The sequence below is a fragment of the Malania oleifera genome, chromosome 1 (assembly GCF_029873635.1).
Source record: "Malania oleifera isolate guangnan ecotype guangnan chromosome 1, ASM2987363v1, whole genome shotgun sequence".
Lineage (NCBI taxonomy): Eukaryota > Viridiplantae > Streptophyta > Magnoliopsida > Santalales > Ximeniaceae > Malania > Malania oleifera.
In genome coordinates, this window is record NC_080417.1 from 33,008,870 (window position 1) to 33,080,958 (window position 72,089).

Consider the following 72,089-nt stretch of genomic DNA (forward strand, 5'->3'; position numbering starts at 1 on the left):
AAACTGTTTATTCATATTTATTTGTATGTGTAGCACCTCCAAACCTAATAGGGTCTAATGTGTTATTTCTTATATTTTTAGTGAAAATAATAAATCTTGAAGAATATTATATTATTATATTTATATATATATATATATATATATGAAAATTTTAAATTATTAATACATATGATCTAACAATTAATTATGAGTCATCAATATGGGTACGTGTTTCTACAAACACAAATAACATATTTAACTTAATTAACATGTCTTCAATAATACTACCATTTTTCTTAGAAAATATAAGATTGTTACCTGTCCTTGGGAGCTTTCACGTTAATCTTATTTCCTCCAATGTTACTATCTTTAGGATCCATTATTAAATAATGATAAAATGTTATTTTAAAATAATAAACCTATTATTAATGTAGAACAAACTATTAGGAATATACGAACAATTTCCCGAAACCTGTGAGAAACAAATAGAGAAAGAATAACGCCAAAGAAAAATTCAATCACACGCACAAGACAATATTTACGTGGTTCGGCAATTTTGCCTACGTCCACGGAGTTGCAGGGATTTCAATATTATCAGAAAGAAAGCACAGAGAGTGTGGCGATACAATTCTCTCGTTCTCGTTCTCTCTCGCGGATACAACCACAGAAACCCTAATCACCCGAAAGCACCCTTTTATATGTTGCGCCTAGGGTTCCGTTCCGAATGGGCTCTAAAAATTTTCCCCAGGGGCGTTGCCCCCGGACCCCCACAAGTACGGCTTGTACCTTCACTCCATGGACTAAGCCTTAGGACAAAAATCTCTAATTAAATAGAGGTCGGGTCACCATCCAAATCAAAACATAACTAGGCTCCACAAAAGCCCAACGCAAACTAAAATAAATATTTTAAACTACTCAAATCATGTTTTATGCCTAAACTCTGGTAAAATCTATATGCTAGAGTATGCAGAACTTATATCCTATTTTCTAATACCAATTGTAAGGATCCAAACCCGAATGAGTTCCTACATATAAATTTTTCAACAGACGCAAATAAATTTAAAATATTTTTATTACCAGAACACTAATTAGCTTTATTACAAATATATGTCTCAACTATTAAAATGCAAAATTCTAAAATATACAAACATATTTTAAATTGTATTATGCTAATTTTTTTTATTCTATTCTACTCTTTCTACTCCTGTTCATGCACTTACTACTCCAAATTTTTGGTACGCTCTTCAAAATGATTTGAAATATAAAATAATGATTGGAGTGAGACGACGCTCAGTAAGTATATACGATTATTATTAGTGTGTGACTAAAATGAGCTTTCAAAATATTTTAATTTTGTAAAATAATATTTAATACTACAACTTTAAAAATGCTTTTAAAAATAAATATAAATTTAAAATTTTCTACATAAAAACTTTTGTCATCAACTACAATAGCAAAATTTTATAATCATATACTATAACTATTAAATTAAACTTTTAACTTTAAAAACTATAATTATAATTTTTAATTATATATATATATATATATATTTTTTTTCCTTATACGTTTTCTTTAAATCATTATTTAGGCACAATAATGGTCATGTTCATATAAAATTATATTTTACCTTCAAATCATCAATAATTCTATATACGTAATTAAATATGTATATACATATAGTGTAAAAATCACCCTTAGGCTTGTTAATCGTAAGTCATGTTTACCCTCATGACTGAGTTGTACTGTCCGAAGACTGAACTTAACTGACTGGCCGATCAAACTAAATCAACGTACATCATCATTAAGTGAGATTTCCCTATTAAACTCTGATCCGACTCAGGTGTGCACCCAGGAGAAATCTACTATCATATAAAATCACTCTATAAATAATGTGGGTACACTCTAATTCGTTTAAACTTTAAGTTACGGTACCGAACATTCGCAATTTTCTATATCATCTGTGTCATAAGGGGTTTTGAAAACATCTTATTGTAGAATTTATAGAATATAATAATATCATGAAAATATTATTTTTATTTATATTTTCGCAACGTAAAAATTAACTCATATCATTTTTATTCATATTTTCGTGAAATATGTAATGTAAAAATAAACTCATGCCACACAATTTTCGTGTTAAAAATATTTTCTTGAATAAAAATTAATACTGTAAAATACCCGAGATGTTTAGAACATTTTTTGACTCAAATTAAAGATAAAACTTGTATAATTAAACATGCGTAAAAATAAATTTAAGAGAATTTTATGAAAATAACTAGCATAATCAAAATTTACTTAGAAATAAATTTGGGTAAAAATTTTAAATAAAAATTTAACATAATCTAATTTACTTACAAATAAACTCTGGTATGAATTTTAATAAAAGTATAATATAATTAAATTTACTTACCTCTTACTTAACTTTGTACTACGATTACAACGAATATCTTTTAAAAAAATGAGATCAGAAAGAGTGGGTGAGTGAGAATTTTAATTATAGCAAAAATTCTCCCTCCACCACTAATTCTTTCACTCACTAATCCTTCTCTTCTTTTGAAAATTTTTTGTAAAAAATAAATGTTGAGAGCTTCCTATTTATAGGAAAATTTTGGGGAAAAAATTGAATTTGTAAAAGTGTGAGAAGAGGAGTGAAATTATAATTTTTTTAAAATTAAAGAATGGACATGGGATAGGTTAGACATGAGTTAGGTATGTGATAGGGATGGAGGTCATGTGAGAGTGCTTGTCACCACTCCCATTTAATTAATTTTTTAAAATTTTTTTAAATCATCATTATTATTATTATTTTTAAGTTATGTTTTAGTATTTTTTAAAAAAAGAATTAAGTTCATATTTCGAAAACTCATGTGGGCCCCACATGATCTTGTGGGTCCCACACAAGTTCGAGACCCAAGTGGGTCTTACGTAACTCCATTAGTCTTCACACGATTTTATGAGTCCTACTTAGTTTAGGGACTTGTGTGGACCTCACACGACTTTGGGACTCATGTGGGCCCCACACAGTCTTGTGGCCCCCACATAGGATATCTATATTATTATTATTATTATTATTATTATTATTATTATTATTTTACCGTGTATTTTTACAAATTATGTCTGTCAAAACATTATTTTATGTATATGTACTTATTTACGTGTACAAACAGTGTCTATGCTGTTTATCCTATGAAATTCCATTTTGACCAGGTCGACCTCCAGGAAGCAACTGAGCTACAATGGTCTCTGAGCACTCGTTATAAGATAAGGTCTTTCTTAGGCATCAAACATGAAATCAATGATCTTACAGAAAAAACACTTCTGTATTGATATTAACTTAATGACAATTTTTATTATTATTATTATTATTATTATTATTATTATTATGCTTTAATCATATATATATTTTTGGGTCTTCACAATCACACAATCACAATAATATTGATCAACAACCTCACAAGTTCAGTCAACAATCCTTCGTACAATCCAAATTCAATCTTTTATGAATAAATGATATTAAAGATCAGCTGTTGAATTTCAATAACAAATATCAAGATAAGATTGATAAAAAATCTTAGAACTTCAATATTAAAGATTGATTTTATAAAGCCTACAACTTTCCTTCAATAGAATTAATTTAGCAAAATTAACTTCAGCTATGATATTCAAAAATCAGTATTCAATTCTATTCTAAATTTGTTAAACCAACCAATGACAAAAAATATAGTTTCTTAATTTCAGGTATGCACCAAAATCAGTAATTCAACAACTTCCAATATGTAGCAAGTTCTCAATAAGCATACATGCAGATTATAAACTTTCAATAAAGTAAAGAGATTAAGGAAGAAGAGCTAAAGACCAGATTTTTTTACAAGGTTCAACTAGAAGCCCACGTCCTTGCCCCAAGCAACACACCGTGAGGATTTTACTTTTCCCAACTTCATTACCAGGTGAAGTTACAACCTCTCTCCCTCAAAGGTGGAGTCCGCCTCTCTAACGAGAATCCCCTCTCGCTAGACAATGATCCAACAATTCTGAATCGTCAAGAAAATAAGAAACAAAGAACAACTTTTGTTCGTACAAGTAAAACTCTCAGTTAAAGCAAATTTGTACAATTGGAATTCAATATATTTCAGCAATAAACAATATAGAAGATGAAGCTCAGTAGAATATCACCAGGGTTCTGATTAGATTTTAAATTCTCGGTAGAAAAGATCAGAAAACCGTGGGTTGTTTGAGCAAAAAGCATGACAATACTTCAGAGAAGATTTCAACAGGAGAACTTTGAATTTGTAATTTGTATGTGCTTGATTGTTGTATGTAATTTGTGAAAATAACAAGTATTTATAGAGTAATAAAGCATATTACTATTTTCCCAAATTACTCGTCGTATTTCCTAAGTATTCTCCAAGTTTGGGAGTCAAGAAATCAGTTTTGGAAACTTTCCTATGCTGTTTAAAAGTTAAAATAAGAACTTCAGTCGACTGTGACCTGAGGGCCAGTCGCCTGAACCTTTTAAGTTCAGCGGTACTGTGCTCTAAATGTTTAGTTACCTATCTCGACTCTGTTTGTTTAAAATTAACAACATAAAAATGTCAGATGCCAGATGAAAATCCATCAATCGCCTGTCCTGTTTGCAGCTTATATGTTTTCCAAAATTTTGGTTCTAAAACCCTAACTTTTAATCTTGGAAAACGTAAATGAGTCTTTTTAAAAATATTTTCCATGGTTTTCAAAAACAGGTCCTTAAGTCAACTATAGTTCCTAAGAGTTTCAAACATTTATGTTGAAATTGTGAAGTACTTACATGAGATTTCTTATAAACTATAACTTTCTAAATACTAAGTCTTCATGCATTTGCTTCCATTCTTTGCGTCTATCTTGAGATCTTTCTTCAATTAACTTTAACTTTATCATACTCATGTCTCTAAGCATAATCGTCATTCAATCTCTTCAAACACTTCATCTTGATATTTATGAAAGCATTTGAGTCCCGAAACTTAACCAAACATGTTAAGTATCATTGATTTGTTATCATCAAAAAAAAATTTTAAGTCTTATTACGCCAACATACATCAATTTGCAATTTAATTGGTTGAACTAACTTGATGACTTCACACTTGGTAATCAGCTTGAATTTTGAATTATATTATATTTACTGATTGTTAAACTAAATTATTTAAAATTATTCAATATAAATTGATAATAAAAATAAGATCATGTTATAGGTATTAAAGTAAACAATTCCAAACTTAAAAATTATATAGAAATGATTTAGGAGTTTTCTTATATTATTAGAAATATTATAGATAATTTTCTCAATGTAAATTATAAAATTTAAACAGAATACTATATTATTTATCAAATAGAAAGAAAATAAAATTCTAGGAGCTTTAAAAAATATATAATATCACAATACTTTAGTCTATTTTACTATATGTTATGTCACTTGTGAAAAGGGAAAATAATGTTAACCTCTCTTTAGGTGTGATAGAAAAAAATAAAAAAATAAACACGTTTCTTTTATGAGACTAATTTCATAAATTTTCTTGAGGTTTGATAAAAAATAAAGAATAGTTTCAAAGTTCCTTAACCTCTCCTAAGCTTCTTGCCTCTTCGATTACCACTTTACCTAAAAACTTATATTGTGGGCCAACAGTGTACATCAAGCTTTAACACTCCTCCCCTAGCACGTGCAACCCGATAACACATGGCGAGATATATAAAAACATAATAAATTTAAAATACCACAGAATAAATACAAACAATAAAACTAGAATACAGAACCTCCTCGTAACCAGCTCTAATACCATGTTAGATTACCAAAATATAAGAGAAAATTTGCATCTTTTGGACAAACATAGGAGGGATCGGTCTTTTATCTTTAGAAGAATTTGGTTCTGCATAATAGATATTCCTTGGTATAAGATGAAATATAATTTAAATTCTGAAGATCAAAGGAATAGTTATTCTTGATATATTCTAATTATTTCATTCAATATGTAATAAGAAAGGAATAGACAATCTCATGATAAATTTGGATATGATTATTCCTTACCGATTTCTTGTTATTGACTCGTAAAATATTTCACTTTATGATTTAATTTATAATAACAATGTAATTTCTTATATAACTAATTGCAATAAACTTACTAAAACTAATATGCTCTTGTGAATATGAATTCTGCAAACCAAACGTAATATAATACTCGAATGCTTTTTGGTAATGAAATAAATTAAATCAATATATTTGAATGCTTATTGATTCTTCATTTCTTCTCTAATTTCTAATATTATAAAGGAGATTCTCTTTACTGTTATTTCTCAAAAATGCCAACTTTATCTTTATATAAATAATTTATATTTTTCAAAAGGTAATGATTGAGGATATAAATGTAAAAAAGAAAAAAACTCAACTCCTTAAAAATATGAAACATTTTGAACTCTTTATAAAAAATACACTTGTAACTACTCATAATTAGGGGTGTGGAATCGGTCAGTTCAGCCAATTCAGCTAATTGACCAAATTAATCAAATTTTTTCGGTTAACCCCACCCCATAACCGAATCGACTGAATTGAATTCTTTAACCGAACCATACCCGACCAAATCGAATTGTCGGATAATTTAGTTAACCAAATTTAACTGAATAAAATTATAATTAATTATGAAAAAAATATGAATGTATAATTTGTATGCCGAAATGGGAATGGCAGAATGAGACATTGGAAGTTTGGAACCCTAGCCTAAAATCATATAATTTAATAATTTATATTTAATTATTAATTAAATTTTGGTTAATTTGGTTAACCGAAATATATTTTTCCCATAACTGAAATGAAAACCGAATACCTGCATTTACCCCATTCTAAAACTAAACCAAACCAAACCGACCGAATTCGGTCGGTTAATTCGGTTAAAACCGATTTATGCTCAACCCTACTCATAATTATCTTAAAATACTTATAATTCATTGTAATGGCTCTTTTAAACAAATTTAAACAGTTTTTAACTCCTAATTATTTTCATCACAAATTTTTTTTTTCAAAATAAGCATAAAATTCTAGAAAATGCATGCCCATAGTTCAATCTCAACAACTAGTTGTATTTAGTTAAAGTTGGCTGACTAAATTGTAGAGGCAAAATTAATGGGTTTCTTTGATTTTAACCTTATGAATTATGTTTTCAAAAATAAAATTCAAATTTGAATAACAATAATTGATATCAACTCTCCTCCAAAGTGTACTAGAATTATTAATATAATTATCCATACAGAGCCAGCGGGGGACAGTGGTACTTGTGGATCGTGAGAATTTACTCTGTGAGCCAGCAGGGATCGTGAATAGTGAGAGTTTGCTCTGTGAGCCAACGGGGACCGTAGATGGTGAGAGTTTTCTGTGAGCTAGCGGAGATCATGGATGGTAATGGAGATGTGTCCCGGGGGTCAGGTTGGCCGAACGTCCAACTGATGCGCGGAAGTCGTGTCCACATTCCGAACTTTACCTGATCAGTGAGACCTAGGGGTAGGACGTTGATCCGTAAGTTTGGTGCCGCACCAGGGGGTCCAAAGGGCTTGTTGGTGGCTGTAGTTCTTATGTAATTAAAAAAAAAAAAATAAGAGGAATTAATTAAGTAGTTTTCAAATATTTTTTTCCTAATTTTTCCTATGATATTACAAATTATTTTCATTACGAGATTTACAAATTATGGGAAATTTTAATTTTAAAATTACTAATCTTTTTAGCTTACAATTATCTTCTCAACTCTCGTTATTCTCTAAAAAAATAATATTTAAAAATTTTGAAACAAACAAACGGTGTCAATGTGTCTCGAACTATTTGATTTACATGTTAAAAAAAACATATTTGAATATTGGGTTAAAAAAAATGCTTCAAGATTTTTATGGCAAGTGGCACATATTTTGGAATTAGTTGCGATATGAACTCATTAAACTTCAATGAAACGGAGAATTAATTTTAGAGATATAATTTAAGGGAGAGAAGATCAAAGAAATAAATAATAACCATACAAACACCTAAAATATTTAGAAACATTGCATGAATACTATGATGAAAAGAGAGAAAAGATTAGAAAGCCTTTAAATGAAATATTGCTAAGGAGGGAGTAATTATTAGATGGTAATTGTATGTGAAATTGCTTTCAAAAGTATCCATAATCTTCATGCTTAAAAAATATTCCCTAGTTAATGGTAATTTTTTAAATAATTCAAATTTAAATAACCATAACTAACCCCAGCTCTCCCTCAAATTATTTAGGTGAGCTAATTGTTTTTAAAATTTTAATTCACCTATTGATTTATTGAGTAAGAGAGAGAGATATTTAAATATCTAATTTGAAATTTAAATAACAATAACTTTATATTTCTTTTTTTAGTTGGATTTGGAGCTTGAGAAATATTAGAAAAATGAAAGAAAACCTTGGAAGAATTGAACTTTAAATTGATCGAACCTTAATAATTTAATCCAAAATATCTCGAACTCATTATGCTTGTAGTGTGTGTCTATATATATATATATATATATATATATATGTAACATAACAATTCCCGCAAGAAGATTTGAACCCACGTCCACAGGGATGATGGTTGTTCTTAAATTTGAAGAGAGAGAGAGAGAGAGAGAGAGAGAGAGAGAGAGAGAGAGAGAGAGAGAGAGCATGATCTTGATCTTAAAACGTGAGTGCAACCATGATCTTAAAACGTGTACCGAAAGCCCAAAACGAAACAATCATAACAAGAAATCAAGTGAATGAATAAACCCCCACGTACATACAGAGCATGTTATGAGTGAACTGTGAATCCTATCCTTCCTCCCACCATTCTCTCTCTCTCTCTCTCTCTCTCTCTCTCTCTCTGCATTTAGTTCTCTCGATCATTTTCCTTCTTTAGCCATTCTCCATTTTTATAACCTTCAAACATCTTTAAACTCCATTTATCTAAATTCAAGGGCTATAATCTTCCCCACCCTCCTCTCCTTTTGCTTCGCAATCTCTCAGGCACACTAAATCATTCCATTCTTCAGGTATTCCATGCGTTCTACTTTTTTTTTTTTTGTTGTTGTTGTTTTCATTTGAATAGAACTCTGTAAAGTTAACATTCCCCCATGATTTTCCTTCTTTTCAATTTGAAACATTCAATTACAATCCACTTTCAGATAACTTTGTTTTTCCCTTTGATGTTTTTATAAAAACGCCAGTCTCTCTGCTTCTCTGCTAACGTTGTTCTTTCTTCTTCTTTTTTTTTTTTTTTTAAAATAATTCTATTTTTCAGTGATTTCAAAAACAATAAGCTGTCTTCCAAGCCAGAAGCAGTAACGGGTAGTTATCTCCTGATTTTATGAATTCGTAAAATTCTAACTATTCAAATCCCCATTGCTCATTGCTCACACTGTGAGCTTCCCCTGTTTCTGCAAACTCCTTTAGTCCTTTTCCCTGCAATCCCCTAAGCAATGCAAAGGCAAAACCAAAGCCAAAATGCAAACCCGCCAGAGGATTTCTCCCTCAAGGAGACTGCGCCTCATCTTGGTGGCGGACGGTTCTATGGTGATCGGCAATCCACCAGTTACGACCTTGTCGAGCAAATGCAGTATCTCTATGTAAGGGTTGTGAAAGCGAAGGAGCTTCCAGCAAAGGACGATAAAGGTACCGCCTGCAACCCTCTTGCTGAAGTCAAGCTTGGAAATTACAAAGGAAGCACCAAACATTTAGAGAAGAACTCAAACCCAGAATGGAACCAAGTGTTTGCTTTCCCTAAAGACAGGATACAAGCATCTGTCATTGAGATTGTGGTGAGAGATAAGGATTCTCCGCCCCATGGTTATATGGGGATGGTCCATTTTGATCTCAGTGAGGTTCCAAAGAGAGTGCCCCCGGATAGCCCTTTGGCACCTCAGTGGTATAGATTGGAAGATCCAAAGGAGAACAAGGCAAAAGGGGGAGAGCTCATGTTGGCTGTTTGGATGGGGACTCAAGCTGATGAGGTCTTTCCTGATTCTTGGCATTTGGATGCTGCATCGATTGGTGTCGATGTTCTTGCGAGCATTCGATCGAAGGTATATATGTCCCCTAAGCTTTGGTACTTGAGGGTTAATGTCATTGAAGCTCAAGAATTGAAGCCTAGTAACAATGGCAGGAATAGCCTTGAAACTTATGTGAAGGCTGTTTTGGGAAAATTTGTTTTAAGGACTAGAATTTCTCAAAGTCCAAGTATAAACCCTATGTGGAATGAGGACTTGATGTTTGTTGTTGCAGAACCATTTGAAGAGCAGCTGGTTTTGAGTGTGGAGGATAGGGTTGCCCCTAATAAGGAGGAAGTTTTGGGAAATTGTGTGATTCCTTTACAGAATGTGGAGAGGAGGTTGGACAATAGGGGTCTGAACACTAGGTGGTATAGTCTTGAGAAGCATGTGGCAGGGGAGGGTGAAAAGAAAAAGGAGGTGAGTTGTGCAAGCAAGATTCATTTGAGGGTATGTTTGGAAGGTGGGTATCATGTTCTTGATGAATTAACTCATTACAGCAGCGATCTTAGGGCGACTGCAAAGCACTTGTGGAAACCGAGCATTGGGGTTCTGGAGTTGGGGATTTTGAATGCGAGCAGCTTGTCAACGATGAAGACAAAGGATGGCCGAGGAACCACAGATGCCTATTGTGTGGCCAAATATGGGCAGAAATGGGTTCGAACAAGGACTATTATAGACAGCACTGCTCCCAAATGGAATGAACAATACACTTGGGAGGTTTTTGATCCTTGCACTGTCATTACAGTTGGTGTTTTTGACAATTCCCATTTGCAAGGGGGAGGGAAGGCTGGGGGAGCAAAGGATTCTAGAATCGGGAAGGTTCGAATACGACTTTCCACACTTGCAACAAATCGGCTTTACACACACTCCTATCCACTAATAGTTTTGCAGCCCTCAGGAGTGAAGAAAATGGGAGAAATACAACTAGCAGTGAGGTTTTCCTGCTCTTCTTTGCTCAACATGCTGCAAGCTTACTCACAGCCTCTACTGCCAAAAATGCATTATCTTCATCCACTTTCAGTTTATCAGCTGGACAGTTTAAGGCACCAGGCTACTCAAATGGTCTCGGGGAGGCTCAGCCGGGCAGAACCATCCTTAAGGAAAGAGGCTGTGGAGTATATGCTGGATGTGGGTTCGAACATGTGGAGCAAAAGAAGAAGCAAAGCTAATGTTGGGAGGATTGTGTTGGTCCTAAATGGTTTGGAGAAAGCTGGCTTATGGTTTCACCATATATGTAGTTGGCGAAACCCCATGACAACCATTCTCACTCACATTCTATTTCTGATCCTGGCTCTTTTCCCTGGAATGATCCTGCCAACAATTTTTCTCTACCTTTTCCTGATTGGGATTTGGAAGTACAGATTGAGGCCTAGACATCCTCCTCACATGGATACTCGACTATCTCATGCTGATTTTGTCTTTCCTGACGACTTGGATGAAGAGTTTGATGGGTTTCCATCTTCTCGAAATGCCGATGTTGTGAGATTGAGGTATGATCGATTGAGAAGTATGGCTGGGAGAATTCAAACTGTGGTGGGCGATTTAGCGACTCAAGGGGAGCGGGTTCAGTCCCTCCTCAGCTGGCGTGATCCTAGAGCTACTGCACTATTTGTGACCTTTTGCTTGGTTGCTTCCATAGTAATGTACGTAATTCCTTTTCGGGTTATCGTCATTCTTGGCGGATTTTATGTTCTGAGGCATCCAAAATTTCGCAGTAGGCTTCCTTCTGCCCCTTTTAACTTCTTCAGGAGGTTGCCCGCAAGATCAGACAGCATGTTCTGAGAATGAGAAACTCTCTCTTTGGTAATGAGGACCTTTTGTGGAAGTATTTTTATGTATTTTTCAGTTCTCATTGTCATACTGAGATGCTGCTATGAAGTAGACTAGTACTAGATTCTGATAACGTTTTCTTTCTGAACATCATGGGATGCATGCTTCAGCTGTGTGGTGTTCTCCGTTTGAAACTATCTAGAGTGGGGTGTGGATCTATGTTGAGAAAACAAAATGTGGGTGTGTTTTTGTATTTATCTTTTTCATTGTGCTTAAGAGTTGCATTGCCCGCCATTTCATGAGGAAAAGAAACTATTAGGTTATCTTTGGATCAAAATATTACCACCAATGCAAATTTATTCAAATATGATTGAAAATGAAGAAAATAATCGCCTCCATTATATAAGAAAAATGAAACTATTAGGTTATGTTTGGATTAAATACTACTAGGGATGAAAATTTTTATTCAAATATAATTAAAAATGAAGGAAAATGGAAAATTTCTTGTTTCCCCTTTTGCCAAAGAGAAAATAGTTGTGTTATTTAACATTAAGTGCACACACCTTTCTTTGAAAACAACATAGATAAAGCAATTATCCAATGAAATAATGCTCATAAAGAAATTGAATTTATGTTTTATTGAATTATTTCATCTCACATTGTTTGAACATTAGCTATCGGGTTTACGACTCTTTTCTAGAACCTACGAATTTCATTGGACCCAGAAATGATGCACTAGAAGAACCTTTTTGTGTTTTAGCTTTTAAAAGAAAAAAAAAATTAGAATGTACTTCGATTGAAATACTATCAGAAATGAAAATTTATTAAAATATGATTAAATAGGCTGATTAAATGTCCCTATAAATTATTTGACTCTGTTTGGATCAAAATATTATTAGGAATGAAAATTTATTAAAATTTAATTAAAAATAAATGCATACAAATTAGAATTTTAGTAATTGGCTCACTAAATATTATTTTCTTTCTTATTTTTGTTGATTACAAAAATGGATTCTTTCCCATTTTTCTTTTAATTGCAATCTTCTGTGGCTTGATACGCATTTATTTAGCTTAGGCCCTGCCCTATTCCCCCCAAAGCTGTGTTTGAAAAAAATTATTGCAGAACATTAAGAGATTGAATCACAGGTTAAGCCAAAACCAAACGTAACAGCTGCCATCAAATTCATTTCTTATTTGAATATCAATTCAATAGCTAACTGCAACAATCAAATAATAGCACGTATTAATTTAATTACATTGATTCAGATCTACTGAGAGAATTCGAGACAAGGAATAACATGTGTTGACAGCTGCCTAGCTAGTTGGGTAGAGCGGTTAAAGTAATTTGTGACTTTGGTGATCCCAAGGTCACGGATTCGATTCTCCTTTTAGATTTTATCCCGGTAAATTATCAGGGATGTGTCAATGGGCGGACGGCTTTCACCCCATCAGATTTGGTGTCCTACCATAGTGTTCAAAGTGGCGCGATAGTGACTAGACTTCTTGGGTCATTAAAAAAAAAAAGTGTGGATGGCTGAAGTATAGAGTGAGGAGAGTGGAGGGCTATTTTGTGTTTTCCATCTTCCCTTTCTCTTTCTTTCTCTTTTTCTTTTTAAGGAAATACTTCAATACCTTTTTTTAATTCTCGTGAGAGAAAAATAGTTAGATGATTACTAAAGAATGACAAAATTTGTCACTAAATTTAATAGTTTTCATTAATAAGATTCAGACTTTAGATTTAGAATTATGTAAATTTGGATAAAATTTAATACAAAATTATATTGAACTTTTTAAATTTTTGTAGGAATTCAAATACGAGTCTTAAAATCATACTCATTGTCAGTCCTAGTGGCTAAGGACTTTCATCTAGCTTTGTTTTGATGACGACAACCCATGAGTAGTTCTTTAAGGTTACTAACACTTTTCCTCTAGTTGAGTTCAAACACACGGGACAATTCCAAAGCAAGCATAAGGGTTAAACATGTATCAAACCGGCAAAGAGCAAATGACCATCAACAAAGTCCAACATATGACATATCCGGAACTTAACCACTCAACCAAAGCATTTATGGATCTTACATTGTGAGCACAAGCTTTGGGTTGTGTGTGTGTGTGAGTAAGGAAGGTTGATATTGTAATTCCTTGTGTATGGTGCTGTTCAAAAGTAATTAGCAAGAGATAGACAAATTGCATATGTATTTAGTTCATGATAGGCTAGAACATAGACACTGGGCTCACACATGCATATCAAGTCAATTAAACTGCATAAGACGTCCAAATAACTTTCAAACATATTTTATTAACCCAAGACATCTTAAAATAGATTAAACATTATCTTTGAACAAGATGAAACCTTTACTTAAACATAAACCAAAGTCTGAATAGTTTTTAACTGATAAGTAAAGGGTTCGTCGACGAATCCCGCCGACGTATACAGGGCATTCATCGACGAATGCAACAAGGCACCTCGTCGACATACACAGGGTTCTCGTCAACAAAAATATACCAAGACCACCTAAAAAAGTTCAAAGTAGGTTCGTCGACGAATACAGAGGATTCAGCGACGAAGACAATGCTATGGTTTGTTGACGTACACAAGGTACTCGTCGATGAAAAGATACCGAGACCACTTAAAAGTTCAGAGCAAGTTCGTCGACGAATACAGGGTATTCGGCGACGAAGACAATATAGTGGTTCATCAACGTACATAGGGTACTCGTTGACGAAAAGAAACCGAGACCCATTTGAATTCAGAACCGATGGTTTGTCAATGAACACAGGGCATCGCCGACGAAAGTACACATGGGACTCGTCGACGAAGTCGTGACCTCGTCAAAAAATGTCGGGCTGTAGACTGCATTAAATGCATTTAAACAACTAGTTTTCAATTTTTCTTATGTCAATTAATGCCCAACGACTCTCCAGCACTCAGCTCGTCCCTTTGGCCTTTAAAATGAGTCTTATGCATTTATTTCAAAGAAGTTAAGCAATTTGGTTGTTGAGAACATTGATTGTGCATTCATACCAAGGTTTCACTTTGTGCTCTCTTACTCTCTTGCTCTTTACTCTTGTTTACACACCATTTGCAAAAGAGAGAATAGTGTGAGGTTTATATTGGTGTATTCAGCTCAAAGAGGAGCATTCTACATTGTATTTACTTGCTTTCAAATTTATTGCATTGGAGGTTCCTTGTGAACCATTATAAGGTGACTCTAGGTGAGCACCATTGTTAAAACTCTTTGTGAGCAGCTGGTTTGTAAAGGCTTCTCCGTCGGGAAGGAGGGTTACATAGTAGATTTTGGGAATCCTTAAGCTGGTCTCAAGGCGTGGACGTAGGCTCGGTGCCAAACCAAATTAACATCGTTGTGTTATGCTTCTCTTATCCCTTTTCTATCATTTTGCTTACTTATTGCTATTTGCTTTAAATATATGTACTGTGATATAATACCCCTGCTCTTGTCAAGAAAACTTCGTGATTGTAGAAAAAGTTTTATATCCACAAAAAGACGTCTATTTACCCTCCTCTAGACGCATATCCGGGCCAACACTCATGAAGACTAGTTGGCTTTTGAGTATACTGCATCTTTTTAAAATGGAGAAAAGAGTTACCGTCTCTAAAGGATGTTTGCATTAATACTGTTTGAAACGTTAGTTAAGGAGAGCTGAAAGTCAAGGTGGATGGAGGGAAAAGAGGGTATTTAAAGGTTGTTGATTGATGCGCAATATCCAACAAGAATGTCACACCTTATGTTTGGGAGTATGAATTTCAAATGTAGGGTTTGAATTTGTAAGAATTTAAATAGAATGCAATGCAAAGTTATATAGTATTTTTATTCAAATTTACAAAACTCAAATTCAAAAATTGAAATATTCGCCAAATAAAACTTAATTTATGTAACGACCCCAAAAATAATATGTTTGGAAATGTAAAATAATAATAATAATAATAATAATAATAATAATAAATTAATTAATTAATAAGTATTAATTATATAATATAATATAATATAATTATATAATATATATATATATATATATATATATAAGTAACCTGAAGGATCTTCCTTCAGGAAACTTACAGAAGACCCCCCCTCAAGTCTCTCTACTCTCTCACCGTCTCTCTCTCTCTCTCTCTCTCTCTCTCTCTCTCTCTCTCTCTCTCTCAATTTTCCATGCTCTTCTAAGTGAAATTGAAGAACGAACATCATTTCAAGGTCCCAGTTCCGCTCTTCTATGATTTAACTGGAGAAACCTTATCGTTGGCACGCTGTAGGCACCACTCCAGGGTTAGGGTAAGTGGACTATATTATGTCAGGCTTATTTTAAAATATTCCCAATTAAATTTGAGTACGTGAATTTAATTAGATTTATGTTATTTAAAATATGCCCGATTTAAGTTGAGTGTGTGAAATTAATTATATCCATATTCAGATTTTATTTTAAAAATATGTTTGATTTTAATTGATTACGTAAATTTAATTATATTTATATGCACGAGTTAAATTAAACTGCAGGGATTGGATTATAGCGGGTTTTTGGGAATAATTTTGGAATTAAATTAAACTGCGGGAATTTGATCATATCGATTTTTTTTGGAATATATTGGAATTAAATCAAATAGGTGAAATTGATCATACCCGCGTTTTTATTTAAATTTACCGAATATATATATTTTTGAAAATATCTCAAGTAATTTATGAAATTATAATTATTATATAAATTGTGTGGCATGAGCTATTTCATTTTATTGTATAATTGAGCAAATTTGGGATTTTTGCAGAGTTATGCCTAATGTGTGATTTATTGCGAATATTGATGAGATTGGAAATAAGGATGATATTTTGTACCTATTTTATATTGGGAATAATGATGAGATTATATGTTTTATTACATAAATTATAATTATATGTTTTAAGAATCCTGATGGGCCGAATGTGATGGATGCTCAGTACTATAGCTACTGATGAGTATTAGTGCAACCACACTGTTGTGAAAGTGTTGGCGGTGGATAGTGGATTTGGTTAGAGTAGAGATGGAGTACCCACCTATTTTCGGATTGGGATGGGGAGGCAAATCGCACTTACAGACGGGCTACCTTTGATTTATTTTTGGTCTGCCAACCAAGGCTAAGTCCAATCTTCGAACCGCACAACTCGATCATGGGAATTAAACATGACATGCATAGGCCAAAAGGAGTTCGATTATACATATTTTTATATTTATGTGGTTTAGATTATGTGGTAGGTTTGAATGTTGTTTCAGGAAAGAAATATGCATTTATTTATATATTTATAAATGACCATATTTGAAGGGCCTAACAGATGATTTTCAGTAAGGATAAGTATACGCGTATATGTGAACAAAGTTCGGATAGTAGGGCTAATATGTGATGTGAAGAAACGTATAAAGGGAAGTATATATATGTGCATACGTCTTTTAGATAAAAAGGATTTACAATAATTAAAGGTAGTTTTTAACAATTAAATTATTAATTGAGTTATTTTTACACTAAACCTCATTTAAGGCACACACTGATAATAATTTAGTTCATACTTACTGAGAGATGTCTCACCCAATTATTATTATACATTTTAGATATCTTGAAGAGTATAGTCAAAACCAGAGTAGTGCAGTGGAAGCGTGGGTGGGATTAGAAAGAGATTTTAGATTAAATGTTAATTTTGTTATTTTTAGTTTATCTTGAAATTTCCTAAGGATGTATTAAATTTGATATTCGAGATATTATTGTAATAAAAGGTTTTTAGTACTCTGGTAATATATTTGAGGTCTTCCGCAGTATAAAATTTCGGGTTGTTTCAGTTGGTATCAAAGCATAAAAATTCGGGTTACTATAGTTTATTTCAAATAAATTAAAATGTATCTATCCATGGTTACCTTAGAAGCCAAAAACTAAATGGGATGGTGTAATTTTAAGTATATTCTATATACAAAAGTATGGAATAGTTTACTTCTTTCTCTCTCTCCAAACAAAATTCTTTCTTCGGAATTATACTGAATAAGCCAAACCATGTCCTCTTGTATGAGGGTTGGCTCCTCGCAATTCTCCCTTTAACACCAACGGTGGATAGGAACCTACCTTGACACCCTAGTTTCGACTCTAGCAAGTGGCACCGATATAAAAAATTGGCTTGGTCAGTAACGCTACATTTGGAAGCATGTATTTCGAGCTTTGGATTTGGATTTAAATGAATTTGGATAAATTTTAATACAATTTTATATTCTATCCATCCAAATTCAATATAAGTCCAAATTCAACCCCCCCCCCCCAAACATAGGTATATGATTTTGAATTAAAGAATGTCGAATCACTCCTTCAAAAAATTAAGTTTAGATTTTGAATTCTATTCGCTTCATAATGTTAGCATATTGTTCGGACTTGGGTAACCCGTTTTACTACCAACTAGTTTGGTGGTCATTTTGAAAAATAAGTAAAAAATGACCAAACTAGTAGTTATCTAACTCATTTTTTTATTTTGAATACAGAATCACCATTTTATTTTAATTTTTTAAAAAGGACAAAATAAAATCTCTATTAAAAAAGTTGTAGATGTAGAAGTATAATTATGAATAGAAAAGTTAACCCCTTAATTCATTTAAATAAAGTTAAAGAATTAGCACCCTCTGACACCCTTTCTAAGAATGGTTATTACTCTTACTTTGTGTAGGTGTCTCCCTTAAGAAAAATTATTTTTTGAAATAAAATTTTACAAAAAAATTTACAAAAAAATAAAATAAAAATGGAAGTGGGTAGGAGTTGGTCAACCATCTTCAAAGGCCAATCAACCACGTCCAGTGGGTTGCCTACCCTTTTTATTTTTAATTTAAAAACTTTAAGTTATCCTCATCCTTTGAAAATGCTATCTATGTACGGGCCAAAGACTTACGAAGACTCCTATCACGACCCGAAATTTCTACCTTTTTTTTTTTTTTTTTTAAAATTTCTGAAACCATAACTTCACAATCCATGTAACACACATATGCAGCAGAATCATAATCATCAAAGCTGGAATACAATACCCAAGTTCTAGTACTATCATATACATATAAGTCACTCCCCAAAACATTATTACAATGTAAGGTGTCCAGTATGTCACTCCCCGAACTCCGAATGGGACTCAGGGGTGAAAATGTAACCTAACCTATCCCTATATCATACAAATCATCACAGATATAGTACAAAGGATGAGGGTCCAACCCCGTGGGGTTCCAAGACACCCTAAACATATCCCAACACAATCATATACGCAGCAAAAAAACCATACATACATATGCAGTACCATACCAGACTCTATACAAGAGCAGACACAATGCTTTATCAAAACATACAAACGGTTGCCCAACACATTCCAAAATGGCAACCTACCAAAATTACAGTCCTAGCACTTACCTAGCGCTAAACACGGTACACCGGCCACTACGCTCCCTACACTAGGACGCTAGTTCTTGTTACCCGAAGGACTTGTAAAAATGTATGTACAACAGGGGTGAGACACCTCTCAGTAAGGAAGAACACAAGTTATATCGGTGTGTGGCATTTGAGTGTTATCATGATGCAACATACACGCAGTTGAATGCAATCCAGTACTAATTTACACAGTGCATACATGCACACACAACACATGATCAGAAATCCTAGTGTCGTCACACCCTTCGGCCCGAAGCTAGTCCGCGACAATTCGGCATTGGCCCGGCCAACCCGTGAAGCATGGCACATGGCGAGTCCCCGACTCCCTGGCATCGTACGGGCGCTAACTGGTGGATCCACACCCTTCGTCCTGATCTATCGGTATAAGCTCACGCCTTCAGATATAGAGCCGGACACTCTTGCCTACGTGGCAGGCGATAAACACACACCCTCGAATATAGAGCCGGACACTCTCAGTATCTAGAACAATTTCGGAACCCAATTCCTACTAGCATTTCAACATATCACACACACATACATGCTCATATAACCAAACAAACCACACTCATTTGGTAATCTAAATCATGGTTTTTCAAACAAATACAGTTTAAACACAAGTCAAGGCACGACTGTCCCAATAACAAAGTATAAATCAACATATACTAAGGTTTTCATCAAAACCAGGGATTACAGCTCGTCGCCCCTTTTTTTCCAAAAATGTAATAATGAAAAATCCATAGTTTTCCCCATTAGATCCCCCCAAATGAGTAGCCAAAACACACACGGGACCGTGAACCACAGTTTCACCGAGTCCGATTTCAAAAATAACCAATATAACACAGTTTCCCCTTACCTTTTCCCTCGAATACCAAATCCCGAACTCCAAGGCTCCTAAACAGCAAACCGAGTTCCAAAACCTAAAAATCACAGTACAGAATATACTCACGACACTGTTACATACAAAACTACCATATCAGAAATGAAAACCGAGTCTTACCTCGATTTTACGCCAAAACCTGAAAATCTCCGAAACGAGATTCTGATTCATAGAAGTTGTAGAGAATCCTTCCACGATCCTCGTGGTAACTTCAGATTTCCAATTCCATCAACAATCAGCGAAGAAATCTAGAGAAAGAGAGAGAGTAGGGAGAGGTTTAGAGAGAGAGAGAGAGAGAGAGAGAGAGAGAGAGAGAGAGAGAGAGAGAGAGAGAGAGAGAGAGAGAGAGAGAAAGATACCTTTGAAGTTACTTAGCGAAGAAGTAATGAAAAATTCCTTTTATAGCCCTTTGACCCGGGGGAATTTGTCGACGAAATGGTGTTCTTGTCAACGAATCTTTCATAGACTTCGTCGACGAATTGGTGTCCTCATCGACGAATCTGGGATCTCTGGTTTTTCTGAGACTCCTCGGCTTCTCCTCGTCAACGAGTTTCTAAATTTCGTTGACGAGAAGAACAAAGGCTTCATCGATGAATTCTGGGTTCGTCGACGAAATGTGCCAAACTCCCAATTTTGCCCCTCTCTTATTTATTTAACCCCTTTATCACGGTTCGGGTTCTTACAATCTCCCCTCCTTACAAAAATTTCGTCCTCGAAATTTGTCATCTTTTTTTCACAAAATCATACCCGGAATACACACATACGAACTATCAACAAGAAACTGGCGACTACTACAGCGTAACCCCATCATACACATACACATACATACCCTCACTTATGGCGGAGGAATACCGTGGTTACATATACAACTGTCTCAGGAGTTTACAATACACACACACTCCCGATGACTAACCACCTATCTCAACCCACAGTAGGATCATGTACCAGTGCTCAAAACAACTGTGAATACTTCCGGCGTATTTTCATTTTCAGTTCCCAAGAAGCTTCCTCAACTTTGTGGTTTCGCCATAATACATTCACTAACGGTATCTCTTTGGTACGAAACTTCTAAACTTTATGGTCCAGAACCTGAACAGGTATCTCCTCATACGCTAAAGTATCCCCAATTTCCAACTCATCATATCTGATAACATGTGAAGGATCCAACACGTACCTCCTCAACATGGATACGTGAAACACATCATGGACCCTCGAAAGTGCTGGAGGTAATACAACTCTATAAGCTACCAGACCCACTCGGTATAAAATCATCATTCTTAGTTTCAGTATAAATCACATATCATACTCGACAATATCGCCATCTATCATAACTAGTAAAATAATCATATTTATCCAATCCATAAAAACATCATCCTCATGCCACATAATTATTGTTTGGTAAATTATAATATTATATCCACCTAGAAAAATATAGATTTTTCGAAAATATCATTTCTTATATGCATAGATAATCAGAAAAACATTTATATAACATTTCCAAAAATTCCCGACATAACCTATCCCCTTACCCGTTTACTGAGAACGTGCTGGCAAGTTTCCTAGACCGACGCTCGTGGAGTTCGCACAAACCCTTGTATTCACATGCCTAAGTTTAATCAGTTCAACCCCAAAATTATAATTATCTAACATTCCTAGACCCACACACTCCATTAACCCATTAAACCTTATAACAACAACATAATCAACTCCCTTACCTCAGCTTTGGAGTAGTACTCAGGATCCTCAAAACATGATTCTGCTTCGATTAAACTGACGAGGATCAACCCTAAAACCCCGTAGTAGTGTCCAAGCGTCGATTTGGGCGAGTTTTGAGAGAGAAAATGAAGAGAGAGAGAGAGAGAGAGAGAGAGAGAGAGAGAAACAATTTTAATTTCTCTTAAATTGAACTTAAGTTCGCTTTATATACAAGCTGCCTCTGGACAAAACCGTCGACGGTTTCCCCCAAAACAGTTGATAGTTTGGCTTTTTAACTAAACCCTTTTCATCGTTTTACCCTTAACCACCCGCAATAACACAAAACCGTCGACTATGTTCCGCACCCCCACCAAACTGTCGATAGTTTGGTTTACACCAAACCAAATTCCTTATTTAATTATTTTCTTATTATTTCAAATTTTAGGGTCTCTACATCCTCTCCTCCTTACAAAAATTTCGAGGACGAAATTTGTGATCTATCTCTTGTACGACTTTAAGGAAAATGCTGAAATTTTATTAATTACTCACCCTTACTTATAACAGAGGAATACCGTGGTTACAATAGGGTCTTGGGAGATTACAATCAATCACATAAAAGAAAACTCTCCCAAAACCATTTATAACCTAAAACAAAAAACATTAACTATCCTAGATTGTACAAGTCAATACACAAAACAATCAACTCAACTCAAGGCCCCATTGAATAAGTGTGGATATCTTTGACGCATCTTATCCTACAATTCCCTTGAAACTTCTTCTACTGCGTGATTGTGCCAGAGTACTTTCACTAGCGGGATCCTTTTAGTACGTAGCTCCTGTTCTTTTCGATCCAGAATCTGCACTGGCACTTCTTTGTATGACAGGGTATCTCTAAGTTCCAGTGCCTCATAACTGATTACATGTGAAGGATTTGGGACGTATTTCCTCAACATTGATACATGGAATACGTCATGGATCTTAGACAGCACCGGAGGTAATGCTAACTTGTAGGCGACTAGACCTACTCTTTATAATATTTCAAATGGTCCAATAAACTTGGGGCTCAGCTTACCCTTTTCCCCAAACCTCATAACTCCTTTCATCAGTGCAACTTTCAAGAACACAGGGTCCCCTACGCCAAACTCCAACTCTCATCGACGGGTGTCAACATAACTTTTCTGTTGACTTTGAGCTATTTTGATTTTGTCTCGGATGAGTCTGATCTTTTCTGAAGTTTGCTGAACCATATCTGGCCCCAAAACCTACCTTTCACCAATTTCATCCCAATATAACGGAGATCGGCACCTCCTACCATACATTTCTTCATATGGTGTCATCCTAATACTGGCCTAGTAGTTGTTGTTATAAGCAAATTCAAGCAGTGGTAAATACTGGATCCAACTACCTCCAAATTCTAGCACATAGACTCGTAACGTATCCTCCAGTATTTGTATGGTCCTCTCTGTCTGCCCATTAGTCTGAGGATGAAAGGCTGTAGTGAATGTCAGCTATGTACCCATGGATCTTTGCAAACTCTTCCAAAATTGAGATGTGAACCGAGGGTCTCAGTTCGATACTATGGATACTAGCATGCCACACAATCTAACTATCTCCTGTATGTACAACTCTGCCAATTTACTCATGGAGTAGTTAACTCTGATTGAAAGAAAATCATCAGTCTTCGTCAATCGATCCACGACTACCCAGATGGCATCTTGTCCATGCAATGTCGGCGGTAATCTTGTGATGAAGTCCATAGAAATGTGCTCCCACTTCCATTCGGGAATGTGAAGTGGTTGCAACGTTCCTGCTAGTCTTTGATGCTCAACTTTCACCTACTGGCATGTCAAACACTGTTTAACATATTCAGCGATTTCTTTCTTCATATTACTCCCCCAAAAAGACTCCCACAAATCTCTATACATTTTAGTGCTTCCAGGGTACACTGTATAAAGGGATCGATGTGCTTCCTCTAGGATAATTCCTTTAATCTCAGCATCATCAGGTACACACAGTCTAGTACGAAATTTCAAAACTTCATCATTTGATATATTAAACTATACTCCTTGACCATTCTGCACTTTATCCATAATCTTTACTAATTCCACATCTTTCATTTGAGCAACTTTAATTCTTTCCTATAAGGTGGGCTAAAGTACTAGATTAGCAATGAATGCCTGGTGATTTCCTTCTACTAGCTCCACATCAAGCCTTTCTAAATCGATTTGGATCGGATACTGAGTCACTATTATTGACACTGAGGCATTCCCTGATTTCCGGCTCAAAGCATTAGCTACCATATTAGCCTTCACTAGGTTGTAACTGGTGGTGTAGTCGTAATCTTTAATCAATTCCAGCCACCTTCTTTGCCTCACATTTAACTCTTTCTAGGTGAAGAAATACTTCAAACTTTTATGATCAATATAGATTTCACATTTTCCATTGTACAAGTAATGTCTCCAAATTTTCAATGCATACACCACCGCAGCTAACTCCAAATCATGGTTAGGGTAATTCTTTTCATACTCTTTAAGTTGTCAGGAAGTATACGCCACAACTCTCCCCTGCTACATTAGAACACACCCCAACCCTTTCTGAGACATGTCACTGTAGATTAAAAAATCCCCTTCTCTTGAAGGAATTGTCAAAACTGGTGCAGTGATGAGTCACTGCTTCAACTCTTGAAAACTCTATTCACACTCATCTGTCCATTCAAACTTCACACTTTTCCTGGTTAACTTGGTCAAAGGGCTTAACAGTTTAGAGAAACTTTCTACAAACCAGTAGTAGTATCCTGTCAATCCCAAGAAACTCTTGACTTCTTACACATTTTTTGGTCTTTCCCAGTCCAATACCGCCTCAATCTTATTCGGATCCACATAAATGCCACCCCTGGATACCACGTGTTCGAGGAAAGTGACTTGCTTCAACCAGAACACACACTTTCTTGAATTTTGCATACAACTTTCTTTCTCTTAGCACTTGAAGAACTAACCTCAAATGTTCCTCATGCTCCTCAGGACTCTTTGAATATACCAAAATGTCATCAATAAAAACCACAAAAAATTGATCTAGGTACTGGTGGAAGACCCTATTCATCAAGTCCATGAATACAACGGGAGCATTCGTCAGTTCGAACGACATAACCAGGAACTCATAATGGTCATACTGATTCCAGAATGTTGTCTTTGGAATATCCTATGCCCTGACCTTTACTTGATGGTACCCAAATCATAGATCAATCTTTGAGAAAGTCCGTGTCCCTTGTAACTGGTCAAAAAAATCATCAATACGGGAAAACAGGTATTTATTCTTAATGGTCACTTTATTTATCTCTCTGTAGTCCATGCACATTCTCATTAATCCATCCTTCTCTTTCACAAACAATACGGGCGCTCCCCAGGGTAACATGCTAGGCTTGATAAACCCCTTGTCCACTAATTCCTATATCTACTTTTTCAATTCTTTCAATTCCGCTAGAGCCATTTTGTACGGCGCTTTAGAAATCGATGCTGTTTTCGGAGATAGTTCGATTGTAAACTTAACCTCACGATCAGGAGGCAGTCCTAAAAAATCCTTCGGAAACACGTTAGGAAAATCTTTCACTATCAGAATATCTTCTAACCTGGATTCCCCTTTCAACACTTCTTTTAAACAGGCCAAGTACCCCTGGCATCCCTCTAACAACAACCTCCTCGCCTGAACAGCTGATAATATTTGTGGTGGGGAATGCACATATGTCCTCACAAATCAGTACTCCTGCTCTCCTAGAGGTTTGAATACTACTTCTTTCTTATGGCAGTCAATACTGGCATAATTGGTTGCTAGCTAGTCCATTCCCAGAATTACTTCCAAACCGTGCATGTCTAAGACTGCCAATTTAGTTAGCAACGACCTCCCCTGAATACTGATTGGACAATCTTTGAGTACCCTCCTACACAACACTACAATCCTAGATGGTGTAGCCCCTGATAAACTGACATCCAATGGTTAAACTCCTATTTCACATGACTTGATAAACTCCCGAGCAATGAAGGAGTAAGTCGCTCCTGAATCAAATAACACAATAGCTTTATATGACAGAATATAAATAATACTTGTCACAACGTCGCCGGCTGCCTCTATGTCTCCCGGGATCATAGCATAAACTTGCGCTAGGGCGGTATTCCTCTTCTGATTACTTCGGGGTGCTTGATTGTTTCCCTAGTAGCGATTTGGAGCAGACGCCAGATTCAACGACATACGAAAATCTTGTATAGTATGTCCTGGTCTACCACACCGATAGCAGACAAACACCTTGGCTCGACATTCACCTTGGTGTCTCCTATTGCACCTCAAACAAAAATGGGGTGCTGGGTTAGCCTGAGGGACTCGATGTCCCACTACCTGCCACTAGCCCCCATCGTATCTCCTCCATTGGCCCTGAGTAGTGCCTGCCTGAAAACTAGGAGGTGTAGGCCTCTTTCTCCAACTCTGCACTCCGATGCCCCTCTGCCGACTCACCTTAGCTACAGTGGTTTTATACACCAGCTCTAAAAAATCTCGTATCTGCAACACTGCCACCTACTCATATATTTCCTACCTCAGCCCTCTCTCAAACCTTTGCGCCTTTCTGAATTCATCTGGAATCATAAATGGGGCAAAATGTGACAGCTCCACAAATTTAGCAGCATACTATGGCACTGTCAAATGGCCCTGGTCATATTCAAGAACTGCTCCATTTTGGCATTTGTAACGGAGGCAGGAAAGTAGCGGTCGTAAAAGATCTCCTTAAATCATCCCCAAGTTAGCATTACAGGTACTGGTCTCTGCTCCTCCAGGAGCTTTACCGCTGACCACCATCGTTTGGTCTCCCTTGTTAACTTAAAAGTGGCATATAGTACTTTCTGTTTGTCGGTGCAATGTAGTACTGTCAAGATTTTCTCAATCTCCTACAACCAATTTTCTACCATAATTGAATTGGCACTCCCTGGAAAGGCCGAGGGATTCATTCAGGTGAACTGCTCTATCGTGCAGTTTTGATCTACCATCAAACAACCCTGCTCCCGAGAACTTCGTGCTATCTCAGCCATAACCTATTGAACAACACTACATAGGAACTGATCTGATTTGCTGGCACTTGAGCTGAATGCCCCCACGTGGTTATTGCCCCTAGCATTCGTGTTAATATTTCTAGGGTCCATCCTGAAAATAGGACAAAAACAATCTTAGAATCTCACTTTCTTAATATGACAGTACTATTATCTAACTAAGAACCTTAAGATATCCTCATATAACCCATCAACTCAATGTCCATACTCCCAATTTAAGATTAAATCTTATTGCGCAGAAATGAGAACCAGTGATAGTTTACCATGACTTTCCTGAAATCGTCACCTTAAGAAAAACACAGAAACTACCATGGAATTTCCTGTCTTTAGGCCATGAGACAAAAACCTAAATTCCATTTTAACTTCCATAACAATATCCTACTATACACCTGATCCACTCATTTCCTACTCTCATCAAGATCCATTCCTATACTCTGGAATTGTATCTGATTAAATCTACAAAACCTAGCAACCTAGGCTCTGATACCACAATTGTCATGACCTAAAATTTTTGCCATTTTTTTTTTCTGATACCATAACTTCACAATCCATTTAATACACATATGCAGTGGAATCATAATCATCAATGCCGGAATACAATACCAGAGTTCTAGTACTATCATATACATATAAATCTCTCCCTAAAACATTATTACAACCTCAGGTGTACATAAACCTCTCCACATACAAAAACAATCATCACTAGTACTTATTTTGAACACACTCTCTATGCCCTGCCCTGGAGTGCTAAGCTTGATCCTTTCGAGGTCTTGAAATGTTGGAATAAATATCGGGGTGAGACACCTCTCAGTAAGACATGATAGGCTATTATCAGTGTGTGGCAACATGAGTTTTAATATAATAAAACACATTTATTTAATCATTAATTCAACTGAGAAAATTTTTAAAAACTGTACTCACGCATATAGATATATTTTGATACATAAACTTTTTTCAAACATGTTCAAGTTCAGTAAAATGTCTCGATGTAAATAAAACAACATATACTTCATCAAGAACCTCCCTCGTAGGGTTTCACTAGCTAATGTCATGCTTCTTGAAATGACCTGCTAATTAAATAAAATCTTTTTCCCTAATTTTAAATTCAATTAGTAAACTAAACAGCGGAAGACCAATCATATAAAATAAATCCACACATAATACAATACTAGAGTGTCAAATCATCCCATAATGTACAAACATCATTGTTCTCTCGAAACTACCCTTATAGATACCAAACGTTTACAAAACATGTCACCCAAAAATAATACTCACTCTAAAAAAGGGCAGTACAACAGCCCCTCTACTTGCGAGCCTACTCCGCTCGCCTAGTTGGTTCACTTGAAAAAAAATTCAACACTGGGATGAGCCAACGCTCAGTAAGACGAAACATGCTATTACTAATGTGTGGCTGCTGAGTTATATTTCTGTATTTATAATCTGATTTGGAAATAATATCATGGATAACTGAAATTGTAAATACTAGTATAAAAAACATATATTAAAACTATATAAATTTACTTTTCATAATACTATTACTATTTGTGGAAATCTACTTATACTTGTATTATCTGAGAAAATTTCCCTAGATGGTTGTATGTCATGATTTAACCCCTCATGATAGGGTTGTACTGGGTGAAGGTGGGACCTATCTTGGCTGGTTGACCAGGGTAAGTCAACTGAACTCTGACAGTCTGATCGACCCCCTCAATCCATATCTGATGGAGAGCCTATCTCGACGTGGGCACGATCGACCTCATACCACTTACTATCTGAGTAAAGTGGTTGCACTCTAAACTGAATATCTGTTGCTACGGTACCATGCTCTACTATTTGATCCATTAGGGTCTGATACTATATAGGTAACTAATATCTATAATGTACTTTTTTTACTGTGGTTTGTAAAATAACCATAACCCCATAAAATTTATCTGAAATTCTAAATAAACTGACTGAAAATCTGATTTCAGTATAACTGAATTGCTGTCTGAATATTTGTATATCGGGGCGTTATGGTACTGAAAAACTGATTATTCTGAAATTACTGAAAATATATTTTTCAGAGTATACTGCATACTGAAAGTCTTTTATTCTATAAGCATGTAAATATCATGGTATTTCTGTTCATAAATTGTATACATGGTATACATAATTTGCATAAATATGATACTGTACTCTAATCAACTCAAGCCACACTAATAAATATTATCATAATCAGGTTCTGAAAACCATATATATAATTTAAATAATTATTTGATAACAACCTATATTTTGTACTGAAATCATAATGAAGTTTCCTAGCATAGCATGTTTCCCTTACTTGACTACTGGAAAGCCCCTATGGTATACTGGTCTAACACCCGCTGGGCTTCCTACTCAGCACCCTGAAAACAACATTCACCAGAATAGAATATCATTATTTCTTTGCCTCCATCATTTCCTATAACTGTTAGAAGGCCAAAAAATGAATAAAAGACCATACCATGATTTTGGGAAGAAATTCAACTCGATCCTACTGACGATTTGCCCCATTAAACTTGGAGAGAACTTCACCAGGAGCATCGTGGTGGCCTCAGATCATCGATCCAGGGACTGACAGGGCCGAAATCGAAGAGAGATGGAGGAGAGGCCGTAGGAGAGAGAGAGGGGAAAATGTGCATTGATTTTTCTGCTATTAAACCATGTTTAGGGCTATTTATATTGCGGGATTCATCGATGACGTGTAGAAAGTTTGTTGACGAATCTGCACCCTCGTCGATGAATTTCAAACTTCCCAAAAATCCTCTCTCGGTATCTTCTTGTCAACGAGACAGGACCTCGTCAACGAGATCCTAAAGAACCCTCGTTGACGAAACTCCTATGTTCGTCGACGAGTGCTTGGAAAATTTCTTGGGTTATTATATCCAAAATGCAATGTCGTCGATGAAATCTACTACCTCCTTCTATTTCTGTTTCCATTTCCCTCCCTCTTTATCATTTAAATATCATTATTTAAATGAATCTTTTGTAAAATGTGGCTAACCCATGGAAACTTCTTGCTTCATGAATATTTCTGGGAGTAGGCCAATTTTGGATAGGCTCGACCTTCTAAGGGTAAATAGAAACTCCACTCTCAGACATAACATATCTTAAAAAGATTATCTGAGGTGTCATGAAAGTACACATTTTCAAATTTGCATGCAGTTTTTGCTCTCTTAGTTCTTCAAACACTCTTCTTAAGTGAAACTAGATGTTCTTTCCTTATTTAACTATAAATCAATATGTCGTCAAATTAGACAACAAGGAGATGCCCAATGAATGTTCTCAATATTTGAGTCATCACTCTCATGAAAATGTTAGGTACATTAGGGAGACCAAATGACATCACCAACCATTCAAACAAGTCATCTTTAGTTTTGAATGCAGTCTTCCATTTATCTCCAGGTCTTATTCTTATCTGGTGGTATCCACTCTTAAGATCAGTTTTTGAAAAGATTTTGGAACCAACCATTTGATCAAGCATATCATCTAGCCTGGGTATGGGAAATCTATACTTGACTGAGATTTTATTAATGGCTTTACTGTCAATGCATATTCTCCATGTTCCATCTTTCTTAGGAGTAAAAAGGGTGAGGCATGCACATAAGCTTATGCTTTCTTGAATAAATTCCCTACTTCTTAACTCATCGATTTTCCTTTTCAATTCTTCATGTTCTTTAGGTTTCGTCCTATAATGAGACAAATCGGGTAAAGTTGATCTTGGAACAAGGTCTATAGCATGTTGAATGTCTCTCATGGGAGACAATTCATTTGGAGGTTCATAGAAACATCCTCAAATTCAGCAAGTATGGGTGACACCTCTTGTGGTGTCTCATGTTTAAGAATAGAGGAGTCATTCTCCTTAGTTACCATGACATAGACAACCTGTGTCTCTTTGTTCTCTTGCTCAAATTGCTTTTTACTTAGAATATGCAATGAATTTCCAACCTTTTCTCTTCTTGTTTGTCCTTTTTAGGCTCGAGGGGACTCAAGACAATTTTTTCCCATTACACATAAAGGTATAAGTGTTGGCACAACCATTGTGTGAAACATCAAGATCATACAGTCAAAGTCTTCCTAAAAGAATATAGGCAACATCTATAGAAAGGACATCACACCAGATTTCATCTTCATAGTTCGCAATCTTGACGGGGACTAAGCACCTATGGCTTACATGCATTGTTGCTACATTTACCCAAGAAACTTTGTAAGGATTGGGATGAGGCTTAATTTTCAAATTCAATTTTTCTGAAGCTGATTTTGAAATTACATTCATACAACTTCCACCATCAATGATCATCTTGTAACTTTTATTCTCACACTTGATGTAAGTATGGAAAATAGAAGGCAGCGTCAATCCTCTTATTCTCGAGGAGTCACCATGATACATCTCATGACATTTACAGTAGCATTTTCATCTTCTTTAATTGACCATTCATGCTCACTTGCTACTTCCTCTGGAATATAAAGGTGTTCTTCTCCTAACTTTTCTTTTTCATCCTCTCTTTCAATTGCTAAATTCCTAGTGGGACATTGCTTTGCAAAGTGGCCCCTTTTGTGACACTTGTAGCACACATCATTACTAGAATTTTGTTTTGATGACCCATTCATGGGTGTTTTTCCTTTGTCCAATGACTGCTAGACGGTGGGATTGCTACCTCTAGAAGTTACTTGACTCGTGTTGGTGGGTCTAGTCTTCTTATATGATATGACCTTTCTTTGGTAAGTGTCATTGGAGGTGTTTCCAAATTTCATTCCCATTTTAGTTTTACTCATTTGCTCATAGTTATGTGCCAAATTAAATGCATGCTCAAGTAAGTCAATGTGATGGGGAAACAACTCTTTCCTCAGTTCAGGTTTCAAGTCAATCCTAAAACAAGAAATTTGTTGGCTAATGCTTTTTTCTACCCCACACCTAAAGGAAAGTTCATCAAACTTGCTCATATATTTGGTCACACTCAAGCTTCCTTGCCTAAGGGTATAGATTCGGTCCATGAGTCGTTCCCTATAAGAGATTGGGACATACTTTTCTCTCAACCTTTCTTTCATCAAATCCCAATGTTCTATAGGTCTATGACCAAGGCGAGCTTCTTGTCTTTCGATATTCACCCAATGAAGCTTTGCTTGCCTAGTTAACCTCATCTTTGCAAACCTCACTCGATGTGTGTCATTCATCTTATACCAATCAAAGTATGAATCCATTTCAGCCAACTAATCTTGAAAGATTTTTGGATCCATTTGGCCTTCATCTGTAGGGGCTTCAATTTTTACTTTTTTCATCACATCCATATCTAGATCATGATTTTCCCTACGATATGGTCTCCTTGGTTGGAATTCCTCTTCATCATAATCCTCATCATTCTAGTTTGGAACACAAGGGTCATGACATTAGAACTTTCTAGGAGCATTTGGTCTTTGAGGGGGATGAACGGGAGGTTATCTAGAGGTGGTGTCCTCTCTCTTGGAGGGTTGTTTGGCTCCCTAGAATGATGGGAAACAAGCTCATTGTCAACCTCAAGGGTATGTCTTGAATTTTCTGGAGGTGGGTTAGGAACTAAACTCACTTCCAGCCTCTCAATTCTAGCAAGGGCATTGGTCAAGTCTTGGTTTAAGACATTGACTTGGTTAGGGGTGAGCAAACGGTCGGTTCGGCCATATTCGGTTAATTAACCGAAATTTTCGGTTAAAGAAAACTGTTAACCGAACCGTTTGGCTGAACCGAATCGAACCGACCGAATTTATTTTTCGGGTAATTCGGTTAACCGAATTTAACCGAGAAGTGAGGGAAGGGGGGAAGCCGGGAAGGTGTATCCGAGAAGTGAGGGCAGGGGGGAAGCTTCCCGAGAAGTGAAGGAAGGGGACTCGGGGGTGGTTCTCACTTCTCAGTGAACTGGTATGTGCACGAGAGAAGAGAAATGAGAATGAGAGGGAGCTTGTCAGCTTGTGTGCTGGTGACGATGGACGGCGACGACGATGGCGATGGCGGTGCGGAGCAGTGAGCTCGGATGAGTGGGAGAGAGGTAGTGACTCGGTGATGGCCTTCCGATTTCAGAGAGCAATGACTGTGTAGTCTGTGTTGCCGTGTTGGTGACGATGGCGGCGATGGCGAGTCGGCGACGGCGATGGACACATACGACGGCATCGCGTGAAGATGGAGTCTGGTGGAACGGTGGTGTCTGGTGTGGACTGCGAATGAGCGAGCTCAGGTGAGCGAGAGAGAGGCAGTGACTCATTGCCAGTGAGGGAGGGTCTTCTGCGTTCTGGTTGAGTGTGAGACTGAGCCTGAGAGTTTGAGAGAATACCAGAAAAATAATAACTAGATTTTAATTTACTAATTTATATTTAAATTTAATTAATTATTAATTCGGTTAATCGGTTAACCGAATTAACATTCTCCATTAACCGAACCAAAACCCGATTCACCGAAATGTTGGAAAGCATAACCGAACCGACCGAACATAATTTTTTAACCGAACCGAACCGACCAATTTCGGTCGGTTAATTCGGTTAATTCGGTTTTCCCCGAATTATGCTCACCCCTAGACTTGGTCTTGTAGGTCATCTAAAAGGATATCACAATCCATATCATTCCTACGACCATGATAACAATTCCCGGCTCCAGTTGCCATCTAGGAAAACACAATCCTCCTCTTTGGAGGTTTTCTTCCTAAACCTAACCAAACTATAGTTCCAAATATCCAAAATTCAGATATATGCGTAAGCTGTTCTGGGCAAAATCATCGACTATTTTTCTGAAACCGTCGCCGGTTTCAGTGTGAAACTAAAATCATACAAGCTGCTATGAAATGGGACTTTGAGGGTTTTAGCCTAATTCGACCTAGGCTCTAATACGAAGATGATGTAGGACAAGATTGGTCAACCTATGTCGTACGACTTAACCCTCACATAAGCACAAACACTCACAACACTTTGGAATAAGAATTTAATTAACGAAGCATAAACACCATAAATCATGATTTATTTCAGATGTTTGATTTTGAAAAGGTGTATATTGAAAGCCAAGGTGTAGTCCCAAGAGGGCAGGTGAATTGGGTTATTAAAATTTCTTTCAAATCTTTTTAATGAATTCTTAAGCTCTTGATGATTTATGAACAACACAACACAAGCTTAATTCTTTATTCAATCCACAACCACAAAAACTTAAATGAACAAGCAATCCTCAAAACCAATCAACCAAACCAATTGATTTACCAAGCACAAGTGATCAAAAACTTAAACATCCACATAACCAATCAACATCTAAGTAATCAAAAACAAAATACTCCAGTAAATATAATTTTCAATACTTTGGTAATTTCATCTTTTATTAATAGCCCTGTGTCTACAATTGTTTCAAGCCCTGTAGTGAATGTAATTTGATTAAGTGCAAACCACAACTCAAATCCCAAACAATTCAGAATTTAAATAAACTCTTAGTTAATTTGTCTTTGGGTGTTAACCAATCAACGTACTTTAAGGTTTCTGCAAAATATTGATCAACCAACATACTACCTTTCGGTTTCTGCAATCCCAAAACCAAATTAAACTTCAGTTTATTTAATTTTCAAATTATGTAGTATATATGATTAAGAAAGTAAATCATCAACGCAGTTTATATATTTGCTGGAATTTAAAGAAAGTAAGGGAAATAGAGAGACACCACGTTTATTACAAGGTTCGGCTTATCCCTAGCCTATGTCCTCGCCTATGGCCAATACCACGAAAGGATTCCACTATACCAGTTCCTTTTTGGGTAGAACAAAACCATTACACACTCCTTCATTAGGCTAGAGTAATCACCTCTTCAAGCAATACCACACGCTTGGGCACTCCTTCAATAGGCTAGAGTAATCATCTCTCCAAGCGATACCCCACGCTTGGTCAACGATCCAACAACCTGAAATCATCCAAGAACTATAAGAAATATGAAATAAATGTTGTGTACAAGAGCACTCTCAAACAGAGCAGATTAGTACAAATTCAGCATTATGTACTTCAAAATTTAATATCAAGATGAAATAGAATTGAAACTCAAGATAAGATATCCCCGGAGGTTCTTTCTTAGGATTTCAAAAACTTAATAGCAAGTTAGAATCGTGGCTTTTGATCAACAACAATTCAGTAGAATTCTCCTAGTAAGAGTGTAAACAAGAGTGAACTTTGTGAGACTTCATAAGACTTTGACATTCTAAATACTTAAGTCTTCATGCTTGCTTTGGTTCCATTTTGTCCTTAAGCTTTGATAGATCCTCTTGGAATCCATGCCTTAAGCTTCATTTGATCATCCTTCTTTGAAGTATAAGCTTTCAATGGATCCTTGTGAACACTTGACCTTACTTTCTTATAGTTGAGTCCTGAAATGTTATCACTTAATCAAATATGTTAAGTTTCTCTTATTTGTTATCATCAAAACAAGATTTTAAACCTTATAAGGCCAACAATCTCTCCCTTTTTTATGATTACAAACAAGGAGCAAAAATTTGAGTGAGCCTTAAAAAGACTCCCCCTTACAATAAGCATCATCTTAACAATATCTGTAATATCAAAGTCAATTTTCAATATTAACTTTAGTATTATGCTCATGGATCAAAATTACATCATTCAAGATCAATATCAACATTCAAATTCAAATACAATAAGCATCATCTTAATAATATTTTTAATATCAAGATCAATTTCAATATTAATTTCAGTATTATGCTCATGTATCAAAATTACATCATTCAAGATCAATATCAACATTCAAGTTCAAATACTTCTCTCTTAACTTAACAATACTAAGCTCAATTTTTCCTCAAAACTTCTCCCCCTTTTGACATCAATCAAAATGAGTAAGATATCAAAAATGATTAAGTTCAAATAAAATCACATTTTAAGCATATGAACATATGAACAAGTATATCACATGAACACACACTTCCCAATATATTGCAATGTAGTGTGCTTCAATAGTCAAATAGTCTTGCATATTTCATATTTGTCATTTATAATTCATATTTGCTTTCAACATTCTTTCCCTCTTTGACATTAATTCATGATACCAATTTGTTTATTTTATGATACCAATAGAAAATTAGGGAAAATCATAATACAAGCAATAAGTCATAACATTCCTCCTGAATTTAATACATTCAGATTTGATACCAATTATCCTTTTAAGTTTATTATCTCATACTTCAAATATTGATTTATATCATGTATGTGCTTATGGATACTAATATCAAGAGTAATACCAATATTATGTCAATATTATCAATATCATAACATGCTCATGGATATAATTATGCTGTCATGCTCAAATTTTCAATATATAGTAAGCCATAAATCATCAATATAAGTCAAATCATTTTCATGTCTTTGGCTTTATCAAGATATCAGCATGTAAGCAAGTAGCATATTAGTATAGTACATAAGTAGGGAGCATATCATTATCATTTGCATTGTACTATAATTTTGCTCAAGTGTTTCTTATTCTCAAATATTTTTTCTTAATCAAAAACTCATTCAATAAGCTTAGATTTTCTTACTTTTGACTTCATATAAATTCCTAAAATCATCTTTGAATATTTTCTAAGTTAAGCCTTGTATGATTCATTCATTGATTGAGGCCAACAATAATATTTTTATTTGTCAAAAACTCATCTTTGAGATTTTTTTTTATCTCATCTTGGTACCCATATTTTCTTGGGTTCGGACGGTTTAACAAGAGAAGTTTCTTTAGTTCTCCAAACTTGTTTAGTTTTCACATCTTTCCTTATGAATGGACATTCAAACTTTACATGTCACTTCTTTTTGCATAAGTAGCATATAATGTGAGCATAGCCATTAGAAAATGTGCTAGCATAATCTTTAGATGCTTTTGTAAAATATCCCATGTAAAGATTCTTTTTCCTTTTATTTTTAATTCTATTGAATCTTATGCCTTTTTTATTTAAAGACATTCTTTGATATCCAATCATTTTGTCAAAATTTTCTTTTCCTCTAGTAAAATTGTAGATTATTTTAACTTGATCTTCATTTTTTCTTTTAAGATTACTGATTTCTGAACTTTCTATATTTTTACCCTTTTCTTGCATCTTTTCTTGGTTTTGAGACATCTTGGTAATTTTATTCTCTAATTCATATATATATAAGTCTTTCTCAATTTCCATGGAAGTTTTGGACTTTAAATCCTCTAGTTCTTTTATTACTTTCTCATTTGTACTTTTTAGTCTATGGATTTTTAAATCTTTTTCACTTTCAGTAAGTTTTAAAGATTTCAACTCTTTCATAACTCTTTCATTCTTGTTTTTCAATACTGTGTATTATTTAGTCACATTATGCTACGAGCTGAGACAAAGGAAGGTCGGAGACACCGACCAAAGGGGAATCCAAGCAGATCGAGGGGCTCGGACAAGGTAACTCGTCACCAAGGAACTCAAACAGAAAGGGTTCCGAGCTTATCATCAGATCGAAGATGCCAAGCAGGTTGAAAGGCTTGGACGAGGCGGTTCGTTGCAGGGGAGTTAGAGCAGAGGGCTGAGGAGCTCGGACGAGGCAGTTCATTACAGGGGAGCTCGGACCGAGGGTTCTGAGCTGAGGTAGTCAAAAAAGGTCGAACCGAGTGGGGGGGGGGGTTTGGCGGGTCGGCCATTCGCAGGTCAGCTCTTCGCAGCCCGAGTCGTCATGGGCCGAGGCGTGGATCATGTGGCAGCTGGGCTGGGTGCTGGGCCGAACTCCCTTAACAACTCATTGTTTTCTTAAGTGTTAAGGGGCCAACTTTAGTAGAACGCATGGGGTATTCCAGAATAGTTAGTTAGAGTTTGTTATGTATAAAGCTAGGGGTCAGCGGGAATAGGGGGTAGAGAAAATTGGAATCAATTTGTTTTCTATTTCTGGAGAGTAGCTCTCTCAAACCAGCCAACCTGTTCTTCCTTATTTCAATTTCCTTTGTATGCATTGTAGTATTAAATTCAGTTCATCTCTGTAATTTCATTCTCTTGCAAGTAATTCATTCAATCCGACATTATCACTCTCTTGAGTTCATTACAAATTGTGTTGAGTTCATTCCATTTCAAGTGGGTTCATTATATATTAACTAACATCTTATGCACCTTGAATAAATTATTTTGAAATTCTTCATAAAACACTCATCATTGGATTCATTAGATGAATCACTACTATATTCATGATCTGATTTGGATAAAGAACTTTGTTCTTCATTATCATCATCACATGTCATATAGCAAGCATAAACAACCTCTTGGTCACTTGATTCATTTTTTGAAGTACTTAGATTATCCCATGTAGTGGCCTTCCTAGCCTTCTTCTTTTTCTTTTTAGAATCTTTCTTAAGTTTTGGACAATCCGGTTTTAGGTGTCCAACTTTCTTACAATTATAGCATGTAAGTAGTTCTTTCTTTGTTTCTTTCTTCTTAACTTCTTCCTTATCTGAACTTGAGTTTTGGATTTTTCTTTTGAATTTATTTTTCCTTCTTAGTATTCTTGCAAGTTTCTTGGATATGAATGCTAGTTTATCTTCATTCATTTCATCTTCATCTTTATCACAAGAATTTTAATTTAAAGCTCTAAAAGCAATTGATTCTTGGGCTTTAGTTTTACCACTTCTTTCATTTATAAACATTTCATATGTAAGAAGGGATCCTATAAGTTCATTTAAGGAGGTGTTTTTCAAATTTTTTCCTTCGGTTATTGCAGTGGCCTTAGGTTCCCAAATCAGTGGAAGTCCTCTAAGGATTTTTCAGATCATCTCATAGGTTGAGTATGTTTTTCCTAAAGCATTGAGGGAGTTTATAATATGTGTAAACCTTCTATACATTTTTTTTACAGTTTCATCTGGGTTCATCTTGAAAGCCTCATACTCACTTGTGAGCATGTCTATTCTACTATCTCTAACATCAATGGTTTCTTCATAGGTTACTTCTAAATTTATCTTATATTTCTTTGACTGATTTGCAAGCCATGACTCTATTAAATTCGTTGATGTTAAGAACACAATATAATGCATTCATAGCACTTGAATTTACTTGAAGCATCTTATGATCATTGTCGGTCATCTCTTTTTCTTCTTTAGGAATTTATTTTCCATCTACGATTTTAGTTGGAATTAAATCACAATGTGTGACAACCATAGTTTGAAGGTAGATTCTCATCCTTTGGGTTATTAAAATTTCTTTCAAATCTTTTAATGAATTCTTAAGCTCTTGATGATTTATGAACAACACAGCACAAGCTTAATTCTTTATTCAATCCACAACCACAAAAACTTAAATGAACAAGCAATCCTCAATACCAATCAACCAAACCAATTGATTTACTAAGCACAAGTGATCAAAAACTTAAACATCAACATAAACAATCAATATCTAAGTAATCAAAAACAAAATACTCAAGCAAATATAATTTTCAGCACTTTGGTAATTTCAACTTTTGTTAACAGTCTTGTGTGTATAATTGTTTCAAGTCTTGTAGTGAATGTAATTTGATTCAATGCAAACCACAACTCAAATCCCAAACAACTCAAAATTTAAATAAACTCTCAGTTAATTTGTCTTTGGGTGTTAACCAATCAACGCACTCCCTTTGAGGTTTCCGCAAAGTATTAATCAACCAACGTACTCCCTTTCAGTTTCCGGAATCCCAAAACCCATTAAACTTCAGTTTATTTAATTTCCAAATTACGTAGTATATATGATTAAGAAATTAAATCATCCACGCAGTTTATATGTTTGTTGGAATTTAAAGAAGGTAAGGGAAAGAGAGAGAGACACCACGTTTTTTACGAGGTTCGGCTTATCCCCAGCCTACGTCCTTGCCTTTGGCCAATACCACCAAAAAATTCCACTATACTAGTTCCTTTACGGGTGAAACAAAACCGTTACACACTCTTTCAGTAGGCTAGAGTAATCACCTCTCCAAGCGATACCCCACGCTTGGTCAATGATCCAATAACCTGGAATCATCCAAGAACTATAAGAAATATGAAATAAACGTTATGTATAAGAACACTCTTAAACAGAGCAGATTAGTACAAATTCAGTACTATGTACTTCAAAATTTAAATATCAAGATGAAATAGAATTGAAGCTCAAGAGAATATATCACTGAAGGTTCTTTCTTAGGATTTGAAAAACTTAGTAGCAAGTTAGAACCGTGACTTTTGATCAACAACAATTCAGTAGAATTCTCTCAACAAGAGTGTGAACAAGAGTGAGCTTTGTGAGAGACTGAAAGTAGAATGCTTGATTAGTGATTTTGTTTGGTTATTTGATTCATTGAGTTAAAAGAGTATTTATAGACTTTTTAGGGTGAGTTTCCTTGTTTCCTAAGTTACTTTAAGTTTCCACCAAGTTTTTATAACGTTTAGATTTGAAAAATTAATTTTTAGAATTTTCCTGTTAAAGTTCAAAATTTAAATTACCGCTGGGTCAGTCGGCTGTGTCACTCGACTGGGTCAGTATTTGTATAGGTTAGTCAGCTGAACAGGCGGTTGACACCATTCTGTTTATCTGAGAAATTTAGAAAATAATTGTCAGTCGGCTGACCAAACTCAGTTCAATATTGTCAGTCGGCTAGACAGTCCCCTTGTCAGTCGACTAACTAGATACAGATCAATTTTGTTAGTTAGCTGAACAGTTCAGTTATAGGTTTTAAAATGTCAGTCTGCTGAGGCACCATAGTACAATCTGGTCAATCAGTTGAGTAGTCCATTTTTCCAAAACTTTCATTTTTTTTATTTTTTTCAAGATTTTAAACCCTTGTTATTTGAAAAACTCAATTGTGACTTTTCAAAATCATTTTCCAGAGTTTTCAAAAATTGGTCTCTAAGTCTTAATTGCATCCTAAAGAGTTTCAAAGTATTTCATAAGATATTTAAACATAAACTACTTACATAAAGACTTCATAAGATTTTGACATTCTAAACACTTAAATCTTTATACTTGCTTTGACTTCATCTTGTCTTCAAACTTTAATAGATTCTCTTGGAATTAATGCCTTAAGCTTTATTTGATCATCCTTTTTTGAAGTATAAGCTTTCAATGGATCCTTGTAAACACTTGACCTTACTTTCTCATAATTGAATCCTAAAATGTCATCACTTAACCAAATATATGTTAAGTTACTCTTGTTTGTTATTATCAAAATAAGATTTTAAGCCTTATAAGGCCAATATATGTATTTGTATAAGTCCCAAATGATTACTGACCAAGGAGTCTAGTTTTATGCGAAACATGTTACTTTCAAAATCAAGATTACAAGTTCTAAGTTTAACAAGCTAACATTCATATAATTGATTTTAAACTAGTAATTAACAATATTGCAATCGATGGGTTCATTGGGTTATGCAAATATGGATTTGTAGGCTACTAGCAATGGTTCACAAAATAAGCAAGGATTTAAACAAATACAGAATTTACCAAGTAACTTATTGGATGACTTGACATTGTTCAACATAAGTTTTATATCACTTCAGAGGTCCTTTGAATCAAGCTTTGAGTCATCAAAACGAACGCAGCAATGGGGGTGCATGGGAGATGTTCGTGGAGGTGTAGGTTGTGGTGGCGTGTGGGTGTTAGATGGAAGGCCATGAGAGATAGAGGGGACAATGGAGTCGCTGGATGATTAGTGGTCTCTCACCACTTGATATCCGGAGAGAATGTGTAGCCTCACACTACTCAATCAGAAGATTGAACAAAACTTTTCAAGCTTTAGCAAAGGAATTTTCTTTCAATATTCAATATTCAAACTTGGCCGAATTTTCAATTCTTACAATGGAGATATATGCTAGCATGGGGGCATTTTTTTTTTTGGGGGGGGGGGGGGGGAAGAGGTTAACTTAGCTAATAATTCCCACACGAGCATGGGGGACATAGCTAATTAATGCACAGAACTTACTAAACTCACAACTTACTAAGAACAAACACATGCAAACAAAGAGATTAACTTAGCTAATAATTCCCACACAAACATGAGAGACATAGTTAATTAATGCACATAACTTACTAAACTCACAACTTATTAAGAACAAACACATGCAAACAAGCTTAATTGTCTTGTAATACTACAAATTAAATACAAAGACGTAAGTCAAAAGGAGGCCCAATCCATGTGGGGTCCATTGGAGCCATGTGGGGCCCACATGGGCCCTGGACTCGAATTTACTTTAGCATATCAATTGGGGCTTCATACACTAAAAGTCTTCACAAAATCCATCTGTACCTACAAAAGAATTAGAAGCCGAAGTGGACATTTAGAAGTTGTCCACGTGTCACCACGTCGGCAAAGGAAAGGGGCAAGGCACGTTGATCCCATCAAGAAATTCCTATCTTCTCAAATGCCGGATCTTAATGGGTGGGAGTATTTTTTAAATATGTATTTAGTAATACTTTTTATCACATTCTTAAATGCAAAAAATATTTTTTCTAGCCCATTCTTACCTTACTTCATTTTATGAAGCAACAGTGAACTAACAATTCAGTACAATCATTGATCTAATGGGACCAAAAGAAAATACAAAAAAACTCTAGTTCTTGTATTGCTCTACAATGGATTATAGACATGTTCAAAATGATCAAGGAACGTAAACAGCTGCCCCCATCGAGGACCACGTGATCCACATCCAGCAACCAAAAGCACACTAACCGCTACCACTTAGCAACTAACCTAAAATAAAGAGAGGCATTTTTTAACCTCCGAATAAAAAAATAGAATAGAATACAATGAGAGGCCTCATCCAATGGTTGTGCTGGTGTAATATTCAGCGAAAGCTGTGTTCCCTTCGATCGGTGAAATGGTGATGTTTGGCTGTGTAAACCCGTTGGAATTAAGTCACCTCATACCTTGGTAAGACTCTGGGAGTAATCTTGACAAACAAAAGTGCTTGATCCATATTATGACAGCAAAGATGCCATAGCATGGGACATGGATCAAAGCCAGAAATACATACCTGTAAAGTCCATCACAGCAATAGAAATGGTTAGCCCGTAAGCCGTATTGAACATAATTTGTCATCATAATTAAATTACTAGAGTTGCTCCTCGCCCTTTTCTGGTGCTTAGTAAATGAAAAATGCCCTGTTGTGAAAACTGAACCGGTTGACAACTTACATGCCAGCAACTGTATTTTATGGATGGGTTGCATCACATTGTTTGTCTGTTTTTGAACCATATTACACCTCTGCTGGACCCAATTCAAACTTCCAACTCGGGGTCAATTAAATGTGCCTAAATACCAACTGAACTACAAATTGTTTGGTCTATTTATCATCTTTGGAATTGGATGGTGTTTGTCAAAGCCATGAAGATTTGTTGGTTGGATGGCATTTGTTACAGCTATTTTCTTGAAGTCCAGATGCCCAAATATGGACCACTATATGTTTAAAATTGTATACTTTACAAGTGAAGTTGGATCTATGTTCCGAGCTGTAAGTCACAATTGATGAGGTGAACATTAGAAAACCAATTTTTGCACAATGGCATAATAACAACAGGGATAAATTGCTTACCATAGAGGAGTAGTTGGGGATGACAAATCAATAAAGTGATAGGGTGACCTATAAGAAAAAAATTATAATCATCACATGAACGAAACAGCAGGACCTTTTCTTTGGGGGGGGCCCGGGGGGGGGGGGGGGGGGGTGGTGTGGCCTGTAGTGATTCAACCATACCTAATTTTAAAAAGTCCCTCAATGATCCATTGGAAAGAGATGTATGTCACTGTGAACAGAAAGAAATATGCAATTCGGAAAAAAGGGAACCGCTGGAAGGAGAAATAATTCCATCAGGACAATTACTCATAATAGGAATTAGGAATATGAACAGGCATGAAACAATAAAAGATTTTCTCTTACCATCCTGTTCAAAATTGAGTCACCAATGAGGAGAAATGCATTGACTGAATGCATGCTAACAGGCAGCTGCAATTAAAATCAAGAACAAATTTTTCAAATGAATATAACTAAATATTGAACAATTGAAGGATTAAACAAAAAACACAATATAATGGAGCCAAATACTTACAAAACCTGAATGAAAATAGTCAGCAGGAAACAGTGGAACAATTATGAGCCAATAGACACTATCAGTGAGCACCACAGCACCCGCACACGCCTATTCATGGAATTAAAGAATGAAATGTGAACAACCTTAAAATAGTTTTCTTTAAAACTACTGGGAAACAAAAAAACAAAAACAAACACATATGCTATAGATTTTCTGCATCCAAGGATCCAGTTTAATTCTCTATTTAACATCAAAAGTAATGATGAAATTTCATGGTGAGCAAACAAAAAGAAAAAGAATAAATAGATAAGAAAAACTTCAAGATCTGCAAGAACGTTAATCTGTTAGGTGCACGGAAAAATGGACAAATTATAAGGTTAAATAAAACATCTGAATTCATTTAATCATTACTTTCATTTTGTATTGTCTTCCAAATGAGGTTTTTAGCAAGATGATGCAAAAGGGAAACAATAAACACAAAAAGGGGCTCTAATATATATCATCTTATTTCCCCATAAACTACAGAAACTGTAGTGTGAAAAATTTACCTGGTAACAAATTTGAAAGATAAAACCCCATGTGCCTGCAACTTGGCGAGCATGAGATTCCTCATGGTCATCTAAACTTCTGGATATTCCACATGTATCTTTTCTGCCCTCAAACCTATTGCAAGCCCCCTGGGCAATGCCTTGCTCTGCATCTAAAACCTCCTGATCACCATCAACTCTATTTTTACATCGGTAATATCCACAAATGGAGAAAGAAGACCCAAACTGCAAATTGAAGTCAAGTTTGTAAGAGCTATTCCTGAAATCTATTAAGAACTTTTATAAAAAATGGCATAAAGTTGGGACTCATTCTATCAAAAAATAAAAATATTCTCATTTAATAACCATTGAGGAAGATTTAAAAATAATTAATGGAAACAACCTTTTTACTAGTCCAAAGGATTAAAAAGAAAAAATTATTTCATTAAACATCTTTGCAGAAGGGCCTTAAAAGTTAGGCAAGTTACCCCAAAATAGATGGTGACCAACACAGAAGTCCACCTGAAGAGCACCGGGAAACCCCATAAAAAAAATAATAAAAAAAAATCAGCAAAGATAACCAAGTTTGATTTGTATAGCTAATAGAGAAGCAAATTTCTATAACATAACTTTAAAATATCTATAATTAAATCAGCAAAAAGAAGTTCTTTAAAAACATTTTATGCTTGATGGAATTCTTCAAACCATCCGCAGTTTCCCTATCCCACATGCTCCCTCTCCATGTCTTGAATTAATTAAATAAATAAATAATTTATTGCTCCTGTTCCTAATCAATAACAAAAGCCATATCTAGGTCCAGTCGTTAAGCATTACGACAGAGAACAGATCTGAAACTGTTAAACCTATATTATTTAATTTTTTTTTTTTATTTCTTTGGTTAATTTGAGCAAACTATAATCAGGAGCAGCTATGAAAAGAGTGGGTCCAGAAGTCATATATTTGAGACACAAGAAATTTCAACTTTATATGAGCACCTAAATTTCAAACCTTGGCTCCATCATATTTTGAACTATTTTACAACTAATCATATTGAAGTTAATAAAGATAGATGGCTTACTGAACATAAGCAGTTAAGGAGCTGAACCCATAAATGACTATACTTGATATAAGAATTGTCAGAAGTGCAATGAAGGCAGTCATTCTGTAAGCAAGCACAAAAGTGGGATTGATTCCTTTGAGACATGGCTTCCAAGCTTCATCACTGTACAGACACTCCATTTCTGTTTTTATTTGACAATCTTCTTTTCTGTTGTGATTTGAATTGCAAAGATATTCGAATCTCCGTAATATAATTAGTGATAGAGCCATGAATGCTAACACAGTAACTGAGCAAAGGAAGCTCCTCCAGTACAACCAATAATTTATTGTGGTCGTGTCATCCGTCATGACTGGCGCCAAAGAATGTTTTGAACGCCCTGTTAAGAAATTCATGAAACATTCAAATTTACAGTTCTGTATAATAGCTGTGATGCAGCTTTCAAAACCTCTAGTTGCAAAGATCAACATCATACACTTAGTTTGAAATGTGCATGTGTGTGCGCATGCCTCTTGTCTACTAATTGTACCACACAGAAACTGAACACCAGAAACAAATTCCAAAGAATGAAAGGCTCATAGTTAATGCTGTGAAGCCAAATGTCCAGTGTGGCTCAAAAAACCGAACTGAAAGTATATGATTCTCATTATGTCAAATAATAAGTAAGAAAATTGTGCCTAAACACTATTATCAAAATCAAAGAGTTTCAATCATTTTAGTGGGACAGAAGCAGAAAGTCAGAACAAAGAATGTTAAGTGAAAAAGAAAGAGAAAAGAAAAAGAATCATTTAGAAACTCAAGTAAAATCTTATACGTCCAAAAACTACTCATAGAAGGCAGAACCTCAAAGAAGCAACTACAAAATGAAGATTTTCGAAGCATCTTTTATTTATTTCTTTTTCCTTTTGGCAACCAAGGACCCAAATTTTCAATCGAAAGCAAAAACCCAAGTCTCTAGCGAACCACAATCACCAAAACGTTTTTTTTTTTTTTTGAGATAAAGCGCTTTATTAACAAACAAAACAGAGACGGAAGTATAACCCAGACCAGAAAAGAGTCCAGCCAAACCATCTCAACACCTACACAATCTTCGCAAATGCAGAACATTTTATTGTAAATCAATTCACCTCACACTATCATTTTATAATATCAGCCCCCACCTATACATCAAAACATTTTTTTTCCAACTTTAATTTGTGCAGCATAGATAAATTTCGAGGATAACGCCTTATTATGGAACAAGGAATTTAAAAAAAGACCCAATAAATCAGATTTAAGAAAGATGAAACTTCGAGCAAAATTGCGAAGGAATCGAGGAGATATGCTTACGATTAAGGATGCGTGAATTCTCAAAAGAGAATTTCTAATCGAGATCAATGTTTTAGCGAGTTTTCGTTCGAATATGCACCAGTGTCGGACAGAGTATGCGCAGAAGGATGAAGAGAGAGACGCCATTTCAATTCCGAGGGCTGTGCTTATGTATGTTGACATTGTTACGCGTGGGAGTTTCTCTTACAGAGAAGCAGGGGCGAGGGAGAGGCACGAACAGAAAGAGGTTTCGAGAGGAAAAACTAAAAAGCTTCCCCAAATGAACGTTTTTCTAGTTCACCAGTTTTAGCTTTAGACGGCCAACAGAAAAACCAAATTCCAAATTTATTTTCCATTTTAAGCTTTCCTCCTTGGAGTAGCAAAATGGTGGAACCACGCCGCGATCCATATCTTTAAATCGGGTGCTGGTTTAATAAAAAATTACTTATTTATAAATAGATGAACTCAAACTCGATTCATTTAGTAAATAGGTTTAGCAAGTTTGGATTAATTACCAGTGGAATGATTCGTTTAATTTGATATATATATATATATATATATTACATAAAAATGTTTTAAAAAATTAAAAATAAATAAATTAAAATTTTAAATGGATTCTTAACAAGTACAGTATTATAACTCATTTATTTAACTGGCAGATTTGAGCTTATATGTTAGTTACCCGTTAGAAAACGGGTCGATTCAAACTCAAACCCGTTTAACCCCTACCCGCTTACGATCCATTCAAATCCGGTCTGCTAATTCATTTTGCCACTCTTATTCCCTTCCCTTTAGCACCTACCCTTTCAACCAGGGTCTAGGGTAGAGATGAATAGAAATATACCATTCAATTACTTTGAGTGATATTTGTATACCTAAGCCGATTTTTTTTTTCAGACACGAAGAAGCTAAATTAAATTAAGACTAATTATGAAATCGAATCTAATGGAATTAAGCCAACTTAACTATTCTTAGTGAAGTTTGGTTCCATTTTATTGAATTGGCTAATTTGAGCCTAAAAATAATTTACAATTAAATGTTTAACATATTTAAAATAGATTAGAAATTTCAAATTGCATAATCGAAAATCATTATATATATATATATAACATAGAAATAAACAACTAAAATAAGGTTCATGGGTAGGGTTGAGTTGGGTTAAGAACTCAAATTTTCAACCAAATTAACTAGAAAAACTTCAAACAAAGTGGTCGTATTAAATGTGGTTTGGATCGATTTGATAGATAGGTGAATGTATCAAGTTCCAAGTTGTTTTTTTTCTTTTAATTAAGCAATAAGGTTGAAATATATTAGTAAAAACTGAAATTTTATAAAACATGTACAAGTGACTTAAGTTACCAAAAAAGAGTTTCTATAAAGAACCTTTATTCCAAGCAACACCCATAATATGCAAAGTTTGACTTTCTTTCCCTTTATTTTATTGTTTAATTTTATTTTATTTTTTATCATTATATTGAGATCAAGTTGATCATGTGTTTGTATTCTCAACTCAACCATTCGACCCACATATTCAATTTGTATGGAATTACAATACACAACTCAACATAAACAATTCCAAAACTATTCTTTATACTCAATTTGGATAAGGTCCAATTGGATTGGATGGTTTTATGAACATTCCCATAGAAATTAAAAAAAAAAACACTGCTTATTTCATGACATGTATGAAACTAAACTCCCGTTTAGCAGCACTTAAAAAAAGTGTTTATCGCACTTATCACTTACAATAAACACTTTACAAGAAAAGTGACGTTTGTGACTTGTATTATAACAAATACTTATTGCAAAAAATATTTTTCAAGAATCACTTTTTTGAACTATTCAATATTGACTTTATGAATCTGATCCCATTTTGATTATGACAAACCACTCATATCTCATGTGTGCATTTAGTGTTTGAATAGGTTTATAATTCAGCACACACATGAGGTAAAAGTGAAATGGAAGCCCGAAGGAATTAAAGAACATATTATTTGGCTTGTAATTGCATTTAGTTTATATTTTTGGTCTGTAATAATATATGCTCTGCATGATATGATGCTAAACTCAGAATGACCGTTGATTGACGGTTTCAAAATTTTCATAGAAAACCCTTTACTTAAAATGCCACACTTATACCAATAGGATTGGAAAATTTCAAGGTCAAAACAGGGCTAATACTTAGATTTTAAGTGAGCTCGGTCGACCGAACCCTCCAAGCTCAAACTAGCTCAGTCAACCGACCATGCCTTAGGCAAGAAATCAATTTTTTACAAAGTTCGGTTGACTGACAACTTTTTCACTTCACTTTCCTCAGTCGATCGACATTTGCAAAAATTTGAAAAGTGCTTTAAGGCCAGTTGATCGGTACATTCACTAGTCAACCGAACCTCGTTATCTGGCCATATTCAAAGCTCATCAATCGTCCAAAGAAGCACAAAAAGTGCTCAGTTGACTGACTTTTGATGCTTAGCCGATTGAAGCATAGCGACAACCGACCGAGTATTGAACACTTTGAAAATCGCCTAAATTCAGTCGACCGACGCATGCCTCAGCCGACCAACCCTCTTGGGTTGCTCAAGATTTCCTACGCTAAATGTCATTCATTTCTAATGAAATAATTTCAAAATGACGAGTGTGTCCCCAAACGGTCATATTTTTTAGAAGTCTATAAATAGCCCTTCCATAAGCTTAATTAGTAGCTTTTGATTAATCCAAAATTCTCTCAAATTTTTTTGAGCATTTTAAATCAAAAATCAAAAGCTCCACTCCATCCTTTCATTGCAAATTTTTTTTTTGGAGTGCATTTAATCTAGCTTTTTTCCTACACTTTGTTTTGAAAATTTTCTTTGGAGAAAACCACTTCTTTTGAGCTTAGATTCTTATAGGAGCTTTTTATTGCATATATTTTATTTTACTTATCCTTTAAAAAACAAGAGCATTTTGTATACTCTTCTATTCATTATCTTTTGTTTTACAAAATCATCTTGGGCTTGATTTTAAAAGGCTTAAGCACATATTTACACTCATATATATGGTGCTAGAAAAGCCTTATTGCATTTCAGATTTCATATATATAAATCTTTTGTTTACAAAAATCATATGAAAGCAAAAACCCTAAGCTCTCCTTCACTTTTACTGAAAAATATTTTTGGAAAAATTTTCATTAGGGTTTTAATCTTTGAAGCTTTTATCATATATATCTCATTTAAAGATTACAAAAATTATTTTGAGAAAATAGCCCCTTACTCTCCAAGCTTGTTTCATATCATTAGAGAGTGCATATTTGAGCTTCAAAGTGTACATCATTGCTTATTGTAGAATCACTTTATGTAACACCCCAAACCCGAAACTAGGGTCCGAAGTGTTATTTAAAATAAATCTCTTATACCACCTTGTGACACCCCAAACCCGCCCAAAGGGCCCGGGTGCCACGTGTTTCCATTTACCTGTATCTGATATTATAACATCAATTACGTAGTGGAAAAATAAACTAACATCCTTTATACTTACCAGAGTTCTATATACATAACCCAGAAAGTATTCTCTAACATCCAATATTCACAAATATATACATCTCAAAAAACTTAAACGAACCCAAAATATACATCAAATGTCTATACCCTCTCTCTCACACAAAAATGCCACACCAAACCCCGAGCTCACTAAGCTCGATCATACGAAGGTCCTGAAAAAGATAAAATTTCATATTGAGTGAGACACATCTCTATAAGAAAAAATAGATTAACACCAGTGTCTTGCTACCATGAGGTTTGTGTACAAAATATATAATCATCATTTACAAATTAATCAATAATTATAAAATCATTCTCTATCCCTACTCACACACATGCAGTATATTTTACTTACAAAATTTCCCAAAGATTAGGGTGATTACCCGCTCATACAAGTAGCACTCCTCTACTTTGATACCTTATGCAACTTATAGCAACAACTGAAGCATATCTGGGCACTCATCTTACTCGGTAAGCCCTCAGGTGGATAGTTTAATTCGTATTCACACACATTCACACAAATGTTTACCAACGAAGGTTCCCGAGAATAGGGAAGATTACCCGCTCATACAAGCATTTTCCTTCTACCCTAATACGTTATGCAACTCGATATGGCTACATCTAATACCTATCAGAGCACTCGCCTTTCTCAGCAAGCCCTCAGGCAGAGAGTTTACCTCGCCCTAAATAAATATAATACTACAATATATAATACATTTAATACTACAATTCACATTCGCTAAGATTGAGGCATTAGGTATCGTCTTCTCTTAATCCAGCCATACATAATCATCATTATCGGGGCGTTACGTATCGCCGTCCCCTGAGACCTATCACAATAATCATCACCGAGGCGTTACGTATCGTCGTCCCTTAAAACCTTTCTCAGCATTACACATCACATAAATTTGTTTCCCATTCTCTATTATCATATTATATATTTGGTTAAATTAAACAATTATGCAGTTAGAACTCACTGCCAAATGGATAATCATTGTCATGCTTCCCCTCATGACGGGTTGTGTTGCTCGAAGGCTGGACTTAATCCTAGTCGGCCAACTAGAGTTAAATTAGTAACAACATCTTCAGTCTATAAGTCAGATTGGTTGTTCCCATACTGGTCTAGACTCCAGGAGGGACTCAACCCTTCTCATCCCAATCGACCATCCTGTCTCCACACACTTTCTAAGACGTGTGGGTGCACTAGGTTTTGCAAAAATCACGCGCAACAGTATTGTGCATCACTATGGTCCACCAGAGTTCTCAAATCATACATTGCAATTTAACATTCACGTCCTGCTCTGCTTAGAAAATTCACATGCAGTATATATTTTCATCACATTTTAGTATTTCTAACATCTCATAAATATATCATACTTCAACACAGTAATTTCATTTTACTCATGCCACACAATTTAAATAATACTCATAATTATATCATCAGAAATAACAAAAACCAACCCATGTTCATCATCAGTTTTACTAGAAAATACACATCAAATTATCTCCACAATTTCAGAAAACCCATTACTTTAATCATTCCATTTTTACAAATAATAACTATAGCCCTAGGCTCAAAAATATCAATTTAAACGGTTGGCTTCCAATACTCGTAGGATAATCATATAAATGCGCAAATAATTTCCATTTTAACTAGTGAAATTTCAAATCAACTTGTCGACTTTTTGAATCCTATCTCGTTTTTTATAATGACAAATACAAGGTATTTAATGTTTGTCGAGTTTGTGTGCAGGATCAAGTTGGCAAAATCATATGGCGGCACATAGTGGCTTGACGTAAAAGAAGACTCAGAATGTTTATTTTTATTGTAATTTATATTTCATTCTTTCGGGTTTGTAATTATAATTTCAAAGGTCTGTAATAATTTGCATATCATGTATATAAGACTATAAGCTCAGGACCTTAGAAAGACATTAGGGATCACCCTTTGGTCACCCTTCGGTTGATTGAACTTCTACACGTAGAACCCTTTGGTCGACCGAACCTCCACCGGGTCAACAGTTTGACCCTTCGGTCGACCGACCTTAAAATGAGCTGCAACGCTCTAGTCGACCGAACTAACACATAGGGAGATTCCAACGCCCTAATCGACCGAACCTTCAGTTCAAAAATTGTATGGTCGACCGAACACCAAAGTTCGGTCAATCGAACCCAAAACAGTCAACCAAACCTTAGAGATTCGGAAATCGCCCTATGAACGGTCGACCTAACTCGTAGTTCAAATTCTTCCTGATCGACCGAACTGAGCACCTTGGTCAACCGAACCATGAAAATGGTTGACCGACCCTCTTGGGTTGCTTGGATTTTACTGAAGTTAAAACGCTGTTATTTTTTATTAACCTCATTTAAACTTTTTCAAAAATGACAAATAGGTCCCTAATGGTTATATTTTTGAGTAAGTCTATATATATGTGATCATTTGCAAAAATTAGGAGAGGATTAGGGATTTTGATTAGGGAAATTCCCCCTCAAATTTTAACAGCTCTATCTTCCCATACTAAGCCAAATACTCATCCTTTGCTCATTCATTTGAAAAATCTTATTGTGTGAGAGTATTCTTGAGTGATTCTACAATATTCCTACTTACTAAAAACTCTCTTTGATTTATTGCGTGATTGATTTTTATTGAGAGTTTTAGCTTATAGTTTCCCCCCTAGTTTATTTAATAACTTCATTATGTGGGGAAAACTTTGAAGCTTGTGAGTCTTGGCATTTGCATTGCAAGACTCCAAGGCTTGTATTTTGATTGTGATAAAATTATTTTTGACAAGCTTATATTTCAGATATCTCTTTGCGCTAGAATTTTGAGAAAATATTTTTAGAGATAGTTTGAACACTATTGTTGCAAATCTTTGAAACTTTTGCTATGATTGATCAATATTGATACTTGGTTTTAAAGATAGATTAATTGTACACTTTTTGTGGTTATTGCATATTGACGATTGTAAGAGTGTAGTTGGACACTTATTGCATAGAGCTTATAGTTCCTATCTGTTTGAGGTGCATTAATTATACTATGTTATATTGTAGTACATATCTGTTTGTGTAAGAAGCATTTGTTTTGTATGCAAATTATATTGTGAATCTGTTGTATTCCAGGCGTGGGCTTGAAGAGGGAGACTAGTCCTATTGAATAGTATCGGATTGGCTTAGACCCGATTAGGAAAGTTAGGTGCACCATCTTAGTAAGGTGCGGTTAAAGATTGAGGTCAGTCCCGTTAATTAACTTGGTTGTAAACGGTGTCACTCCACCCATTAAGTGAGCATTAGTGGAATCCTTGGGCTTGCGAGCTAGAGGCAGGGACGTAGGCACAGTTGGTCGAACCCCGATAACATATCATGTGTGCACTTTACATTTTCGTAATTTATCACATGTATGTTATATTGTGAATGTTGTGCATGATTTAATTTCCACATCTTACATTAATCTACGCATTTGGCTTTATGTGTATATAGACAAACCCTAAGTTGAGTATTACTGTTGTTAGATTAGTTGAACCTAGGAAGAATTTTTAAATATCCAATTCACCCCCCTCTTGGGAATACACCAAAGCTAACACAAATGGCTTAATATATTCTCCTTACCTGGTTTCCTGAATTACGCCATTAGAAACCCTAAAATGATGCTTGTGGCGCTAACCCGAACCCTGATTCAAAAACTCATGTTTATCAACTCAAATCCAAGATCAGCAACTATTAAATATTCCCAAGCCCATATACCTCATTTAAATAATCAAATACTAGCCAAACAGTTCATTTCTACCCTTACCTCAACTTTGGGGTAATTCCTGGAAAGACCTTGTTCGAGAATCCACTCTGTTAGACTTGTAAAGAATTTCTTCTAGATCCTCATAGCAGCTTCTGATCATCGAATCAGACGACGAACGGAGAGAAAATCGGAGAGAGAGAGAGAGAGAGAGAGAGAGAGAGAGAGAGAGAGAGAGAGAGAGAGAGAAATAGAGGAAAATAAGATTTCTTAATGAGTAAGAATTAAAATTTTCCTTTTATAAGCTATTGACTCGGCCAACCTCATCGACGAGATGACGTCTTTGTCAATGAGTTATGAAGGACATTCTTCGATGAAAGAAAGATTTCATCGACGAACCTAAAGTCTGAAATTTCTGTCATTCAGGATCTCTTCGTCGATGACGCCTAAACTTCGTCAACGACCCACTGAAGGACCTTCGTCGACAAAAACAGGGCAATTCATCGATGAAGCCTACTATTTCCTTTTTTTAAAATTTTCCCTTTCTTCATTCCTTTATTATTTTCCATAAATGAAATTTTCGGGTCTCTACACTTTATATGTATACAAAATTTTATTTTCCTTGTATTCCAGGCATGGTCTGAAGAGGGAGACTCGCCCTGCGAAGAGTCCCAGCTTGGCTCGAACCTGGTTAGGTGAGTTAGGATTTGCACCATCCTATAAAGTGTGCAAGACCCGCCTTGATGTCAGCTTCAATTCTCCCTCCTGCAGCCATAATATCCATGAAATCATGGGGAGTTGCTCCCCAAAGGTGCATGCGGTAGGGGTCTTTTAGTGTGCTCACGAATAAAGAAATGGCTTCTTGGTCGCTTACTGGGGGATCGACCTGGATCGCCAAATCCCTCCATTTGTAAGCATACTCCCTGAACGTTTCAATAGGTTTCTTTTTCATTTCTTGCAGAGTCATTCGATCAGGTGCCATCTCCATCATGTGGCAGTAATGAGTGAAGGCGTGGGCTAAGTCCTTCCAAGTACGGACCCAAGCCTTATCTTGCTGAATGTACCAACGAATAGCAGACCCAGTCAAACTATTTTGAAAGCACTACTTCATTAGCTTCTCATCATCTGAGTACACCGCCATTGCTTGACAGTACATTAGTAAGTGGGCTCGAGGATACCGGGTTCTGTCATACTTTTCAAAGTCGACATCTTGAATTTCGGCAGCAGGGTAATCTTCGGCACCAAACAAAAGTTTGTCGAATCAACGTGACCGAATAATTTGGACCCTTCGATGGCCCTTAACCGCTCTTCAAGCACGTCACAGCGACGCTCAGTTGAGATTCTATTTGCCCCCACATCTGTCATCATTATCGGGGGTATTCCGACTACTGGGACTCCTAGTGTTGGTGTGGTAGGAATGAATGAAGCACTTTTTGGTGGGGGATTTTCTGCGACAACCGGAGGTTGTGTCGAGGTCTACTGTGTAACGGGGTGAATCCCGAAGGATAGGCAGGGTCTGACTGCTCCTTAACATTTTGTGGTTGCATAGTCTTACCCTTGTTCATCATTAGGTCCAAAAGCTTATTCATCTTGTTATTCAGCTCTTCTTGCCACTGTTCTATTCCTAGGATTCTGCCTTCCAACTGTTCTGTCATGATCTTTACTTTACTTCTAGTGTTGTAGGGGTGAGTAGAAGTGGGCTTAATGTTGGAATTCTGAATTTAATTTGGCTTGACAAGAAGTCAGAAAGTGATTACCGGCCCATTGGAGAAGAACATGCATGCATGTATGCATGTAATGCAACCTAAGCAATCATTTGTCCAGAGTTCCGAGAAAAACCTCAATGATCCCCTGAATGATCCATTTTCCCCCTGGTAGGGTTTTTTAAAAGATAAAATTTGAATTTTAAGTGAATTAGGCTTTTCTCGAAACATTGGCCAAGTGATATGGATGCCTGACATGGATGCACGATGTACAAAGCTTATATACAACAGTCATGGGTTAGAACATGTGGAGAAGGATGTGGCTTTTGTCCCAACCCCGGGGAAGGTATGTACATGGGGTTCTTTGAGGCTCTACCCTAGGCAAGGGATTATGGACAATCATGTGTGGTTAGGCTCTATTCCCTATTAACGACAGGTTCCCAGATTGAAACTTTATCCTCCCTCATAGAGGTCTAGACAAAGCTCGCACTGAGCGGAGTGGTTCGCGGGTCTCCATAGGCCATGTCACACGGGAATTGACACTATTACACTCATTTCTAATCCTACCACAGAAAAGCTCGGGTATAAAGCTGTGAGAATGTGTGAAATCATATTTTCTGCCTAAACCTTTTGCCCCACATTCATCCATGCGCTTATTTGAACACAATATTCACATTTAAACACATGCTTATCTAAAACAAACAGAACTAAGCACATGTTTATCCAAGTACCAAAGCAAGCAACGCATTTACAATTCATATATATGCAATCAAGTTATCAATTTGTACAAAAATGAAAGGGAGTAATTTAGATTTGAGATCAGGATAATTCTTAATTAATTACTGGCTCAACTCTTAAGCATCCCCAAAGGAGTCGCCAAGTTGTCACAACATCTCGGACTCGGCTAGAGAAACCACTCTTGGAAAAAATGGGTGTAGTTGCAAACTGGAAAAAATGGATGTGTGATTTTGAAAAAGATTTTAATGGAAAAAATATGTGTAATGGAGTCACCACTAACCTTTTGAAGTGCGGTTAGAACACTTGATTGCTACCCCGTTAGAGGTAGAATCGGTCTGCGTCACTAGAGTCGGGCTCGGGAGTACGGTTACTCGAGGGGAAGGTATTAGCACCCCTTACACGCTAGTTTTTACGAACGGTACTAGATTAATAAAAATTATCCCAAAATAAATCTAATAAGCCTTTGAAAATTACTCCCTTTCAAAAAGTGTGAAGAAATGTACAAAATAAAATACTATTAAGTATTTCCTCAAGATCGGGGCAATCCAATACTCCGAAGAGTCCATGCCCTTTGTTGCAATTATCGGGATGGAAAATCAATAAAATAGGATATAAAAATACACTTCCGGAGTTTTGAAACCTGTAGGATTTTTCTAGGTATAAAAATAATATTCCAAGAGGTTGTCGGACTCCTTCGGGACGACCTGGACCTCAAAAATATTTTTTGTAGTTTTTCTAAGACTTTTCTGGATTTTTGTGATTTTTCAAGTGCAAAGATGTTCTAGGAAATTTTTGATTTTTGTGACTTTTCAATATTTCTCCCGAAGTAATTAAATAACAAAAAAAAAAAAAGGAATTAAGGCAAAATCTGCAAAAATTGAAAAGAAGATGAGAAATAAAATGGAAAACTAAACCGGTTTCATAGTAGTTCAGAAGACCCAACCGGTTCGGGAAAGAACCAATCCAAGGAGGGTCGACCCGTTTTAGGGCTTGTCAAGGCCATCAAGCCAACATGCGGTGATTTTTGTGAGAATGTGTAAGAGTGAGTGTATCGAGATGACAAGGTACTGGGGATGGTCTTCATGTTCCAAAATGTTTTTTTTTTTCTTTTTTTAATTTTTTTTTCTATTTTTTTTTTTGGTGTAATTTTCCATATCTCTCTAATCTCAAATATCGAAAAGATAATTAAAAATAACGACACTCAAATCTAAAAGGCCAATAATATGATATAACCATAATGTGGAAACCTACGACTATAATATAAATCACCAAACATATCTACACTAACCATGACAAGATTTAACTCATATGTTAACAAATTCCAACCAATAAACATAATAACAATATTAAATCGCTAACCGGTGTCACAACAAGAAAAACCCACAAATACTGCAAAATAAAAATAACAAATTAGCATCAATAATATACAATAATGACAACAAAAGGAAGGCAAAATAAAAACATAGATATTATTATTCTAAACAAATACTAAAATAATAGAATAAAATGAGTGCATGTGCTTGTGTGTGTAGGTGGCATGCATGCATGCGTGAGTGGGTGTGTGTGTGAGTGTGTGAGAGAGAGTTAGTGGAGGGATATTATATATGCATGAAAATGTGAGTGGAGGAATATTATACATACATACATGGGAGTGTGGGTTCTCTGCTACATTTGATGCAGGGTCCAAGGCAATTTCAAATGGATGTGCACAAGCAAACAGGCACGTGCTCTGCCTTTTGACATGACCCAGGTCATCTGTGAACAATCAAACCAAATTCCCTTTTCTCCTTTTCGATTAGACTCAACAAAATCACGATCACCTCATTTTGAATTCAAATGTAAGATAAAGAAAACCCCAAAAAATCCAAATCATATTCCTGATAGAATATTTGCACTTGCAAAGGGGGTTGGTATTGTTGAATTATGGCTCATTCTAGAAGCCTACCATTGCCATTGAAGTCTTCAATGGTGGGCTTGTTTTTCAATGGTAGGTGATGGGTTGTTGTAATAGTGTTTTTTCTAAACCTATATAAACCCATCACCTCCATTTGTAATCTCATCCCCAAATTTGCCTACTTATCTCTTAGGCACATTCTCTCTTCTCTCTCTCATTTTGTAATATTTCTATAATAGAAAAATATTGATTGATAGTGTTCGAGGACGTAGACACAATTAGCCGAAACTCGTTAAATTCTGGTGTTCTCCATTTCATCTATTCAGTAGTTAGCTTTTGTCGGGTATAGTTGTAGTAAGATATTGTGTTAATTACATGTTTAAGGAAAATTCTGTCTAGGAAAGAGGGATTTAAGCGGTCCGTTGTGACCCCTCACTTCCCTGGGAATTTACCTGGTGTAATTTTGCACAATTATTCACTCTCTATTTACTTGTACAATAGTAAACTGTGGTAAAGTTAGGTGGAACAATCTCAAGTTTCACAACAATAGAAAAAAAAAAGTAAGAAAAAAAAAATTCCATCTTCGTACTTAGCCACATTTGAGATGACCTTTCCTTTATCAGGTTTGCCTTTATTCTTTAGCTTCGGACAGTCTTTCTTTTAGTGCCCTTTTTCTCGAAAAAAGGCACACTCATCTTTGTTTGGTCTGGACCTTGACTTGGATCTCTCTTTCTTTCTACTATTCTGGCTTTGTGAATGGCCTCGTACTACTAGAGCCTCGTTGGCTCCACTTGTGCTTTCAAGCTTGTCCTTCTTCCTCAATTCATAACTGTACAAAGCGGCACAAACCTCACTAAGAGACACTTTATCCTTTCCATGGAGTAGAGTAGTTTCAAGAAACTCAAACTCCTCAGGAAGGGATCCCAACAACATCAAAGTCAGGTCTTCATCTTTAAAAGTCTCATCCAGACTAACTAGATCAGTAACCAACCTATTAAAGTTGGTGATATGATCATTCATAGTGGTACCCGAGACATAAGTGAAGCGAAATAGTCTCTTCTTCATATGGAGTTTGTTCTGAGAGCTTTTCTTCAAAAAAATTTCCTCCAGTGCCTTCCACAACTTATTTGCAGAAGTTTCCTTACAGAATGCATACTTCTGCTCTCTTGAAAGACATGATCGAATTGTACCACATGCTAACCGACTGATGGTCCTCCATTCCTTCTTCTCAATATCTTCTGGTTTCTCTTCTTCAATGGCAATGTCTAGACCTTGCTGAAAGAGAGCGTCTAGAACCTCAATTTGCCACATACCAAAATGACTGGTGTCGTAAAAAATCTCCGCTGCAAATCTGGTATTTGTCACAGTAGTTCTTGCCAAAATAGACCAGTTTGATGTGGATGTTTTTGCACTATCTGCCATCTCTACCATAAATTCTATTCAATAGTTGTCGATGCGGAATGCCAATAGCCCAAGGAAAACTTTTCTGATGTGGAAGATCAGACTAAGCTGCAAACACAGAGCATACTAAGAATAACCTTGGCTCTGATACCAATTGTTGTGAAACTTGAAATTGTTCCACCTAACTTTACCACAGTTTACTATTGTACAGGTAAATAGAGAGTGAGTAATTGTGCAAAATTACACCAGGTAAATTCCCAAGGAAGTGGGGGGTCACAATGGACCACTTAAATCCCTTTTTCCTAGATAGAATTTTCCTTAGACATGTAATTAACACAATATATTACTACAACTATACCCGACAAAAGCTAACTACTGAATATATGAAATGAAAAACACCAGAATTTAACGAGGTTCGACTAATTGTGCCTACGTCCTCGAACACTATCAATTAATATTTCTCTATTGTAGAAATATTACAAAATGAGATAGAGAAGAGAGAATGTGCCTAAGAGAGAAGTAGGCAAATTTGGGGATGAGATTACAAATGGAGGTGATGGGTTTATATAAGTTTAGAAAAAACACTATTACAACAACCCATCTCCTACCATTGAAAAACAAGCCCACCATTGAAGACTTTAATGGCAATGGTAAGCTTCTAGAATGAGCCATAATTTAACAAATCTCCACCTTGGCCAAATTCCATCTCTTAACATCTCTCATAGATTCCATAATGTCTTCAAACACGCTTGTAGCGCAAATCTTTCAATTTTCAACAATGTTGATTAAGTTCAAGCAATGTTGAAATTTGACCACACTCACCACTTTTGTCTTCATATCAGCAAGATTCTCAGTGGTTCGAATCTTCTGGATTACTATTCCACCTTCTTCCAAAATTTCTCGTACAAAGTGATATCGAACGTCGATGTGCTTTGTCCTTGAATGGTAGACTTGATTCTTTGCTAGATGGATAGCACTTTGGCTATCACAATGCACCTTGATGTGCTTCTGTTCAATTCCCAAATCTTTCATCAATCCTTGAAGCCAAATTGCCTCCTTCACAGCCTCTATGACTGTCATATACTCTGCCTCTATAGTGGACAAAGTAACTGTTGACTGTAAAGTAGACCTCCAACTAACCGGCGCTTTTGCAAGAGTAAAAACATAGCCAGTAGTTGACCGGCGCTTATCCAAATCATCAGCGTAGTCAGAATCACAGTATCCAATAATACTATGATCATCTTGCTTATCCTGCCCAAATATCAGTCCAACAAGTACCGTATTCAAGTGCTGTTGGTAGCTTGATGTATGCCATGGTGTGTACAAGGCTTGATATTTCACAAGTCGTTGGAGTTGTGAGCAGGTATATGCATGATCCTGGAAAGGAACATTGGCAAGCTGTGAAATGGATTCTACGATATATTTTGTATACGGTAGATGTTGGACTGATATTTGAGCAAGATAAGCAAGATGATCATAGTATTGTTGGATACTGTGATTCCGACTACGCTGGTGATTTGGATAAGTGATGGTCAACTACTGGCTATGTTTTTACTCTTGCAAAAGCGTCGGTTAGTTGGAGGTCTACTTTACAGTCAACAGTTGCTTTGTCCACTATAGAGGCAGAGTATATGACAGTCACGGAGGCTGTGAAGGAGGCAATTTAGCTTCAAAGATTGATGAAAGATTTGGGAATTGAACAAAAGCACATCAAGGTGCATTGTGATGGCCAAAGTGCTATCCATCTAGCAAAGAATCAAGTCTACCATTCAAGGACAAAGCACATCGACGTTCGATATCACTTTGTTCGAGAAATTTTGGAAGAAGGTGGAGTAGTAATCCAGAAGATTCGAACCACTAAGAATTTTGCTGATATAAAGACAAAAGTGGTGAGTGTGGTCAAGTTTCAACATTGCTTGAACTTAATCAACACTGTTGAAAATTGAAAGATTTGCGCTACAAACGCGTTTGAAGACATTATGAAATTTATGAGAGATGTTAAGAGATGGAATTTCGCCAAGGTGGAGATTTGTTGAATTATGTCTCATTCTAGAAGCCTACCATTGTCATTGAAGTCTTCAATGGTGGGCTTGTTTTTCAATGGTAGGTGATGGGTTATTGTAATAGTATTTTTTCTAAACCTATATAAACTCATCACCTTCATTTGTAATCACATTCCCAAATTTGTCTACTTCTCTCTTAGGTACATTCTCTCTTCTCTCTCTCATTTTGTAATATTTCTACAGTAGAGAAATATTGATGATAGTATTCGAGGACGTAGGTACAATTAGCCGAACCTTGTTAAATTTTGATATTTTTCATTTTATTTATTCATTAGTTAGCTTTTGTCGGGTATAGTTGTAGTAATATATTGTGTTAATTACACGTCTAAGGAAAATTTTGTCTAGGAAAGAGGGATTTAAGCAGTCTGTTGTGACCCCCACTTCTTTGAGAATTTACTTGGTGTAATTTTACACAATTATTTACTCTCTATTTACTTACTTGTACAGAAAAATCTTAAGTTTCACGGTAGTTATTATGCGAGAACAGGAGCCGTGAGTATTCACTTTTTAATGCATTAAAATAAAACCCATGCCACTGATTGAACGATAATAATTGTGGAAGACAGAGGAAATGCCAAGGTTTTAGGCCACTCACCTATGGCCAGAAGAGTCGATGAAGGAGTGTTAGAACAACCAGATCGCAACAAGGATATCTCAACAACAGTTGTCGCCAGCAAGGCCAAAGTGTTTGTATGAAGCTGAACGAAGTCCTAGGCCAGCGTCGTTGTGTGAGTTCTATGACCGTCGGCGTCTCCCAGAGTATAAATAAAACTGAAACTCAGTTCTGCCGGAAAGTGACCGGAGCTGGTGAAATTATAGGCGAGAACAGAGAGACGAGAAGATGGATGGCCAGGACACGGGTGTCGCCGCTGGAGTAGAAGCTATAGGTTTGGAAGACAAACCGAGCTCAGTTTTGGCTTTGTTAATCGAAGAATGGATCAGATTGTCAGGGCTGAGGGCCAGCCGAATCACTTCGCGCTCACCATGGTATTGCAACAAAAGAAAACCAATGATCTCAAAGACATTCAAACTCTTTTATATCCAACTTTTGTAGACTCTGAAAAATCCATCCCAAATTCAAACCCTGCAACATTTCAGCCAAAAACAGAGATGTGGGCAAAGCATCAGTTATTCCCCGAAATAAATTTGAACAGTAACGGCGGCCAAAGCATCATTTATTCCCTATCACCGATGGCGCCCGAGGGAGGGGTTGAAGATTTGAAGAATTGGAGAGTAGATCTGGGGAAGAGAAAGCGGAGGGCCGTTTGGTTTGGAGGGTGTAAGAGTGGATGGAGAGGGAGAGGCGCGTGGATCTGGGGCAAAGAGATGGGAAAGAACTGGAGCTGCTGGTTTGCCTTGACGCCGGTGAGGATGAACAAGTGGTGGTTCTAATGTGAGTGAGAGACCGTGGAGATGGTGAGAGATGGGGAGACGGAGAATCTGGATGGCGAACAGTCTAGGAAAGTTGTGAGAGCCGAGGGAGATGACGATGGGAGAGCTTAAGAGGGAGTGAGATGCCAAGGGTGAGAGATGAGGGTGGAGCTGGGGGTGCTCACGGCCGGGGACAGAGAGATGGGAAACGCCAAGGGTAGAGGCTGCGATGGTGATGATGATGGTGACTTTGGACTAAGCTCGGGTTGTCGCTGCGAGAGAGGTTGGTGGAGCTAGGTGGCCGGAGCCGTGTGATGAAGCAGGGAGGGTGAGTGATGAAGGAGGTGAGGTGATGGAGGAGAGATGGTTTGGGAGGGTGGATCGATTGCGTGAACGTGGTGGTGAATGAACAGTTGATGGCGTGCGAGTTGAGAGAGAAGAGATAAACGAGAGTGAGAGATGGCAGCTCTGCAAATGTGATTGTAAGCGGAGAAGGTGGCGATGATGTTGGCAATGACAGTGGTGCTGATACTGGAGGTGGGGAGTAAAGGTATTCGGCTGGAATTGTGGTGGCTACCGGAAATGAGAGGGAAGAGCTGTGGGAGAAGCGGAGGTTGAGGGAGATGTGTGGAGTTGCATGCTCTGCGTGGCCGGAGATGGAGATTGGGTTAGAGAGAGAGTGGGCAAAGGTGACAATGAATAGCAGTAGAATGGAGAGTGAACAGTGAAGATTTCACCCTCTATGCGTAAACTGTGGAATGAAAATGGAGAACCCCCTCTTTTTGCCTCCTGTGTGCGCTGAGACTCTCTTTATAAAGAGTCCAGTCATTCATTTCGCGCCAATAATTTGTTAAGAGGAGAATAATTACCTGCGCGTGACAAAAAGCTCCTAACAGAAGAATATTTTTTTCATACACACATCGTTCTGTTTGGGAGAGAATCACTTTTTCAATTGTGCGCCTGCTTTTCCCTTTCATTTTTTCTTTTTGGATTTTCTTTTATGTATATATATATATATATATATTGGTATTCATTTTTTGAATTTTTTATTTCTTATTTCTCTTTTGTGCTTTTCTTGTCCAATTTCGTCCTCCTAAAAGGCAAGTCCCGACGGTTAAGAGGACCAGAACTCGAAAATAAAAACGACTCAACAAAATAAAAGGAATTCAATTTTAAACAAAAAGGAACCGAACCTTGATTTTTATAAAAGAATTCCGTAAAAACTTAACTTTAAAATTTAAAGGACTCCCTCTAAAATAAACCAAAACTCAATTTGGGAATAATCGGGACTTAACTTTGAGAATAAAATGGGACTCAACTTTGAGAATAAAATGGGACTCAATTTTGGACTAACTGGAACTCATTTTTGAAGTAAAATAACTCAACTTTGCAGACTCGGGACTCAATTTAAAATACCAGGGCTCGATTAAAACAACGAGACTCAGTTAAACATATTAGGACTCAAATAAAAATACCGGGACTCTGTTAAAAACATCGAGACTCATTGAAAAAAAACTAGGACTCGGCAAAAACACAGGGACTCAAATAAAAATATTGGAACTCGATTAAAGATACCAGGACTCAATTTAAAACATCGGACTTTTCAAAAAGGTCCTCCAATTTTCGAGATTTGAATTCAACTTTTATTGCACTGGGTCTTTTCAGAAAAGCCTAATAAAAATTAGGGTGTCTACAGGCTCCATTTGTCATATTTTCCATATTGGTAATGGTTGTCTTTTGAGTGGTGCAGCCTCCAGTTCAAGAAAACTCAATTACATTTCCACTAAGTGATGCTTAGAATTGGGTAAATTGAAAATAACTACTTCAATGCTCATGTAAAACCAAAAGATAATGCATTTTATGATTATGAATAGATCTACAAATGGTCAAAGTTGTTCTATATATATATTCTTTTCAAGAGCAAAGACTGGTGGTTAAGAAGAGGTCAATTATCAAAATTCAGAATGCTTAATTAATTCAGCAGTAGACAACTCAATTGGAAAATGCTTAATTAATTCGACAAACACTTTGTTTAAATATAGTTGGTCCAAACTGCTCGAGAACATTTGTTTTGGAACGCTTAGTTCATTGCATGTATTCCTGTTATGCTCAATATTTTGTGGATTTGTGTGCTTCAGGTCTGATTTAAATTTTGTAGATTAAAAATCATTGTGAACAAGGTTGAAAAAATTAGTCTATGAAATCATTTGAATGCGATTTAAAAATCAGATTAGGACATCATTTTGAGTGTGGAATTTGTGAATTTATGAGCTTAACTGGATTTTGTAGATTCGAAATAATTTAGAGCGCCGTTAAAAATCAATCCGCGGAATCATTTTCAATGTGATTGAAAACTAGGTTTATGGAATTCCTTTGAATGTGACTAAAAAATTGGTTTAGAACCTGCAGATTAAAAATTGTTTTAGCGCGTAGAATCACTTTGAATGTGAAATTGAATAAATCATGTCAATTATCATTTGGAGTGCGACTGAAAATCAGTCGGTACTCGCTGAAGGTGGGATAGTCCGAATAGGCAGCGGCAGTTGATGGCGTGATGGAGCGGCAATATTGATGGCTCGCCGTGCGGCTGAGAGAGGGAGAGGGAGAGGGAGAGGGAGAGAGGAGACAGCAGGTGGCGTGCGGCGTCGCACTCACGGAGGTTGGCAATTCCAGCTTCAAAGAGAGCTGTAGCATTTGAATGGAAAGTGAAGGGAAGGGAAGGGAAGGGAAGGCGACGTGTGAACAAGATTGAAATCCAAGCTCAATGAAGAGCCAATAAAAAAAACTGCCACTTTTTTTTCTTTTGCTTGCTTTTCATTTAAAATCAATAATCAATATGAAAGGTACTTTAAAAATCTGAAAAATTGTGAAAAATCCCCTTAAACAACCAGAAATTCAGAAAATTATATATATATATATATATATGTCTCATAAATATAAAAAATACTAAAAAAGTGAAAAATCACTTAAAAATCTTTTAAAAAGAGAAAATTATCAAGAGAAAAAAGGCCCAAAAAATTGTAGAAAAATTCTACAATATAAAAAATAAAATTAAAATAAATAAATAATTAATTAATATAATACAATATATTAATATAAAAAATCGGGAAGATTGAATATCAATTTCAAACAGTGCGCTCAGCTCTCTCTCTCTCTCTCTCATCAGGCTCTCTCACGTCTCTCTCTCTCTCTCTCTCCTCCGCCAACCCTCCCTCCCTCTCTCTTCAATTTCTTCCCTGATTCATAGTTGATTGAAGAACGAAAAATACAATTGGGTTCCATTTTTGGCCACCAACATTTTAAATAGAGTGGATTTATGATTAAGGCGTCGTAGGCACCACTCATGGGATAATATAAACCCACTCTCTCTTTTTAATTTCTCCCCAATATTCATCCAAATTGATGATTATACACCACCACAGGGTCCTGGCTTCGATCATCGTCAATTTAGTCGGAGCAAATTTTTTATTTGGGTATCTTAAGTACCACTTTAAGGTTAGGGTGAGGAGTACAAATTATGTTAGTTATTTTAGAAATTCACCCAATTAAATCATGTTATATAATTATTGGAATATTGTATATGGATTTCTGAGTATTTTTACGGGAATGAAAATTACGGTTTATTTATTAAATTGTAGTATTTGATTATATTAGATTTTTGGAGATATTCTTGAGATTAAATTAAACTGCAGAATTGAATTATACTAGATTTTTGGAAATATTCTCAGAATTAAATTAAACTGCAGGAATTTGATTAAATAGAATTTTTAGGGAATATTTTGGAATTAGGTTAAATTGCAGAGATTTGATCATATTGATATTTTTAAATATGTTAGAAATTAAATTTAAATATGAAAAGTAGATCATACCCGCATTTTCTTTAGAATTTAATCAGTTAACGGGAGCGTGTGAGCCCAAGGATGTTAGGATAGTAATTATTCTAAGGTTGAGCTGATTAAACTAGGGTGTGTGAATACAGGGATTTGTGCGAATGCCGCAGGCAATGCTTTAGGATCCCTGCATGCATTTCTCCAGGAATCAGGTAAGGGGAATAAACTAGGTTAGTTTATTTTTCGAAACTTAACCGTTTAAAACTGAGATTTTAAATATCGAAATGTTATACGTGATTTTTTGAATGGTTAGACATATGGGAATTTTGGATTATTATGGTTATAAATATATTTGTGGGAAATAGGTATTTTGGGATTGAGTAAAACTCTGGAGTTTATTATACCATTATTTTCAACACTCAGGCAGATTTTATATTATGAATTATTATTCAAATTGTGTGGCATGAGAATAAATAGTTTTTACTGTGTATACAAGTATGTAGGATTATGTTATGATTGCACAGAACAAGCATGGTTTGATAAAAATTTTAGAAGGTTATGAATATTACAGAAATTACAATATTGTTCAGTATATTATGACAGTATAGCCAGCCCAGTGCCGTGATTAGTACACCCGACCCAGTGCCGTGACAGAATAGCCAGCCCAGTGCCAAGATCAGTATAGTCGGTCCAGTGTCGTGAACAACTGTGATATGACAATATTTTATGCAGAGATACGATATGATAAAATTTAACAGAGTTATAGAAAGTGTTTGATACAGAGCATTAGCATGACAGTGTTTTTATTTACAAAAGTTGTGGTATGATAGTTTGTTATATTCATGCGAATGATTGGAAAATTATAGCTCGACCACTTACGAATACATTTAGAAACCCTTACCTTACACACAAATTATATAACCTAAATCAAACAAATTATAAAACATGAAACATATAATCTTAAACTATGAAACATGTAATAATAATAATGATAACGCACAAATTACACTTAGAGCAACCCAAATTACAAATATAACTACACGAAGAAAACGTTCACAGAAACATAATGTTGTTCGTCTTGGTAGTAGTACGAATGGCAGGTCTGAGGGATGGCAGCATGAAACGCCTCAGACTCAGTAAATGTATGCGATGATTGGTTGGTTTGAGGGACATCGGTACGAAATGCCTCAAACTCAAGGAGAGCATAGTATGAATAGCTTATTGAGGTACAGTGGTATGAAACGCCTCAATCATATAGAAAATGTTTGATATGAATCATTTATATGTATGTGATGAATATGAATAGCTGATTGAGGGACGGCAGTATGAAACGCCTTAATCATGCAGAAAATGTTGATATGTATCATAGCAAATGTATGTGACGAATTGTGAACTGATTATGAATGGCTGGATTGGGGGATGGCGGTACGAAACGCCTTAATCTCAGGGAATGAATTATATGTGTGCATTTCATATAACTTGTGATTTTATATGTATAGGGTTGTTAAGATGAATTGTGAACTAATTATGAATGGCTGGATTGGGGGACGGCGATACGAAATGCCTCAATATCAGCAAATGATTTATATGTGTACAGATCATGTAACTTGTAATTTATATGTATAGAGTTTTTGAGCCGAGTTATGAATTGGAAAAAAAAAAAAGAATATGTGCTATGAAATTGTATAGGTATGAGTATAGTTTAAAGTGCTATTTCATTTAAGTTAATTAAGAGATGAATCATACATATATAAATATAAACTCATTGTCACACACTAGCACTAATTTATTTCGTCTTATTGAGAGGTGTCTCACTCCGTTAATATTTAACATTTCAGGATCACTAGGTACTCAGACCTAGGAGCTCAGGGACGGTGTATAGATACTACAGATAGGGTAAGTGTTAGTCTAGATCTGTGTATATAAATGTTTAGAGTTTTGAATTATAGTTCTATCTGAGGAGATGGTATGGTAATGGTTGAAAGGTAGTACTCTGGTTTATATTATCATATATATGTATGTGTGTCTGTGTGTGTGTCTATGTGTTTGTGTGTCTGTGTTGTGATTAAAATGAAAAAAAAAAATGGGAATGTAAAAGTATGGTATCAGAGATGTCACAGTGGTGTATTATTATTATTATTATTATTATTATTATTATTATTATTATTATTATTATATCAGCAAATATTTTATGAGGTATTACAAAAGAAAAGAGAAAAGAAAGGGAGTAGAAGGGAACTCTGCGCACGACGCCTTCCTAATCCTCCTTTTCTTTTCTTTTCTTTCCTAATCCTCCCTCACAACAGTCATGCTCCCCTTTTCATATCTTTCTTTTCTCCTTTTTTTTTTTTCTATCTTTTTTTGCAGGCAGCGATGCCTCCTCTTTTTTTGAGCAAATGCTCCTTATTTATAGATTTAAGATTTCAATTCAAATTACTTCCTCAATTTGTAGATCTTTTAATTAATGCAAATTCTTTTAATTTTGAGAAACAAATCATTCAATATAATTTAATATTCTAGCATATTCCCTTTTTATTCCCCTACACAATGTATTCCTTTGTATCTGTATTCCTATATAAAATACGACAAATTGACCCTTTGTGGTCCCATTCAAATTGACCATTTGCGATCCCATTCTAAATATAGGTGGGATGGCCTGGGCAAAACCGTCACCCGTTTTTCTAGAAACCCAAAAGCTGCTAATGGATTTTCAGGCGCGGACACTCTTTGGTATTTGAGGCATAATTTTTATTAGCGAACTCCAATTAAGGCGATCCTAGTGTCAAAAGAAAGATAAGAAAATTTTCCACAACTTTTATGTTTAAGATTTTTGAATATGAGAAGGTTTTGACAGTGAAAATGGCACATCAATTCAGAATATGGAAAATGAAGATGTTGGAACTTAGAAGGTTTGCCTAATCCGACCTAGGCTCTAATACCAAGATAATGCAGGACGGGGATGGATGACCTAGTCCTACGGGTTTCAACCCTCAATCACATATATGAGAAACACTTTAAAATGAGAATTCAATTAATCAAACATAAACAAATGAATCATGCTTCATCATGCAATAGAAGGATTTTAAAAAGGTATATAATCATATTCAAATTCAATCTCAGGTGGTTCTTTCACAAGATAGTCAAGTTACATGCCATGAAAATACCATTTAACCATTCAAAAAAATAAATAAATGTTATCACAATCATATCCTACAGTTGAAAAGCAAGTATGTGTATAAATAGTGAGAAATTTCAAGTTTTGGAGGTATTTAGTCGACTGGCGGCGAAAGAATTGAATAAAAATGGAATTTTTAGGGGTTTTTGCGAAACGGGGGCTTATGGGATCTTAAAAAGATATGGTAACAAAGTTATGGATGGGTTAGGTTAAGTATTACCGTGTGGCTCCTCTGGATAACTTACCAATGATCAACGAACATGAATCAAACCAAGAAATCTATTGAGATCGTGGTGAATCGGTGTAAAGATTGCTGCTAGTTGTTCTTCATGTGCGGAGGGCGTGGGATGATCAGAGATGAAACGATGTGATGGATTGATGTGATGGGTAGATGTTGGATAGCTTGATGGATAGATTATTGGTCTCACACCAACTGATCTCTAGGGAGAACGTCGTAGCCTCTCGTCACTCAACAACAAGGATCGGAACAAAGTTTTGAGCTTTCAAAGGAAGAACCTTTATTCAATCAATAATAATACTTGGGGTCCTTCCAATGTTTACAATAGCAATATATATAGGGGAAAAGAAAGACCTAGTGATAAATGACCTAAATGTCCCATATAGGTATGGGAGTTGACTCACTTAAGGAACTCAAACAAATCTCTTACAAATTAAATACTTAACACAAATTAAATACCTAACATAACTCAATGCAATTAATTAAATGAAACAAAATCAAAAGGGAGGCCCAAGCTATGGGAGGCCTACAGTAGCTATGTGGGACCCAGTAGTTTCGTGTGGGGCCCACAAGGGTCTTGAGTCTCTTAATTATAAAATCACAACTCGGGGCTTCTTGATTCTAAAAAGTCGTCAAGTATCTCCATAAGATCTTCAAGTATTTCCATAAGATCTTCAAGTAACTCCATAAGATCTTCAAATGGTTATCAAGCATTGTGTACGTCTGGGGGTCGTCCACGTGTTACCATGTCGGCGAACGAAAGGGAAAGGGGGAGTGGTTGCCAATCCCCATCATATTGGCACCTAAATTTATTTTGTTGTCTGTTTCTCCTTAATACATTCCACACAAACTTTGAAGTCCGTTAAGTTAAGGGGTCCCAGGATTCCGTTTGACACAAGCCTTTCCATTCTTTGCTTAGAGATATGTCCTAACCGCTTGTGTCATAAGGTTACAGAATCCTCCTCAGTTAATTTTCGTTTAGTACCTCGTGAATTAACATGCAAGGACTCATTATTAGAGGCAATAGTATCCAACATATATAAATTGTCAACCAAAGATCTTGTTGCAACCATACTTGAATTTTGAAAAGGACAAAATTTATTATTTTTGAAAGAACAAGAATAACCAAATATGTCCAATACAGAAATTGAAACCAGATTCTGTCTGAAAGACGGTACCACATATGTCTCTTCCAAATTCAAAATACAACCGAATTTAAGTAAAAATCTAAATGTCTCAATTGCCTCAATCTCAACTTTATTACCGTCGCCTACGTAGTTGAATCTTTCAGCATCAATCGGCTTTTGGCTTCTTAGGCAACCCTATATTGAAACACTTATGTGAGTAGTTGCACTTGAATCTACCCACCAAGTATGTAAAGATACTATAACCAAATTAACTTCAAAACAAACTAAAGTTAGAAGCGTACCTTTCTTTTCCCGCCAAACGGCATAATTGGGACAGTCCCTCTTGAGGTGTCCTCCCTTCCTGCAGAAGTAGCAGACAAATTCTTAGTCTGATTTCTTTGGCAGTTTACCTTGGGATGTGCCAACTACAGCATCCTTATCCTTCTTCCTTATGTTATCCTTAGAGGAAGTTTCTAAGTGAGCACTTTCTGTCTTCTCTCGCTTAATCCTTTCCTCTTCTTGCACAC

At 35.8% G+C, this 72,089-nt stretch overlaps 2 protein-coding genes across 3 annotated transcripts; one reads left to right on the forward strand and one right to left on the reverse strand.

Annotated features, from left to right (window-relative positions):
- Positions 1-9,442: 9,442 nt before the first annotated feature.
- On the forward strand, positions 9,443-12,029 carry LOC131156256 (FT-interacting protein 3-like). The gene has a single exon (XM_058109825.1). The coding sequence runs from the start codon at positions 9,443-9,445 to the stop codon at positions 11,792-11,794; it is 2,352 nt and encodes a 783-aa protein (XP_057965808.1). The 3' UTR covers positions 11,795-12,029.
- A 30,376-nt stretch (positions 12,030-42,405) lies between these two features.
- On the reverse strand, positions 42,406-47,051 carry LOC131160148 (uncharacterized). 2 transcript variants are annotated; one of them, XM_058115512.1, is made up of 9 exons: positions 46,802-47,051; positions 45,494-45,851; positions 44,904-44,937; positions 44,437-44,661; positions 43,907-43,996; positions 43,738-43,803; positions 43,555-43,646; positions 43,393-43,440; positions 42,406-42,834 (listed from the first exon to the last, which is right to left on the reverse strand). In XM_058115512.1, exons 2-9 carry the CDS (start codon positions 45,820-45,822, stop codon positions 42,717-42,719), a joined length of 1,002 nt encoding a protein of 333 aa, XP_057971495.1. In that variant the 5' UTR covers positions 45,823-45,851; positions 46,802-47,051; the 3' UTR covers positions 42,406-42,716. The 2 variants fall into 2 exon arrangements, with proteins under 2 accessions (XP_057971495.1, XP_057971503.1); XM_058115520.1 differs by lacking the exon at positions 44,904-44,937.
- Between the last annotated feature and the right edge of the window lie 25,038 nt (positions 47,052-72,089).

Excerpts from the sequence above, each read along its gene's own strand:
- LOC131160148 (XM_058115512.1), bottom strand. The coding sequence starts at position 45,822 with ATGACGGATGACACGACCACAATAAATTATTGGTTGTACTGGAGGAGC. Across the intron at positions 43,647-43,737 it reads ACTCAATTTTGAACAGGATG|CGGTTCCCTTTTTTCCGAAT; the intron begins GTAAGAGAAAAT and ends TTCTCCTTCCAG. Across the intron at positions 43,441-43,554 it reads GAGGGACTTTTTAAAATTAG|GTCACCCTATCACTTTATTG; the intron begins GTATGGTTGAAT and ends TTTTTCTTATAG.
- LOC131156256 (XM_058109825.1), top strand. The coding sequence starts at position 9,443 with ATGCAAAGGCAAAACCAAAGCCAAAATGCAAACCCGCCAGAGGATTTC.